The 72,089-nt window shown below is 38.3% G+C and overlaps 2 pseudogenes; both read right to left on the minus strand.

Moving 5' to 3' along the window:
* Positions 1-5,598: 5,598 nt before the first annotated feature.
* LOC149143470 (U2 spliceosomal RNA) lies at positions 5,599-5,776 on the minus strand (annotated as a pseudogene).
* A 291-nt stretch (positions 5,777-6,067) lies between these two features.
* LOC149143471 (U2 spliceosomal RNA) lies at positions 6,068-6,197 on the minus strand (annotated as a pseudogene).
* Positions 6,198-72,089: the final 65,892 nt, after the last annotated feature.

Consider the following 72,089-nt stretch of genomic DNA (forward strand, 5'->3'; position numbering starts at 1 on the left):
TTAGGACAACGTATTTTGATCTAGCTTCCTTTGGATGAATAGTCTTCGAGACACTTCAACTTCAAATTTATTGAGAGTGGATCCTAGGAATGATTATTTGATTGATGATGATATGATATTGATCTTGAAGTGCTTCACTTACCTTTATTCGAAGATTTCTTCAACTTGGCCTTATTTTCTTGATGATGATCCCAAGACTTCTTTGTAGACTCCTTCTTCAATCTAGGGTTATAATGCTTCTTTTGTAGATCTTGACTTTAGGATGATCTTCACTTTGATTCCTTTCTCAAGATTTAATCCTTGAGTGTCCCTTGATAACATTTCCTTCCTTGACTTAGTTACCTTAACTCTAATACCATGTTGAGAAATCTAGGGCATCAAGATTAGGTGATTTCTCTTCTATTAATATCTGCTCGTGAGTGATTTTTACTTCTTAGATTAGGATATTATTTTACTTATATTATTATAGTGTTATTCTTCATCAAACAACTACCAATTCATAAACCATAAAGAGACAAGAGAGAGAATATAGGCTATCATCCAGCACCAAAACCTCTCCCACTTGAGAGGAAAACCCAAACAAATTCTTCTTCTTATAGAGATTCCAATTGAAGAATACCAAGACCAAGATCCTTAACCTATTTTCCACTCCAATACCTAGACACAAAGATTCCTTGATGAAGTCATTCTTCCTTGAGTCAATGATAGTCAAACTTCTACTCCTTCCTTCTTCTCGGCTTCTCTTCAACTTGGATTACCTAGACCTTAACTAGTTTCAGCTTCCTTGTATTAAGCCTTCTTTGCATAGTGACTCCTTGTAGCTTGCCTCGACTTCCTCTTAAACTTGCCCTACTTCCAACTTGGTTTCCTAAGAGGGATGTAATTATTTTGGCTCCTTCTACTACAACTGGTCTTTTGCTTCCTCACATGTGTAGAGGAAATCAACCCAAAAACATACCTAAAAAGAGCTCGGTTTATACTCTTCTCTCCTTTTCCTTATAATGGGGTTCCTTAACAAACTTTTCACCTCTTTTTATTTCAGATCTTGAGTGAAATTCATCACCAAAATTGTGTCTCTAAAATAAGGCCGAGTTTCCCCATTTATAATTGTTGCCCACGCTAATTAGCCGACATGACATGTAGGTGAGTCAACATGTCCTTTGGTGAAGATATTATTATCCTTCTTGAATTTGAATTGTAGGATAGGTCTTGTGCTTGTCTTGGAGGGATTTCATACTTTATTTAATGACTTATACAAAATGTAACATGCCCAAGAAGGGTCATTCATACATGACATTGACTTTTATGACTAGATGACAAATCCTAAAGGTTCACAATGGGAACCTTAACTAAAATAAAATTCCTTGATCATGAAACCCATGATTCAAGTACTTACAAAAATAATTTATTATCTTATTTTCATCAATTACATAAAATCATAATTTACACATGTCATTATGAAGACCGATCCTAGTTACACTTTTCAACATGGACAAGCAGTTCCCGCTAGCTTGCTATCCTTGTAAGCTTGAAGATCAAAATATTTGTCTAATCTTTCTTCATGTCTTCCACTATATTATAATCTAACACACTAGGCATTGCCAAAATGTATGGAGGAGTAGCTTTCTTTGACACCTTCAGAGTTGTAGACTTGCTTTTACTATTGGCGGAAGTGTTCTTTTACTTGTCCTAAGTGTTCTGGGTTGAGTTGACAAGTGGTGTGATTTTTCTTAACAAGTGTTCCTTCAATTTTTTCCTTGTCAACTCTTGTTCAGGAATGGCCCTCATCTCCTCAACCTATATTGACTGTTTTATTTTTAAGTTGGGACCTCACTTAGTGGTGGTTATTCAACATTCTTCTTCTCAACAGTGAACACATAATTGAAAGTATTCACTGTGTGTCTGATACCGACAATTTCTTCAATCGTAGCAGATTATTCCTTTTCTTCCGTCTACTCAGTCTTCTCATTTGAAAGTATTGTGTCAATGATGTGTGTATCCAAATCATTCATGTTGTGATTCCAATGTAGTAATTTCTTTTCTAAATGATATTCTTGATGAAAAGAATAGTATTAGTCCATGCCCATGCTTTCAAAATTCAAAACTACATTCGAGCACTATGCAGAATTAGTTGGTTGGCTACTATTGTTGTTGTTGTTGTTAGTCCTTCTCAAGAAGTTGAACTTTGGGGGCTTGCTGCTGACAATGGTCTCACTTGTCCTTTGTTTTAACTCTGCCAACTCATTGGATAGAGACTTGATGGTCATGGTCAATCTTTCTTGATCAGTATCTTATTTATCCTTGGCCTTGTTTGAAGAGGCCTAAGAACTTTTGCCAATATCCTTGGAGTCTTTATATGATTCATTGTCAATAATGACTTCAATTGTGTGCAAGTAATTTTCAAATGTGATGGCATCTTCAAAATTTTGTGCCAAAGTTTCTTTTGCAACTCTCTTTACAAACTGCAAAATGCTTGTCGACAAGGCAGAAGTGTAGTAGTCTATTGTGATGGAGGAATGAGGTGTCATATCCATAGGAAATTCGTTCAATACCCGATTGAACCTCTAATTAAAATACTTGGCCTTTTCTTTTTCCCCCATTTTCATTTTCCCTAACTTCTTTAATAACATGGTTTGGGTTTCGTCATTAGCGAATTTTCAAGGAACAACTTTTTAAACCCCGTCCAATTCTGAATTGAATTTGCAGGAAGACTATGATACCAAGTAGATGCTATGCCATCTAAGGTACAAGGAAATACTCTGCATGCAACATCATCATAACATACCTCAAACATCTCCATGTGTAGTTAAAAGTTATCCAAATGGTCTTGTACTTTGATCACCTTGTTAGGGTCATATTTCGTTAAATATTTTTTTGGGTGTCTTGGCATCTTATGTAAAATATCATAATGACAAGTGGACCTTGAGTCATCCAATCCAAACCTTGGTCTACCATGTTCTTGTCTTTTTACTCATCCTCTTCTTCAAAATTTGAGGAATCTTCTTTGTGACTACCTAACTTGCGGAAAGTGTCATCTGAGAGCACAACATTGTCCCCATCCCCCCTATTATAAGATGAAGGTTGCTCTGGTTTTTTTGTGTTGTCTACAGAGTCCGCTAACTCTTCAAGGGTAACGAAAACCAAATCTCCCACTTTGGAAAACAATATCCCAATGGGATTTGTTTCTTTCTTCTTTGGAAAATATGGAAGATTATGTGCTCCAGGAATTAATCTAATAGCCTATGCAAATTAACGGGTTATAGGCCGAATTTTCTGATTGTGATCGTAAGAAAATTCAAATTTTTTTTCAGGGTCGGGCTAAGAAGATCCACTTGCTTCGGGAATATGATTTGGAGAGGTGTTGGGAATGTTGTTTCCTTGTCTAGATGAAGTATGTTGGGGTGGGTGGAGTTATCAGCCATAAAAATATGCCTTACCTCCTCCTAGTGCCAGAAATGTTGATAGTGTTGGACCTACCAACATTCAAAGGGGTCTCCTTGATATAAGGTCCCAATTAGACCTCCCACCCTTTGGTATAAGATCCCCATCCAGAACATGTCCCAATTTTTGTTTACTTAAAGATTTTCTTTGGCTTTAGTTGTCAGCAAGAGATAGAATCACATATGTGCCTTTAAAAAGCAAGTAGGTGTGCCTGGTGAATGCTCAGTTGCAAGTGTGTCAAGGTTTTGCTATTGTGAAGGGAAAATAAAGTGAGCCTTTAGGAGAGAGGTAATAGTACCACCCTAACAGAGATGCACGAAAACATGAAAGATTCATCTAACATCCAATGGAATAGTCCACGAATATGTGACAATCGTTACAACCATTACAACACATTCTCAATATGGTAAGTACTAAAATAACTGAAATAGTTCAACTACTTTAGTAAAGGTGAAAACAAGTATGAACCATAAACTTTTACGGAATAGCCTTACAAGTATTCATAATCCATGCATGAAGAATGTGTTGGCCATCAGGCTTCAAATATTAAGTAAAATTCCAAAGACACATGAATACAACGAACACCACTAAATCCAATAGTGGAGCATTGGAGCCACTACTTGCTCCCTAAAATAACTAACTTCATCTCTTTGATGCCTTATGGGAGAAGTGAAGGTGAAAAGTCATTTTCTTGTACAATGAGGGCGTATTTTTAACAAATGGGGTGATCCTTCACTTCCCTTGTGACTCTTGGACTACCCTCATGATTGTTTGACTTCTCTATGACTTTTCAATTCTTACATGACTCTTTACATTATGTACATGTCCTTTGGACTATGTAATCCACAAAATGATGTGGCACATGATGACTCATGACATGACATGACATGACACTGATGACATGGAAACTTCAAGCCATTCTTTTTCATTGCCTGCTTTGTGTCTCCTTAAAGATAGAACATGATCTCTTCTTCCACCTCCATGGGGCTAAAGATGAGGAGTCTTCATTGTTATTAGATCTTGAGTTTTTGTCGTGAAATGATGTCCCTTTGCTTCCTCCTGATTGATCAACTTGTATTTGCAGCTGCAGAGGCGTTTTCTAGCATGGTATCCTTCTTCATCATCATGTCATAACATGATTGAGTACCTGCATCTTCAATTCACTCATGAAAATATGACATCAGTCTGTTAAACCCCTAGTCTAAGATGTTGCATGATGATCCATTGAATGAGCTAGAGTTGGGTGGCAGGCTGAGGGAAAGACTCAAGGATTCCGCAATTTTGCAGCTCAGGCAGTCAAGGGTCCGGATTAAGCCTTGAGACTGTGCAATGTGCAGTTTAGGCTGGATTGGGCTTGAGGATTTCCAAGTTGAGGGATTCAAGGAGCTAGGCTAAGGGCTTAAGAACTAAGTTTTCCCACTACATAGTGTTGGAAGGACAGGGAGGCCAGGTGATTATGAAATTTCACATCTCATGAGCTCAAGGCTGAGGCTTGAGGACTTATACTATACAATGCATAATTCAGGCCCAGTTGAAGGAGAAAATTGTGGAGTTTTGGAGCTCAAGGGTTGGGAATGAGCATTGATATTGTGTAGTGCACAGTTCTAGGAAGTAGAGACTGCACACTATGCAGTTCCAAGACATAAGGTTGTTTCTTGAAGGTTGAAACTATGCAATGTGCAGTTCAAGAAGGTTGAAAGAGGTAGAGTGGCTCGGTCGGGGGTTTTTCCAAATTTTACTAAGTATGAGATTAGTTAAAGGAAGATAGGAAAACACATGATTCTTGATTTGAATGGAAATTGGTATCCACCCATGGTATTCATCGACTCATGGTATTTATCCACTCATGGAATATACCCATGGTATTATAAGTGGCATCCACCCATGGAATTTACCCATGGTATTGTAAGTGGCATCCACACATGGTATTCATTCACCCATGGTATTGCAAGTGAGATCCACCCATGGTATCTACCCACTCATGGAATTTGCCTACGCTATTATAACTTAAAAAAAGACTATAAGTAACAAGTGGCATTTTGTAAAAGGACATATTGTCCACCACAATGTAGCTTTTATAGTTATTCTCTATTTTAATAAAAAGTTTCTTGGTGGCCCTTGTTTAATGTGTATTCTCCTATTTTCTTATGGCATTTCAATTTTTCAGATCTTGGGGGCCTGCCCCCCCATGATCCATTTCAATTTTTTACATCCCGAGGGCCTCTCCCTAGAAAAATTCATTTAATATCATGTGGTTCTATGAACCATGTATTAGATATTAAATTAATAAGAATATATACTACACTTGATCTTAACCAAAAGGCTTCAACTCAACGAAGGCCTTCTATTGGGATTGATCCGAACTAAAAGGAATGCAACAAATTACAGATATAACCATAAATACAGAGGTGTAGCAGAAATAACACTTCATTTCATTAATATCAAATATTGAAATATGCTTACAAACAGAATGGAAATAAGACTAGCTTTTACAGTTATTCCCTATTTTGATAAAAAGTTTCTTGGTGGTTTTGTTTAATGTGTATTCTCCTATTTTCTTCTGGCATTTCAATTTTTCAAATCTTGGGGGCCTCCCCTACCCCACCACAAAGATCCATTTCAATTTTTTAGATCTTGGGGGCCTCATCCTAGAAAAATTCATTTAATATCATGTGGTTCTATGAACCATGTATCAGATATTAAACTGATAAGAACATATACTATACTTGATCTTAGCCAAAAGGCTTCAACTCAACGAATGCCTTCTGTTGGGACTGATATGAACTTAAACAGGAACAAAAAAATTACAGATATAACCATAAATATAGAGATGTAGCAAAAATATAGAGATGCAGCAAAAATAACACTTCATTTCATTAATATCAAACACTGAAATATGCTTACAAACATAATGTAAATAAGACTAGCTTGGGCGATGGTAGCTAATCTCTGAGAAGAGAAGTGACGGCTACATGCCTATGAACTATGTTAGAATGAGGCTCAAAGGCTTATTTATTATTAAGAAACAATGCAAAACCATAAACATCCAAAAGCCTAACCCTAGGAGATGAAGAGCCAAAACTATGGGCCCCGTTTGGGTAAATTGGTACATCAACTTCTCGAGGTCATAACTTTGGCATACGATCTTTGTTTAACGCGCACAATACCTTGTTAGAAATATCTATCTGATGAATACAACTTTTTGAGTGGAAAACATGGTTTACAAACCATGTTTTCCTTGGTTTTCCCGAAAAATCGTCGTTTAGGGCCTCAAAACGGCTCTAGAAGTTCAGACCTAAAAACTGCCAAAAAAAGTAAATTGTGCTACAATTAAGGAAATTGAAAAATTGAAAGAGATAGTGGTGGGGGTCCAAGTGGAATAGGTGGGTGGCCACCAACATCCACCTAGATTAGTCCTACCCCCTTAGGAAGCAATGGTTCCCATTGTATTGACTGACTCCATGAGATGGGGAAACTGCTACTGAACTTGGTCCCTGCTGAACCACTTGCCTTGGTGTAGGAGTTGGCCAGCTTTGACAACCTGATATAGTTGGATATTTTGTTGGTGAGTGTTCTTAATTTTTGTGTCCATAATCTGATCAGTTGTGGCCTCTTCCATGCATTCTGGGTTTAACTATGTTGGTGTGAGTTGTTCTGCAATGTCTGATGTGTCCAATAATGGTGGAAGGTATGGTTGAAGGTGGTCCACAATGAACATTGGATGTAGGTTGAGGAATGGGGGAATGTTGAGCTCAAAAGCATTGTCTCCCATAGCCTTGGTAATGGTGTAAGTACAATATCAGAGTGGTCTGAGCTTCCGATGGGCTCTAGTAAAGCGTTCTTTCTGCAAATGCAACCAAACTTTTCCGCCCACCTGAAACTTGTGTGGCACTCAATGTTGATCATGTCGTTTCTTGTACTTGGCATTTGACTTCTCCAAGATTTCATGAACCTGATAACAGATGTGTTGGATGTGTTCAATAAATATGGTCACTTTATCATCCTCGAACAATACATGTGTGGATTTTGTCTGTGTAGTTGCATGAGGCATGTAAGCATCAATCAGACATAATGGTTGAAAGACCCACTTGAAAGGGACGACGACCAATCAATCTATGGAGAGCTTTGTTACAATTTTGTTGCACATAGGGAAGACTCTCATCCCAGGTTTGTGGATTCTTGGAGTTGTACATGCGGAGTATGTGAACTATCATCCTATTGACGACCTCTATTTGGCGATCAATCTAGGGATGGAAGGTAGTCGACTTGGTGAGCTTGGTGTCCAATAATGTCCATATGCTTAACCAAAATGTGCTTAGGAACTTGCGATCCCGATTTGGTAAAATGGTCTGCTGGATGCCAAAATGTACCAATACTCATTCAAAGAAGAATTTTTTTAGTGTCCTTTGTTGTGATACTCTTCTTGCAGGCCACCAATACAGCCATATTAGAAAAGAAATTCCACAACCACAAATACACATTCATTACCATGCATGGTAGAAGGGATTCCATGCATATAATCCATGGAGATGGATTCCCACAATTTTCTGGGAGTAGGCAGAGGAGTGTCCAGGGCTTGCTTCTTGATGGTTGGCTTAGAGATGGTGCAAGCAGTGCATGATCTAATATATTTCCCAACATCCAAGTCGAAGTTTGGGCCAATAAAATTACTTTTGTAGTATAGCCATAGTTTTCTCCACACCAAAGTGTCCTGTGACTCGATTGTAGTGCACCTCCCAAATTAGCTTGGCACTCTCATTTGAAGGAACACAAAGGGTCCCAGATAGCATAATAATGCATCCTAGAGGTGGAAATCAAGAACTTTCTTCCCATCCACTAGAATTTGGTATGTGGAGGTGAACACTGGATCATTTTTGTATAGTTGTGGCCATAGAGAGGTCTCGTGGCCACAAGAGTTGAGAACAATAGTCAGTATTGCAACTGGGGACTAGCTAAGGCAGTCTGTAACATGATTGGTGTTGCCATTTTTTTATTTAATGTTCAAGTGGAATTGCTGCAGATATGTAGACCACTTCTAATGGTGATCATTTCACAACTTCCCTTGTGGTATTATAAACTTAAGAGGTCGGTGATTAGTGTGGATGGCCATCTCCCTCATCAGAATGTAATGCTTCCATTGTCGGCAAGCCTGCACGATGGAATGCATCTCTTTATCATAGGTGGGGTACTTCCAAATTGTATCAAAAAGTGTCTCACTATGATAGGCCATTGGATGCCCATGTTGGGTGAGGACTACAATAACATAGTCTAAGGTGTTTGTCACGATTTGAAATGGTTGTTGTAGTTCTGGAGTGTGAGTAACGTTGTAGAGTAGAGGCGATGCTTCACCTCAACGAACGCCTTTTGTTGGGACTGATCCAAACCTAAACAAGAATGCAACAATTTATAAATATAACCATAAATATAGAGATGTAGTAGAAATAATACTTCATTTCATTAATATCAAATATTTAAATATGTTTACAAACAGAATGGAAATAAGACTAACTCATGCGATGGTAGCTTATCTCTGAGAAGAGATGTGACGGCTACATACCTCTAGACTATGTTACAATGAGACTCAAAGGCCTATTTATTATTGAGAAACAATGGAAAACCCTAAACATCCACGAACCTAACCCTGGGAGATGAAGCACCAAAATTATGGGCCCTATTTGGGTAAATTGGTACATTAACTTCCCGGGGTTGTAACTTTGGCATATGATCTTCGTTTGACATGCACAATACCTCGTTAGAAATATCTATCTGACGAATACAACTTTTGAGTGGAAAAGATTGGGCAAAGTCCCTTTTTTCCCCAAAAAATGTTGTTTAGGGCCTCAAAACGGCTTTGGAAGTTCACGACTCGAAAAACTGCCAAAAATATTAAATTGTGCTACAATTAAGGAAACTGAAAAACTAAAAGAGACAGTAGCAGGGGTCCAAGTGGAATAAGAGGGTGGCCACCAAAATCTATTGTATCAAACCTCCCTCGTTAGGAAGCAATTGCCCCCATTGCATTGAGTGCCTCCATGAGATGGGGAAACTTCTGCTGAACTTGGTCCTTGGTGAGCCACTTGCCTTGGTGCAGGAGTTGGCCAGCTTTGACAACTCGATATATAGTTGGATATTCTGTTGGTGAGTGTTTTTGATCTGTGTGACCATAATCCAATTAGTTGTGGTATGTTACATGTAGTCTGGGTTTAACTCTGTTGGTGTGAGTTGTTTTGCAATGTTTGATGTGTCAGTAATGGTGGAAAGTATGGTCGAAGGTCGTCCACATTGAACACCAGATGCAGGCCAAGGAATGGGGGAATTCTGAGCTCAAAAGAATTGTCTCCCACAACCTTGGTAATGGTATAAGGACCATATTGGAGTGGTATGATCTTCCGATGGGCTCCAGTAAGGCATACTTTCTGCAAATGTAACCAAACTTTGTCGCCCACCTGAAACTTGTGTGGCACCTAGTGTTGATCATGTCATTGCTTGTAATTGGCATTTGACTTCTCCAAGATGTCACGAACCTTTTGGAAAATGTGTTGGATGCGTTTAATAAATCTGATCAGTTTATCAAACTTGGACAATACATGTGTGGATTATTCCTTTGTAGTCACTTGAGGCATGGCAACATCAATCAGACACAATGGTTGAAATTATAGACCCACTTGAAAGGGAATGCGACCATTCGAGATATGGAGAGCTCTGTTATAACTTTGTTGAACATAGGGAAGACTCTCATCCCAGGTGCATGGATGGTTGGAGATATACATGTGGAGTATGTTCATTATCATTATATTGACGACCTCCGTCTGGCCATCAGTCTGAGAATGGAAGGCAGTCGACTTGGTGAGCTTAGTGTCCAATAGCGTCCATACGCTTGACCAGAATGTGCTCAGGAACCTATTATACTGATCTTATATAATGGTATGCGGGATCCCAAAATGTACCCATACTCATTAAAAGAAGAGTTTGGTAGTGTCCTTTGTTGTGATACTCTTCTTGCAAGCTGCCAATATAGCCATCTTAGAAAATTTGTCCACGACCATAAATACATAGTCATTACCATGCTTGTTGGAAGGGAGGCCAGACATATAGTCCATGGATATGGATTCCCACGGCTGGCTAGGGGTAGGAAGAGGAGTTTACAGGTCTTGCATCTTGATGGTTGGCTTGGTGATGGCGTAAGCAATGCAGGATCTAATATATTTCCCAACATCCAATCAGAATTTGGGCCAATAAAAGTACTTTTTTAGTACAACCATAGTTTTCTCCACACCAAAGTGTCCTGCAACCTGATTGTAGTGCACCTACCAAATCATCTTTGCACACTCTCTTGAAGGAACACAAAGGTGGCCCAGGTAGCATAATAGTGTGTCCTAGAGGTTGAAATTAGGAACTTGTTTTCCATCCACTATAATCTGGTATGTGAGGTAAAATCTGAATCATTTTTGTATAATTGCAGCCATCCATAGGTATCCTGGCCACAAGAGTTGAGAACAGTAGTCAGTGCTGCAACTGGGGGCCAGATGAGGTAGTTTGTAACATGACTAGTGCTACCCTTTTTGTATTTAATGTTAAAGTGGAATTTTTGTAGATATGTAGACCACTTTTGATGGAGATCGTTTTGCAACTTCCCTTCTGTCTGTAGAAACTGAAGAGGTCAGTGATCAGTATGGATGACCGTCTCCTTCCCCAGAATATAATGCTTCCATTTCTGGCAAGCTTGCATGATGGAATACATCTCTTTATCATAGGTGGGGTACTTCTGAATTTTATCAGAAAGTGTCTCACTATGATAGGCCACTAGATGCCCATGTTGGGTGAGGACTACACCAATAGCATAGTCTGAGGTGTTTGTCTTGATTTCAAATGGTTGTTGTAGGTCTGGCAGCGTGAGTACTAGTGTAAAGCAGAGGCAATGCTTCAACTCAACAAACAACTTTTGTTGGGACTTGGACCAGGAAAGGTTTTCTTTCGTCCCACCCTTAGTAATCTAACTCAAAGTACAAGTGATGTGGGAGTATCCCAACAAGAACCTCCAATAAAAATTTGCAAGGCCCAAAAATATTCGTTATAGTGGTCGGGCCTAGACAATCCTAAATGACTTGGATCTTAGTCAGATCCACATGCACGCCACACTCATCTATGATGTAACACAAATATTGGACCTGGCTCATGCAAAAGGTGAATTTATCCAAGTTGGCACACATTTTGTGTTGCCTAAGGGTTTGAAGGACCTACAAAATGTGTTGTGAGTGTTCTTCCCAACTCTTGTTGAAGATGAGGATGTCTTCTAGATAAACAATGACGGATGAGTTGGTGAAGGGCCGAAATATGTCATCCATTAGCCTCATAAAAGTAGCAGGGGAATTTGTCAACCCAAAGGGCATAACTAACCATTCAAAAATGCCTTCCTTGGATTTGAACGTTGTATTCCATACATCTATGGGCTCTATTGGAACTTGTTGATAGCCAGACTTGAGATTGATCTTGTTGAAATACTTGGCCCCCTTGAGTTAGTTAAGAAGGTCATCAATCCATGGGATTGGATACCCATTAAACAAGAACGCAACAAATTACAAACATAACCATAAATTCAGAGGTGCAGCATAAATAACGCTTCATTTCATTAATATCAAATATTGAAATATGCTTACAAACAAAATGGAAATAAGACTAGCTTGGGCGATGGTAGCTTATCTCTAAGAATAGATGTGGTGGCTACATGCCTCTGAAATATATTAAAATGACACTCGAAGGCCTATTTATTATTGATAAAAATGGAAAACCTTAAACATCTAAAAACCTAACCCTTGGAGATGAAGCACCAAAACTATGGGCCCCATTTGGGTAAATTGGTACATCAACTTCCCAGGGTCGTAACTTTGGCATACAATCTCCATTTGATGTGCACAATACATCATTAGAAAGATATATCCGATGACTAAAAATTTGAGTGGAAAAAATTGCTTGAAGACCCATGTTTTCCCTGATTTTTCCAAACTATGTTGGGTTGTCAAAGCTGTCCAACTCCTACATCATGGCAAGTGACTCACCAAGGACCAATTTCAGCAAAAGTTTCCCCATCTCATGGAGGAACTCAATGCAATAGGGACCATTTCTTCCTAAGGGGGGAGGGACTTATCTGGGTGGATGTTGGTGGCCACCCACCTATTCCACTTGGACCCCCACCATTGTCTCTTTTAGTTTTTTAGTTTCCTTAATTGGTATATCAACTTCCCAGTAAATTGGTACATCAACTTCCCATGGTCGTAACTTTTGCATATGATCTTTGTTTGACGCACACAATACCTTGTTAGAGATATCTATGCGATTACTACAACTTTTGAGTGGAAAACACTGGTCGAAGACACATGTTTTCCCCAGTTTCTCCCCTAAGATCTGGATCAACTTTGAACATGAACACACACTTAGATCACTTGATGACACAACATGGAACACTCAAAACACATGAACAACATCCTTTCCTTAATGCGACAACTTTTTGACGACTTACACCAAGTGTGACACCAAAGATACACTTTGCAACGATAGTGCTTGAAACTTTGGAAATGAGCGTGATGCATGTTACGTGATAAGACCAACTCATTTACATAGAGGTTACCCCTTAAAACCACCAAAACTAGCTTTTGTGCATTGTGCGACACTCCACATGCAAAAAGACAACACTTTGATTTTCTTGCAAATGGGACAAGGACACTTAGAGAAAACAAATTTAATACCTCTTAATGCTTGTGACAACATCATGAAAAGTAGAAGTAGGCTCTGAAATTTGGATGTAGGCCAAAATTTTGGAGGATTTTGTAGCAGCGACAATATTGTGCGACGCACTGGTAGAATTCTAGCTTCTATGTCTTGGTTGATTCTTTTGTGTAGGGTCTAGTTTTTCAAGGAGTATTGATTCATCATCTAGGTTACTTCGATTTCCCCACTTACCCTACGCACCAACATAGTCCCCTATGTCCTTTCTCTGTTAAATAGAAACATAATACCAATAATACCGCAATGCTTCAAATCAAGAAAGGGTAGTATAGCTTGCGAGCTTTATATTTTTAGAGTATATTTTTTCATCTCTGGTGTTGCTCCATTGCCAGTAGGCCTAGAAAGTACCCTGATGGAGTCACTATAGGAACAAAAACATTTATCTTCTTCCAGTGAGCTTGGACAGTACCCCGGCGAAGTTGCTTTCTTCACCTCCCTATGCAGGAAATCTTTCTATTCTTTCACATTTATTTTTGTATTTTATATAGGAATTTGCATAAGAACTTATTCATTTTATGGGCGGAAGAGGGATCCCAACTTATTTGGAGAAGAAGAGGTTATTCCTTTGGAGAAACATATAAATACCTATGATTTTGATTTTATCATTTAGATTTTTTCCCCTTGTCCTTCTTTACTTGATTGGATAAGTGTGGAAAACATCGAAACACAGAGAACCGAGTATAGGTGTATCATTTCTAGAATAGACATGGGTATCATGGCTCAACATAGAACTCTCCTTACAAAAAAATCATATTTTATGTTAAAACATCATTGACCAAAATAAATAAGATGGACAAAAGGTTAGCCAAATGTTGTAGTGTGACACAACTCTTTTCAATTTAGCCACACATAATGAAGCCAAAAAACACATTTACACACAACGCTTATTTACATAAACAATAAATGAAAAACGCGAGCCCAAATAAATAAACAAACAGAAGAAAAAATTATGTACATAGGGTAGGGCGCATCCCTAGACCATCATTGAAAATACTATTTTAAATCTTGGTGATTAATAGGAAGAGAATCAATATTTCCCTCTAAAGATTGGAGACGATATGTGTGTTGGCCAAGCTTCTCATGCACAGTATATAGTCTGATCCACAAGGACTGTTGGCTTATTGGGGCCTGACCCAGGTTCAGAGTTAATTAGGCAAACAAATCCCAATACTACTGGCCCTTTCGGCAACAATGCGCAGAGCGCAGATTGAGGTCTCACCCGAAGTAGTATGGGAGGGTGCTAGAACTAGGTTTCCACACCCAGAGATGTAGGAGAAGTTCGGCTGGTCCTTTGTTTGTCCCTACGTGTAGGTTGCTTCACGCACTTTCTCGTTCCTCGTGGCCTGATACACTGCCTTTACGCAACCCTACCCATGGGTTGTGCATCACGCTCTGCGCTATTACCCAAGACTTGCTTATATTCCAATATTATTTAATTATCTTCACCTACTTGAATGCTTTAAGTAATAATTAGTTATACAAAACATTCATACAGGTCCGCATAGTAAAGAAACAGTATACTTGCAATTTATATTCAATCATGCATTAACCCAGAAAAGATACATAGAAATATAGTAAAACTTCTCTTTATTGATTTTCCCAATGATTATAGACTCGACCTGCCCTGCACACTCAACTGTGGACTACTAGGCCTCTGCACACACAACTGTAGAGCCTTCTCCTATTCTACAACCCAAAGACACACTTTACACTTTGACTCAATCACTTAGACTTCTCCCCCTCTCATCTCTCTTAGGTATTCGTTATTTTCTACACTTAGAGCCTCACTCTATTTATACAATCACATGGTTCATGGACCATGGGTAGGTCTATCTAGTCGAAATTACATTACAAAACTAGGGCGGACAACCCTGTGGCTCTATTATGACTTCGCACTCTATGCCCGCAATTCGTGGAGCTTTAAAAAAAGACTTGCTCAAAACTTGGGCTCTAAGCCCCAAAACATGCCTTGGGGGGATTCCATGCCCAACAGGCCCCCAACAAAAACATTGTGACTCGCCCTCGAGTCACTCTATCAATGCAGAGTCCCTTCAACTGAACTTAAACTGCGGCAAGGTCAGCAGCACACTAAGTTGCTGCTTGCTATATCTGCTGCATATGTTGTTCAGAGACCTCTATGTTGGGAGTGCTTCTTTGCATCAGTACGTGCATCCCCTGCATGTGTGTGATCTTTCATTCAATTTCTATTATGATGGTGAAGGCCTCATCGATCTAAGGTTGAACGCACACCTTCAGGACTGCTTCCTTGTGTCATGTCGCGTCCAACTTCACTTTCAACGCTTTAGCCTGTTGCATCTGCGCAAGCCTCTGAGTGAGGACCACCATCAGTGAAATTCCTCGGACACTGTCATACTGTTGTTGGAGTTCTCACTCCTCTGTATATGAGCGCTGGATGTTGGGGTCCTCCTGTAGATTTGTGAGGACCTCAAATGATTATTCCAACATACTGGTGTAGTCTCGCACTGCACTGGCAATCTCATCCAGTCCCACTGTGATAGCACTAGCGCGCTGTTATCTAATTTCCGAAGGGGTGGACGGCTGTGCCTTTAACCATAGCTCAGCAATCTGAAGGTTCAGCTCCAGCTGAACCTTTGTCATTTCCTCTCGCACCTCATGCACCCCTGCTGCTAACCTGTGGATGCGCGCCTCTGCTGTTATGTCCATAACGTCTGTAGTTGTTGCCATCATGCTTGTCTAGGAATATAACACTCTCGAACTTAGGGGCTTAATCAACGCTCCGCTCACAACAATCAAGGCTCTGCTCAATGGTTCAATTCGCAAATGACCAAGTGTTGTTTTCTAGGAAACCCCTTGTAATTTATAGCACTTTTTGAATTTGAATTCGATCGTTACCCCCAAATCCGGTTCATTAATGCTCCCTTGGTGGCAGATTTTTCCAAATCTTGCCTATAAATCGCATCTTAAATGCATGTTTCCCGCTCCATTTGGCCTCATGTCGAGCATCCCATTGTGAGTAGTGACTTCAACGGTCACTTTCTGGCCAACTGGCGCGGCAGTGCTGCTACCATGTGTGGTTGCAGACCTTGTGACTTTTTGTTTCTGTGTGCAGCTCCAACATCACACAGCTCTCTGGAAGAGTAGTTTATAGTCCTGTGCTTCCTTTAAACTGCTTGGAGCGCTAAGATTATACTTCCCTCGGCTAGTCAGGTGGTTGTGCCACCCGAGTATGGTTTCCTCCGGTCATCCATCATTCTCCATGGGAAATACCCAACTTTCTCTGTTATTGGCGGCGTCGCATACCTTATCATCTACAGTGCGCCACCCTGGTTACTTCACTTAGTAATATGCGGTCCAAGCCAAGGCATTATACTGATCAATCTGTGACAATAGTCCTCAAACTTGTCAGCATTTTCATGCGCACCCTGTCTTATCACCCTGGTCTTTTTATCGAGGAAATCTTCCCTTATTTTGTCCTCCAGTTTCTTGACTTCCTTGTCTACCAGAGCACTTTTCTTTCTTAATCGTACCCTTTACTTTTCAAGTTCGTGGAGCCTAGATTTTCCCAATTTGATTTCTTCTTCCAGGGTTCCGCAAATAGCCATATCTACCGGTGCTAGTATGCACAGTCCAACATTTCCCTGTATTATATGATTTATAGTGGTTCCTTGATACTCGATCCTTGGTGGTGCTTGTGGGGTCAGGTGCCTGCACATGGTCCTATAAGCCCATAGAATAGTTGATACGCGCAAGTCCCAGTCAGTTCGCTTCGTATTATGGACCCTGTTCATCGCTTTGCATACTTGGTTAAAGGCTTCTGTGTGGATATCCTTCTGCACACCTGGTCTTTCCATACTTCGTAGTCCCAGCCAAAGTGGTCATTCGTGCCATTTTCTTGCCCACACCTGCTTACCGATCGTGTCTCCTACCGTGAGTACTATGTGAATTCCTGAAAATTTTGCACCATATGCTTGTATCCACCTGGAAAGGTGGGCGTGTGGGCCGTTTCATCCATCATACTTGTCTTTTAACCACATCTAAGGCTTCCAAAATCATAGGCGCATCATCCTTTGGCAGTCACACTAGTCCTCAAATGTCTTCTGGTGCGTACCCCACCACCTTACGGGTGTAGTAGCATAGTACCCATTTCAGAGCGTCAAAATGCTATTGTTCTGGCACTTCTCTAAATCATCTTGCGCTTCTTTATATTTATCACTCCATGTCAATGGCCCAATCTATTCCCAGTAGCGTGGGGTCTAGATTTTTGTCATCAACAATCTTTATCACTTTGAAATCTGCTAGCATGCTTGCTCCTTCAATATCCTATGATTCCCTGCAGTCTCCCCATAGGTAGGATCTTTTGTTGGTTCACCATTTGTAGTTAGTGTTGTAGACATTTTTGGGTGCTGCAACCCCAATCATACATGTCCATAAAACAAGGGATCCTAAGTCCCTAAAAGTGTTGCTTCACACCCTAAAGGAACAAGGTCAGTTGATTACATCATCTCCCAGAAGTTCTCCACAGAAAACTACTCAGAAATGGTCAAAACTGGACCATATTGATTGCTCAGTACTGAGGGTGAGATGCAATACACCTATTACACACGGGGGGTGCGATGCATACTAAAGAGTCCTTCTATAGGGTGCGATGGACGAGAGTAGACAAATGGTGGAGGCAGTTTGTTAAGTGGATGATCTTGGAATCTTCCAGAAACTTCCCCAGGACACTTGTCTCTCAGAATTCACCCAAGGATGAGTAAGAGATCATCAATCTCCAAGTGGAATCAAGAACTATTGGAGAGTAGACACTAATCAAAATCCTAGAAGCTCACTCACCTCCCTACAATCATCTATATATGGATCCCTCATCCTAGAGATCCAGAGGCTGGAATTTTGTATCTTGTAAGGAAGTGTTGTTGGTTTCTTGGTGGAACATCATAGTGTTGGGTGATCTAAGCTTTTCATGAGGTGAAAGAAGGGCTTTCATGCTGGAGGATGACACTGGTTCAGAACAATTGGTTGTAATCCTCTTTGCTATTCTTGATATTAATAAAGCTATTCAAGTTTTCCTCCATATTCTTGTATGTTTGATGATATATGCATTTGTGTGGTCAATATACATCTGGTCCTATATTTTTTATGATTGTAGATCTTTGTTCTTCGATAGTATTATGTTGCTTTGATTCCACAGGTGCTCTTTGAAGCTGGGTAGGCGAAGGAGAAGTGAAAAGGATCTATTAGAAGGGAGAGGAACCGAGCAAGGAACCAAGTGCAAGACTGAGGTTGGTGTCTTTCATTCCCCTCTTATCTACTTCTCATAAAGGAAAACGAAAGTAGTTTTAGTTTGTTTGTTTCTAAGATAGCTACCAGTCTTAGTGGGACTAGCAGCTCCGAGTGGACACTAGATTTCCCGATAACAAAATGGCGACTCCGCTGGGGAACGAATAGATTGTTTTTTTGTCTATATTTGTTTGTTTTATAAACTTACAGACGGAGCCTGAAGTCAAGCTAGCTAGCCTTCGAACTGCATTTTCTATGCAAGTGCAAAGTAGATCAATGCTGCTTCAGTCTATCTCTGGGTTTTGTTTATAAACTGAACAATCGATTTGCAAACCTTCTAATTTCCCTAGTGGTGGCTCTAGTAACCTCATTAGATCAGCCGTTGTGATTTCTATTTAATGTACATCACTTACTCGGCCTAAATCCCTGAACTGAGCTGCAAATTGTGACCCGGAACCCAGTTGAAGTCTCATCCCTGGACCATTGCACCTTCTCCTCTTGGGAATCTGGATGCATTGCACTTCCCGTGTGCAGTAGGTGCGCTGCATTGCACTTTCCCTATGTTGCAGGTGCGTTGATCAAACAAGACCTCTTCTGCCCTCAGCTTTTGGTTTCTGTGTTCACTCTCTTCAGCTTTATTCAGGAGATTTGTTGTCTGTGATCAGTATACCACTGTGGAAACCCCCTTCTTTTGTAGGATTCTGCCTCCATAGTATAAAGAATTGTGAATGTTTTTATGTATTGTGCGCCATTTATAGTTCTCTTTTACAAAGAAGTAGCATAATCAAACTGTTGTCTTCTGATTTGAAAGTGTCACAAGTGTCGTTTTCAATCAAAGAAAAGAATTCTATTGTTCTTGATGGTCAATTATACAGTTACTCTTGTATTTGATTTGAATTAGTAGTTTTTCAAGTGTTGAAAGCAGTTTTCAATTCAAAATAGCAAAGTGTCATCATTATCTTCCTTTCGTTTTTGAAGAGAAATTTGTTAGTATTGTCGCTTTGAAAAGATAATTCAGATTTGTACTTAGTATTCTTCTTGTCATTCACACATTAAGAAAGCTGAAAACAAATACATGCATGTGCATTTATATTTAGACTGCTTGTTGGTTTGATTTAGGACAGTGCATCTAGTGTGTGCTCTCTGCTCTATGTTGAAAGAATATCATCTCTCTTTCTTTAGTAGCTAGGATTTTCATTGCAAAAAGAAGATTAAACGATTTTTTATCATCTTAGATTGCATTTTAGGAATTATATATACATCACGCGGTGAACCTGAAAGGCAAATTTCTTAAGAAATATCAACTATAAAATAAATTTAATGAACCTAAAAACGCTTTGGAACCTAACGCACAACATCTAGAAGTCTAGGCTAGAGACATATTCTGGCATCGTAAAGCCTGGTAACTGTCGCTTTCACTGTTGGTTGGGTGATTCCTCCTCTTTGAGACGACAAGTGCCAGTACGGACTTGTGCTCCCACGTACCGTCGAGTATATATTGGGAGACCACAATAGGCTATATCCTTTATCCATAGGAAGCTGTGTCTACCGCCCTATCGATCGCAATGCATTGAACACAACATTCGGGAATATTGACTACCGTACCCTAAAAGGTATTCTGCAATTTTGTGATTGGTTTGGTAATCCCTCTGTCTAGATTTCCAGAGTAGTCTCTTTCGTTCCTTTTCAGACTCCTTAAAGGAAAAGGTCCATCTGAGCACTTGTCACTTCAGGCTCATTAAAAATCGAAGGTGACTAGAGTCATCTGTTGTTTTTTCTCGACTCTTAAAAATAGAAAAAACAAGTTGTGTCAAAGCGTCTAAAATTCATTTAATTCGGAAACATTTTTCCCCTTTATTTTTAGTTGATCGAGTAATCCAAAATCATGGAGGAAAGTCAATTAAAACCCCGTCGTTCGCGGAGACTTACGAGTCAACCGTCTTTGTCTCCAGAATCAAAACTATTCCGGACAAAGCAAACTCGTTTAACCGACTCAAAGTCCCCTGGTCGGGTTGGAACAAGTGTTCCGACACCCTCAGAGACTCCGGTTACTCCATACATTTCTAGTACCCCTTCCTTTACAGAAGAATTTCCGCAGCCACTACAGGACAGTAGAACTGATCCTAGTATACTTGAACGGGCTCCATCTATAGCTCATTCAGAAGGTGTTGTTCCCAAAACATCAGTCACTGCAGAATCTATACCTTCTTTGGCACTGGAAATATTTTACGGACCTGACGGTCTACCTCTTCCACCTGGTTTGATTGCTATAGAAGAGATTGTGGAGGATCCACCATCTAGTAATCCATCACATTTTGGAGTTGGGATCACTCTATATCCTTCTTCATCATAAATTAGTCTACCATTATCGGAAGTTCCTATAGAATCGCTAGGAAATATTTTGGATAGACTAGATATGTCTGAACAATCGTCAAAATTTAGGACTTTGTCATCTGACACAACAGCTGCAGAACTTCCTCCTGCCACTCCAATAATGTTCGCCGGCGTACCATCTGTCGCAACTAGCTCTCAATCACTGGATGGAATCCATCCAGGGGTTGTTTCGATGGTATGGTCTGTTCCCTTTGTTCATCCGGAATAATATCTGGAATCTCTTATGTTGATTCTCAGCACATTGATCCTTCGCAATGTCAATTTGGGCAGTCTGGTCCTCAAAGGAAAATAATTCCCTTAAGCACTGGATTACCATCATATGGGGAGGAATATGCCCTTTCATTGTCGCCTCCGGGAGGTCAAACATACGAGAGTTTGCAACAGAATTTAGGTTATGTTGGAATTACATCCAGTGGTTGGATGCCAATACTACCTCAACAACCAAGAGTTGTGTACTCAATGAAACAAATTTTGCCTATGTCAAATATCCCCACTACACCGGCTATTGTGACAGTGTCACAAGTACAAGCGTTACCTATTTTATGCCAACCTCAAGTCTCTCAAGTCGCAATCCAACAACCCCTTGTCCCTGCGATGCGACCACAATCATCGATTAGTGGCTCCTTAACTGGATTGACCCAAGCTCAAACGGGTACCATTACCCCTCATCTCGGTCAAACAGCTAGTATTGGACAACAACACATGGTCTCACAACCATGGCTGGTGCAATATCAACAACCACAATTCCAACAAGTTTACCAAGGAACTGAGCACCAAGTCTTTGCAAGTAATGGGCAGCCGTATATTCAAAACGGACAAAATCAACCATTTCATAATGGTTATGCCCATCAACCTTATCAAAGTTATCAGCATCAAATGCACTATGCTAGTATGCAAAGACCCACTACTCAGGCAATCCCATCTTATCCTGAGTATGCTTCGTCGAACCTGAATCAACAGTTGCCCTTTGTGGCAACTTTAGAGTTACCAGATCTAAACCGGCTAACAAACAATCCAATCGCTTATGCCCCTTGGTGGCCAGCGATTCCTCATAAAATTCCATCAGATATTCCTAAATTTAATGGAAATCCAGGTGAAGATCCATCGAATCATGTGATGACCTTTCATCTATGGTGTTAATCTAACACTCTAAATAATGATTCGATCAGGCTTTGCATTTTTTAGCGAACATTAACTGGTTCGACAGCAAAATGGTATATCGAATTGCCTAGAGCTTAGTTTGATAACTTTAGTACCCTAGCCACAACCCTTTTAACCCATTTTCAGTTACCCATAAGGTACGAAACAAGAACAGAGCTTCTTACCAATTTCAAGAAAACGACGGACACTCACATATCCAATCATATTCATGAGTGGCGACGTCGTCGTAGAATGGTAAAAACATATGTTCCTGATCAGCTGTAAAATCCTAGAAGCTGACTCACCTCCCTACAATCATCTATATATGGATCCCTCATCCCAGAGATCCAGAGGCTGGAATTTTGTATCTTGTAACGAAGTTTTGTTGGTTTCTTGGTGGAACATCATAGTGTTGGGTGATCTAAGCTTTTCATGAGGTGAAAGAAGGGCTTTCATGCTGGAGGATGACACTGGTTCAGAACAATTGGTTGTAATCCTCTTTGCTATTCTTGATATTAATAAAGCTATTCAAGTTTTCCTCCATATTCTTGTATTTTTGATGATATATGCATTTGTGTGGTCAATATACATCTGGTCCTATATTTTTTATGATTGTATATCTTTGTTCTTCGATAGTATTATGTTGCTTTGATTCCACAGGTGCTCTTTGAAGCTGGGTAGGCGAAGGAGAAGTGAAAAGGATCTATTAGAAGGGAGAGGAACCGAGCAAGGAACCAAGTGCAAGACTGAGGTTGGTGTCTTTCATTCCCCTCTTATCTACTTCTCATAAAGGAAAACGAAAGTAGTTTTAGTTTGTTTGTTTCTAAGATAGCTACCAATCTTAGTGGGACTAGCAGCTCCGAGTGGACACTAGATTTCCCGATAACAAAATGGCGACTCCGCTGGGGAATGAATAGATTGTTTGTTTGTCTATATTTGTTTGTTTTATAAACTTACAGACGGAGCCTGAAGTCAAGCTAGCTAGCCTTCGAACTGCATTCGCTATTCAAGTGCAAAGTAGATCAATGCTGCTTCAGTCTATCTCTGGGTTTTGTTTATAAACTGAACAATCGATTTGCAAACCTTCTAATTTCCCTAGTGGTGGCTCTAGTAACCTCATTAGATCAGCCGCTGTGATTTCTATTTACTGTACATCACTTACTCGGCCTAAATCCCTGAAATGAGCTGCAAACTGTGACCCGGAACCCAGTTGAAGTCACATCCCTGGACCATTGCACCTTCTCCTCTTGGGAATCTGGATGCATCGCACTTCCCGTGTGCAGTAGGTGCGCTGCATTTCACTTTCCCTGTGTTGCAGGTGCGCTGATCAAACAAGACCTCTTCTGCCCTCAGCTTTTGGTTTCTGTGTTCACTCTCTTCAGCTTTATTCAGGAGCTTTGCTGTCTATGATCAGTATACCACTGTGGAAACCCCCTTCTTTTGTAGGATTCTGCCTCCATAGTATAAAGAATTGTGAATGTTTTTATGTATTGTGCGCCATTTATAGTTCTCTTTTACAAAGAAGTAGCATAATCAAACTGTTGTCTTCTGATTTGAAAGTGTCACAAGTGTCGTTTTCAGTCAAAGAAAAGAATTCTATTGTTCTTGATGGTCAATTATACAGTTACTCTTGTATTTGATTTGAATTAGTAGTTTTTCAAGTGTTGAAAGCAGTTTTCAATTCAAAATAGCAAAGTGTCATCATTATCTTCCTTTCGTTTTTGAAGAGAAATTTGTTAGTATTGTCGCTTTAAAAAGATAATTCAGATTTGTACTTAGCATTCTTCTTGTCATTCACACATTAAGAAAGCTGAAAACAAATACATGCATGTGCATTTGTATTTAGACTGCTTGTTGGTTTGATTTAGGACAGTGCATCTAGTGTGTGCTCTCTGCTCTATGTTGAAAGAATATCATCTCTCTTTCTTTAGTAGCTAGGATTTTCATTGCAAAAAGAAGATTAAACGATTGTTTATCATCTTAGATTGCATTTTAGGAATTATATATACATCACGCGGTGAACCTGAAAGGCAAATTTCTTAAGAAATATCAACTGTAAAATAAATTTAATGAACCTAAAAACGCTTTGGAACCTAATGCACAACATCTAGAAGTCTAGGCTAGAGACATATTCTGGCATCGTAAAGCCTGGTAACTGTCACTTTCACTGTTGGTTGGGTGATTCCTCCTCTTTGAGACGACAAGTGCCAATATGGACTTGTGCTCCCACGTACCGTCGAGTATATATTGGGAGACCACAATAGGCTATATCCTTTATCCATATGAAGCTGTGTCTACCGCCCCATCGATCGCAATGCACTGAACACAACATTCGGGAATATTGACTGCCGTACCCTAAAAAGTATTCTGCAATTTTGTGATTGGTTTGGTAATCCCTCTGTCTAGATTTCCAGAGTAGTCTCTTTCGTTCCTTTTCATACTCCTTAAAGGAAAAGGTCCATCTGAGCACTTGTCACTTCAGGCTCATTAAAAATCGAAGTTGACTAGAGTCATCTTTTGTTTTTTCCCGACTCTTAAAAATCGAAAAAACAAGTTGTGTCAAAGCGTCTAAAATTCATTTAATTCGGAAACATTTTTCCCCTTTATTTTTAGTTGATCGAGTAATCCAAAATCATGGAGGAAATTCAATTAAAACCCCGTCGTTCGCGGAGACTTACGAGTCAACCGTCTTTGTCTCCAGAATCAAAACTATTCCGGACAAAGCAAACTCGTTTAACCGACTCAAAGTCCCCTGGTCGGGTTGGAACAAGTGTTCCGACACCCTCGGAGACTCCGGTTACTCCAAACATTTCTAGTACCCCTTCCTTTACAGAAGAATTTCCGCAGCCACTACAGGACAGTAGAACTGATCCTAGTATACTTGAACGGGCTCCATCTATAGCTCATTCAGAAGGTGTTGTTCCCAAAACATCAGTCACTGCAGAATCTATACCTTCTTTGGCACTGGAAATATTTTACGGACCTGACGGTCTACCTCTTCCACCTGGTTTGATTGCTATAGAAGAGATTGTGGAGGATCCACCATCTAGTAATCCATCACATTTTGGAGTTGGGATCACTCTATATCCTTCTTCATCATAAATTAGTCTACCATTATCGGAAGTTTCTATAGAATCGTTAGGAAATATTTTGGATAGACTAGATATGTCTGAACAATCGTCAAAATTTAGGACTGTGTCATCTGACACAGCAGCGGCAGAACTTCCTGCTGCCACTCCAACAATGTTCACCGGCGTACCATCTGTCGCAACTAGCTCTCAATCACTGGATGGAATCCATCCAGGGGTTGTTTCGATGGTATGGTATGTTCCCTTTGTTCGTCCGGAATAATATCTGGAATCTCTTATGTTGATTCTCAGCTCATTGATCCTTCGCAATGTCAATTTGGGCAGTCCGGTCCTCAAAGGAAAATAATTCCCTTAAGCACTGGATTACCATCATATGGGGGGAAATATGCCCTTTCATTGTCGCCTCCAGGAGGTCAAACATACGAGAGTTTGCAACAGAATTTAGGTTATGTTGGAATTACATCCAGTGGTTGGATGCCAATACTGCCTCAACAACCAAGAGTTGTGTACTCAATGAAACAAATTTTGCCTATGTCAAATATCCCCACTACACCGGCTATTGTGACAGTGTCACAAGTACAAGCGTTACCTATTGTATGCCAACCTCAAGTCTCTCAAGTCGCAATCCAACAGCCCCTTGTCCCTGCGATGCGACCACAATCATCGATTAGTGGCTCCTTAAATGGATTGACCCAGGCTCAAACGGGTACCATTACCCCTCATCTCGGTCAAACAGCTAGTATTGGACAACAGCACATGGTCTTACAACCATGGCTGGTGCAATATCAACAACCACAATTCCAACAAGTTTACCAAGGAACTGAGCACCAAATCTTTGCAAGTAAAGGGCAGCCGTATATTCAAAACGGACAAAATCAACCATTTCATAATGGTTATGCCCATCAACCTTATCAAAGTTATCAGCATCAAATGCACTATGCTAGTATGCAAAGACCCACTGCTCAGGCAATCCCATCTTATCCTGAGTATGCTTCGTCGAACTTGAATCAACAGTTGCCCTTTGTGGCAACTTTAGAGTTACCAGATCTAAACCGGCTAAAAAACAATCCAATCGCTTATGCCCCTTGGTGGCCAGCGATTCCTCATAAAATTCCATCAGATATTCCTAAATTTAATGGAAATCCAGGTGAAGATCCATCGAATCATGTGATGACCTTTCATCTATGGTGTTCATCTAACACTCTAAATGATGATTCGATCAGGTTTCGCCTTTTTTAGCGAACATTAACTGGTTCGACAGCAAAATGGTATATCGAATTGCCTAGAGCTTAGTTTGATAACTTTAGTACCCTAGCCACAACCCTTTTAACCCATTTTTAGTTACCCATAAGGTACGAAACAAGAACAGAGCTTCTTACCAATTTCAAGAAAATGACGGACACTCACATATCCAATCATATTCATGATTGGCGACGTCGTCGTAGAATGGTAAAAACATATGTTCCTGATCAGCTGTTGGTTGAATGGTTTATTAAGTCGTTGTTACCTTCTATTACGGAAGATGTGGCAAAGGGAGGAGTCGTCACTGAAGAGCAAGTAATTTCTCGTGCGCAATATTTAGACTTGATCTATACTCAGTCTGGCACGCTCTATGATAAAATCCCTGATGCTCCTAGACCGGAATTTTCCGTTCCTCCCTCTCCTAAATCAAACAAAGACTCTCATGCTGGGGATGGCGTGATAGGAACGACCAGAACGAAAACCATAAAGGCTAAGTCAAAGAAGGCCCGTACGGTTTCAGGTCAAAATGCAAATGAAGAACTTCTCACCTCAGAAGTAAATTTCGTATCGATTGACAAAGGCAAAGAGACCAAGCAACCAGGAGGCAAGAAGAAAAAGAAAGGGAAGAAGAAGAAATAGGAAGAGTCATCCCCTGAAAAACCTTCTGCAAACCCTTCTGGAGATAGGAAATCAAATCGTCCATGCCTTATATATGATGAGGATCATTGGATGGGAGAGTGTCCATATAAAGTTGAGCTTAGAAAATTCTTCAAGAATTCAAAAACATTGGTGGTATTGACTAATCTGTTTCCAAATCTAGGAACAAATCTAGTTACTACTGACAATGCTTCCCCGTCCCAAGTGCTAATGTTGTCGGTTTCGAATCAGCAAAATGATGCTTTGATATCGACAAGCAATAAAGATTATGGGAGTCCACAGTTGTCGGACAACAAGGCTAATGATCAGCCTAGTAGTTCGACAACAACTTCGACCGAAGTTGTGCCACCCATCATTCCTAAACTAATGATAAAGCCGCCAAAGGGAATAGTACACAAATCGAAATTTAATCCTCGTGCCAGAGCAGCACAGCATTATAATATAGTGGAGGATCTGGCCCAATCGCCATCCGCTATGTCGAAACTTGAGGTACTGCAAAATTGCCCCTCTCAAAAGCAGGCTTTATTATCAGCGATAGGTGGGATTGACCCAACGGATTCCAATCTTGTGTCCTTTAATCACAAAGGATATGACCCTTAGTTACCAGCTCAACTAGATTTCCTGATTCAAGTGAAATCCCTCAACAAAATTGTTCATCGAACAATTATTGATGAGGGGGCATCTACATGTATTATGTCGATGAGTTGCTAGAAAACTTTAGGATCTCCGCCCTTGTCGCGATGTTCGATGACATTAAAAGAATTTGATGGATGAACATACACCCCATATGGGATTTTAAGTAACTTGCAAGTTGAACTGCGGGGCAAAACAATAGAAATAGATGTTGAGGTAATTGACAGAAACCTCGATTACAACATCCTACTGGGAAGGCCCTAGATATATGCTATGGCAGCCATTGTGTCGACCTACTTCAGGAAGAGTGCATTCCCTTCCAAGGATGAATTATAATTGTCGACCAACAAACATTTCTCCCCAACAGTTCACAAGTTACGAGAAGCATTCTGATGATCCATGAAAGCCCTCATTCACTTCAAAATATCAAAGTAGGCCTACTAAAAGGCCCTACATTGATGGGGACTTTTTCCCTACCGCCTCCAAAAAATTTGGCAGAAGTGGTCACGGTGGGAACCTGCAATATCATATCTTCTAGATTCAGAAGATTCCTGAACATTTTGTCAGCATGGATCATCACCCTAATAGAATATTGTAGCAATCAAATTTCTTGGCCTAGGGGGAAAACTCAAGTCAACACTCATCGAGTGTTTGGATAAATAGGTCTAAGGAATATGGCACCTCTTCAGATCCTTGGTCGCATGTACACTCTACAGACAAAAGAATCATTCAGCGAATGATGATAGAAGAGGCACCATGGGAAGATTACCACCATCGTTCCCATCTTCCAGATTACCACGAAGATTATTCCAGCAACCTTAATCATCCTTCAATTTTTGACATTCTATCAAATACTGTAAATACGGTGGATTCCAAGTACGGTTCCTATCTTGTGTCAACCTCATTAAAAAATGAAACAACTCCCTTTCAAAGTCGAGTCTTTCAAAAATCTCGAAGGTAAACCTTCATTCCAACCACCATGTTGAATGTAATGAAGCTTGCGGGGCATGCACCTTGATTTGCGTTATTATGTTGGGGGCATGCAAACTTATCATGAGCAGTGTTACAGTAGGGTTCAAGCTTGTTAAAAAATAAACCCGCCACAAGCAGTGTTACATCAGGGTTCAAGCTCATTAAAAAATAAACCCGCCACAAGCAGTGTTACAGCAGGGTTCAAGCTCGTTAAAAAGTAAACCCGCCACGAGCAATGTTACTGTAGAGTTCAAGCTCATTAAAAAATAAACCCACCATGAGCAGTTTTTATGCAAAATTCAAGCTCGTTAAAAATTAAACCTAAGCAATGAGCAAATGTTTCCCTCAGAGTTTAAGCTCATTAAAAAAAAATGAACCAATTTCTGGTAAAGAACCATTGTGAATGCATTATCATCAGCTTTTGAGCCTTGGTCGTGTTCTCATCATCACCTCCACTCTGTTTTAGCCGATCATTCATCTCCATTTGATTGTTTACCCCTTTTTGAGGAATAGATGCAAAGAGTGATCCTGCTAGCCATCCTTGTGACACTGCCGTGATTGAAAAATTCCAAACCTTACCTGGAATCAGTTGCTACATGAAATTATCACTTGTTCCTCAAAAAACGAGTCTCCTTTAAGCTCTTTTCATCTGACTCGTAAAATATGAAAAGATTGTCGAGCAATATGCCTTTCCAGCTTGTTAAAGCTACCAGAAGTGCTATCCCTCCTCTAGATTTTAATCTTTTTGAACCTAAGGGATTATTACATAAAAAGATCGAGCGCTTGTTTTGTTTGGCTCGTTAAAATTACCGAAAATTCATCCCTTTCGTATTATTTTATAATTTTTTAGACTTAAGGGATTATATGACAAAAAAGGATTGTTGGACTTTCCTTTACGTCCCTTTTAGACTCTCTAAAATTGAAAAGAATCGAGTTATCTTTGTCGTTAAACTCGTTAAAATCAAATAGCGACAAACTTGTCCATACAGACAAGAACGAGATTCACTGTCACTAGGCTCGTTAAAACATAGCGATGGGTTTGCCCAAAGGGAAAATTATAGAACAAGCATATGTTATCCTCCTCAAGCTTGACAAAAATAAAGAGGTACTAGTCAGTAATGACTGTGGAAAAATTGGGAAGAAAACTTGAAGAAACTTTATTGGTAGCAAGTCTCTCTTGAACATGACACTTTTACTCCGCATCCGAGTCAGGTTGGGTTGTTCCATTCACTGGTCATATCACCATTGGTACACCACACCGTCCATATTTGGGGTTAACGCTACCAATCCATGTCAGTGTCACTGGTATGTTCAAGAGAAGTCACTCAAAGAATTCACCTGTGTCTCATCCGCTGCAATACATTCACGCTCCATTCTTTCATGACCGCCACCTTGAACCCTGTATCAACAGATCGTTTTCACCTCCAAAATCATTTACTTCGTTCCATGTCGTAAATGTGGGCTTCATTAAGGCCCTCCTACGATGGGTCGCTTCTTGTCGACATCAGCTCATTATCCAAGAAGTCGACTTAGGAACAACCCTTTCAGTACTTTCAAGCTTGCATGCCTCAATGGCAAGTTTCTCACTTTCGGCGACAGGTTTACATCAATGGCCTTCGACCGAAAGATTTTGCATGGTGTTTGATGCCAAGTCCCTTTTCACACCACACAAACTGTACTGTAGTACTTTGAGGGTCATCATCATTATTGGTGATTCCTCTCGCGCCTGTTAATAGCTTACATCATTGGTTGGTAATCAGGCGATGTCTTTCCATGTTCGACTCCACATGGATCGACTTGTACTCCGAGTGAAGATTGAACGAATTTGAAGACCCCGGATCTAGTTTCATCCATCTGGGCTTCGATATATTCAGGAAAATAAAAACATAAAATGTACATTGTTGCTGCATAGATGATCATCCGAATAAAGGATGATGACTCTATCAGAATCATCAGTCTGCCTCACTGACGGTTTTCTGTCTTATGTACATGAAAATGAATTTATAAAGCTGAGCATGGGAATGCCCGCCTCATCTAGATCATGAAAAATATTATGAAGATAATGTATTGTATTGAATCTTATTACAAGTCGCCTTCCAGCTCGAAAAAACTTTGGATCCTCATGATAATGAATTTCACCCAACATCAAAAGATTAACGCCCTCATGCTTTAGGGGGCAACTGTTATAGAGATTTTTGGGTGTTGCAATCCCAATGATACATTTCCATAAACCAAGGGCTCCTAAGTCCCTAAAAGTGTTGCTTCACACCCTAAAGGAACAAGGTCAGTTGATTACATCATCCCCAAAAGTTCTCCACAGAAAACTACTCAGAAATGGTCAAAACTGGACCATACTGATTACTCAGTGCTGAGGGTGAGATGCATCACACCTATTACACACGAGGGGTGCGATGCATACTGAAAAGTCCTTCTATAGGGTGTGATGGATGAGAGTAGACAAATGGCGGAGGTAATTTGCTAAGTGGATGATCTTGGAATCTTCCAGAAACTTCCCCAGGACACTTGTCTCTCTAAATTCACCCAAGGATGAGTAAGAGATCATCAATATCCAAGTGGAATCAAGAACTATCAGAGACAAGACACTAATCAAAATCCCAGAAGCTGACTCACCTCCCTGCAATCATCTATATATGGATCCCTCATCCCAGAGATCCAGAGGCTGGAATTTTGTATCTTGTAAGGAAGTGTTGTTGGTTTCTTGGTGGAACATCATAGTGTTGGGTGATCTAAGCTTTTCATGAGGTGAAAGAAGGGCTTTCATGCTGGAGGATGACGCTGGGTTAGAACAATCTGTTGTAATCCTCTTTGCTATTCTTGATATTAATAAAGCTATTCAAGTTTTCCTCCACATTCTTGTATGTTTGATGATATATGCATTTGTGTGGTCAATATACATTTGGTCCTATATTTTTTATGATTGTAGATCTCTGTTCTTTAATAGTATTATGCTGCTTTGATTCTACAGGTGATCTTTGAAGCTGGGTAGATGAAGGAGAAGCGGCAAGGATCTATCAAAAGGGAGAGGAACCGAGCAAGGAACCAAGTGCAAGACTGAGGTTGGTGTCCTTCATTCCCCTCTTATCTACTTCTCATAAAGGAAAACGAAAGTAGTTTTAGTTTGTTTGTTTCTAAGATAGCTGTCAGTCTTAGTGGGACTAGCAGCTCCGAGTGGACACTAGATTTATCGATAACAGTTAGATAGGAGACCATTGCAACGCAGGCCTACCCATGCGCTCCCATGTCTATTTTGGCAGGACATTCACGTCCGATCCTAGATCCAGAATCACTTGATCCATCTCATATTCCACAATCTGCACAGTCAAACTCATCTCCCTTCCTATTCACGTTGTGTGCTTCCCGAGCTTCCAGACTACGTGTCGTTCTCCTGGTGCAGTCCCAGTGCATCTAGCTATGAGTTCTTGCAACCCCTTTATAGCCTTGCTATCGTGCAACAGTTTCATGCATGTCTCTAAGAAAGTAGTGAGCATTGATGGGTCCATTTCCAACACTAGTCTGTCTTTACTTCCTGAAGTGGAGGCATCCGCGAAGCTCCTCTTAGCTTCCATGAAGGTCTCCTTAGCGTGCTCAAAATCAAATTATGGTTCCTTTGTTGGAGCCTTTCGAACCCAGGTACTTTCTTCAGGCTACTTGCCTTTGTCATCCCCTATCATAATACCACTCCAGAGCACAATATTTACATTAGGGTCTTCCTCGCATGGCTCAAACCTCATCATTTGCAGGTTCTGAGTCGAGGGAGGCTGGAGTGCTCCTTTATCATGCAACCTCGTTATCAGTGTGGGACAGTCCTCTATCTCATGATCAAACTGCGTATAATATAAGCATGATGGTCTCGTTGGATTTGTACAATCGCGGGCATAATGCCCCGAACCTCCGCAATTGTAACATATTAGCTATCTGCAACGTCTTCCTGGTCCCCCTCCACCTCGGCCTTGTCCGTGCCTCTTAAATCCAATGCACGCCATTCCTACATTTTGATCGAGCAGTCGGGTTTCAGCCTGAACTTTGTAGGTATGAGTTTGATCCATCATCAGCTCATAACTTCTACAGGTGCGCTCATCATGTCCTACCGACCTATAGAAATTACATAACAACTACTGTGAATTCTGCGTATACTTCTGTAGTAGATGACAGTTATCTATAGCATGCTTTCCTCCTATCTGACAAATCGTCCACCATAATGCAGGCATCATGCTTGGTCCTGCTTGTGCCTTCGGTCTTCATGGCATTGCTCCTCCTCCCGCAAGGTAATTCATGAACACTGGGCAGTGGTCATTGTCATGTCCCAGACCTTTGCACTTTATGCACCATACCTCCTTGCACACTTCTGGGCGAGCTATCCTATCTTGTTTCAAACTCTACATCTCAAGGCACAATTTTTTCAACCGCACGTGGATCTCTTGAACTCCTAGGTTAGAATCTTTTATCAGGGTCTCGTGCAGCCTCATCTCAATCTCCAAGGCCTCAGCCTGAGTGGTTAGCCTCTGTTGTGACAACACATTCCTTAGATGCGGCGTTAGCAATGCTAAAAACCATGTGTGGTGTTTCCCATCCATCAAGGTCATATTAGCTTCATGAATTGTACACTTCAATCTCTGATCCAACTCCCAAGGGGTCTCGCCTGGAAGCATCGTGATTTCCTTGAACCTAATGATCGACTGCGTCTCTGACTTTGGCCTACTAAATTCTTTGTTCAATGCAGCTTGGATATCCGCGATCCCGGCGTTCGGATTGTCATTGGAATGCTTAATGTACCAAGTCAGCACGCGATCTTGTAGAGTGTTGACCAACATCACTTTCTTTATATTGTCATCCATGACTCCCTGCACTTCCCATACAGCCCTTATCATGAACCAAAACTGGTCTGGATCTTCATTCCCTACTCCCTTTAACACTGGCAACTTTATCGTGCTCCCCATATTGAATTACGATGGTGACGGAGGTGGTATGGGCGAAGATGGGGGTGAAGATGGTGAAACTAGTGGTGGTGTGGGTGGGGGTGATATGTGCAGAATTATCTACCTTATCAAACTGATCGCACTTCTTGGTGAGACCTTCACAAGCTCTTCCTTTCTCCCTTGTGAAGGTGAAATCAAGGCGCTAGCTTTTAGTTATGTGCTACCTTCGTTTCTGTAGATTCTCTCACTCTGCGTAGCCCTAAACATCAATTTATTTGCATAACCTGTTTTTCACGCCGTAGCATTTTAATCCAAGTGTTTAAAGATTTAACGTACTTACCTCGTGGTCCTTTGAGGAAGTGTTGTTTTGCCTCACTGTAGCTGATTGAAGTATCTATCATGAACTCGGTGATAAATCCACCTATTATTTGATTGATCCAGTGATCAACAATGTGTGTGATCTTATCCTCTGATGCTTCCAGACTGCACACCAATTTTGGAGTCCACACAATAGGTTTGTTGAGCTTACACCTTCCTTGACTGTCTACTCGCTTCGTGATCCACTCGTACGACTCAGTGGGGAAGGATGCAAAGAAAATTTCATGGATCTCTGTGTATAAGTAGCAGTCTAACCACTCTTCCTTTGATAGTCACGGGTTCCTGTTTTCCTGGGCCGTGAACTCGTGAATTTTTTTGTCCAACCAATCTTCAATTCCTTTCTTTATCGGATTCCAGTGGTATGACATTAGAAATTTCTATGTAGATCCCAGTCCCAGTGACGGAATCATTTGTTGACTTGTTGGAGCCTGACCCAGGGTCAAAGTTAATTAGCCAAACAAATCCTGATACTATTGGTCCTTTTGGCAACAGTCCGCAGAGCGCAGAATACAGTCTCACCCGAAGTAGTATGGGAGGGTGCTAGAACCAGGTTTTCGCACCCTTGAGATGTCTGAGAAGTTCGGCTGGTCCTTTGTTTGTCCCTGCGTGCAGGTTGCTTCGCACACTTTCCCGTTCCTCATGGCCTGATACACTGCCTTCAAGCAGCCCTACCCAATGGTTTTGCATCGCGCTCTACGCTATTACCCAAGATCTTGCTTATATTCCAATATTAGTTAATTATCTTCTCCTACTTGAATGCTTTAAGTAATAATTAGTTATACAAAACATTCATATAGGTCTGCGCAGTAAAGAAACAATATACTTGCAATTTATATCCAATCATGCATTAACCCTGGACAAGATACATAGAAATGTAGTAAAAATTATCTTTATTGATTTTCCCAACGATTATAGACTCGACCTACCCTGCACACTCAGCTGCAGGGGTCCACGCACTCAGGTGTGGACTACTAGGCCTTTGCGCACACAGCTGTAGAGCCTTCTCCTATTCTACGACCCACAAACACACTTTACACTTTGACTCAATCACTTAGACTTTTCCTCCTCTCATCTATCTTAGTTATTCGTTATTTTCTACACTTAGAGCCTCACTCTATTTATACAATCCCATGGTCCGCAGACCATAGGTAAATCTATCCAGCTGACATTATATTACAAAACTAGGGTGGACAACCCTGTGACTCTATTGTGACTTTGCGCTCCACGCCTGCAATTCGCGAAGCTTTTACAAAAGGATTGCTCAAAACTTGGGCTTTAAGCCCCAAAACATGCCTTGGGGGGATTCCATGCCCAATGGGGACTAGAACTTAGTATGTTTACCTTTGTCTTTGTGGCCTTTGTCCCACTTCAACACCAGGTCACCCACATTGTATTATTTTTCCCTGCATACTTTTAATCAAACCATCTCTTGATATGACTTTGATGGAGGGAAAACAATTCTTTAGCTTTCTCTCTTTCTTCCTGTAGCTTGCGGAGGGTGTCTATCATATTCTAAACCAATAAGAATGGCTTACCATGTGACTCTTGTGAAAGTTGAAGGCTAGGAAAGTAGATATTCAGAGGTAGGATGGATTATTTTCCATACACCAGGAAGTAGAAAGACGTATTCAGAGAAGGCTTAGCCGTGACTCGGTCAGCCCATAGGGCGTTCACCAAAGCAAAGTGCAAGTTACTCTGCTCAGAGAAAAAGGTCTTCTTTATGATGTGGGTAAGGTTCTTATTAGTGGACTCAACAATACCATTTCCCTGTGGATAGTAATTAGCAGAATGTTTCAATATAATACTATTTTCTAATGAAAAATCATATAATCTCAATGACAAAAAATATGTTGCATTGTAAAAAACAAGTGAAGTCGGAACATCAAACTTGGAAAGGATATTCCATTTGAGGAATTTGATGACTTCCCTTTGGTTCACTTTCTTGAGTGGAACCACTTATGTCCACCACATAAAGTAATCTGTGGTAGTATGAATATAGTGGTGTTGATTCGATGAGTGCAGAAAATTCTCACCGATAACACCCAAAACCCATTGCTGAAATGGTTCTTCCACAGGATAGGCTACAACGGGGTGACTGACTTCTTTCCTCGGTCGAAACACTTCTAACATACTAGACAATTGTGAGCATATGTGTGAGCATATTTAAATAGTGTGGGCTAATAAAAACCAGCTCGCATGACTTTTTTGCAATGTAGTGTCACCCACAAAGTGTCCTCCTGTTGGTCCATCATGGACATCACGCAACACATTTTTTGAATTTGGTGCTTCTAAGCATATGAGTAAGACTTTGTTGTGGTGCTTTCTTAAAAGCACCCCATGCACAAACTAGTAAGATAAAGCTTTCAATCTAACTGCCCTCTTTTATTGTGTAGATAAATGAGAGGGAAAAGTACCGTGCTCAAGATACTATCACACATCTACATACCAAGAGTTTGAGATATTAGTGGTGGTAACTTGCTCAACATGGTACATCTCTATCTCCTACTCCCATCCAAAAGAATCATTTTCTAATGTATTCACTACTTCTGTTGCTAGCCAGCATAGACCATGGTCCTTGATAATGTGAACTGATTTGAATTCTAGATCATACTCTTGTAAACCACTCATCCAACTCGCTCTAATCTCGCCCAGGTCTTGTTAAACAAACAATGATCTGACTGTTGGGTGCGGCACAAAGATAATACAATGATTCTTCAAAAGATAGGGCTGGAAGTGTTTCACTGTCTTGTAGACTGCATAAGCTTGTTTATCAGTGGCAGGATAGTTGATTTCAGGTCCTTGTAAGCTAGCACTCATAAATGATAGAGGCCGCTCATTATTTTGATCATCTTTCTGTGTAAGCATGGTAAAAGAGAAGTATCATAAGAAAAGGTGTAGAGCAGGAAATCCTTGTTGAAATGTGTGCCATACAAGGCTGGTTCTTCTGCGATCGCTTGTTTAATATGGGAAAATTCATCCTTTTCCCTTTTATCCCACTTGTATATTGCATCCTTCTTCACCATATCCTACATGTGTTTCACTAATTGGGTGTAATCGGAGATGATATTGCAGAGAAAATTTATCTTCCCCAAGAAGGTTTGCATGGATTTCTTGTTCACTAGGAAGGGAATCTGTGTGATAGTCTTAACCCTTTTAGGGTCCGCTTTAATCCCACTTTTTCCTATGATGTGGCCAAAGAGATTTCCCTTGGATACAAAAATTCTCTTCTTGGGATTAAGAGATATCTCGTATTTCCGACATCACTTAAAAGTTTCCTTCAGGTGGCACAAGTGGTTGAATCTCTTCTTCAAAAACATTTTGACATCATCAAGATACACCACCATGCTCTGAGTGATCAAACCACGGAATGTGATTATCATCATACATTGGAAGGTTGCATTGAAATTAACCAGACTAAAAGGCATTCTTTTGAAAGCGAACGTGACCCACTTCGTTCAAAATGTTGTTTTTAGTCTGTCAAGCTCTAAGACTAGAACATGTTTGTAACCAGAAAATCCATCAAGTAGAGAAAACATTTTTGACCCTGATATTGTTTGTAATATCTACTGCATTGACACTACCAGATAATTGTCTTTGTATAAGACACGGTTAAGATTTCGGAAATCTACGTAAAAAAAAAAAAAACAGGAAGAAGATCTTGTCCAAAAGGATTCATCAGAGAAAACAAAAAATAGTTAGGAAGAAGTGCATGCTAAAGAGGATTTTTTGGGCTTAGTGACAGAGGACACTCATATTCAACATTTCCTTGTGAACATTGGACCTTCCTCTGAATTCTCAGGAAATAAGGTAGGAAAAGCAACATCTTGGGTTGATCAGGCAAATGTGGAAGAAGACAAAGACAACAAACATCATTCATAGGTGAGTGACCTATTAAATTTAGCTAAAAACATGGGATGGATCCAATTGGGAAAAAGGCCAAAAATATCTCGCCAAGGAAAATGAGAAGTCATTGAAATTGAAACTGGTAAGCAGTGAGAAATGGAACATAAATGTATCTGGATTTTGGGAGTATTTTGGAAAAGAAATTAGCTTGAAAAGGAATAAATTTTTGGGATATGAAGTTCCTTCTTGAGATTTTGGATTGAGTCATCGTGCTCAGTTTGAAATCCACAAGAGATATTGATAATTCTGAAGAAATGTAATGATTTTAGGCTAGATCCCAGATCTCTTTTTTAATATAAATCTTCATACTTGTTTCATTGAAAAAGAAAAAGAAACCTTTGTTGAAAATTGCAAAATAAGTAACAGATAAATCAAAAATTTTAAATTCAACAAATTACTTCATTTTGAAATTTTAATGGTAATCACATCAATAAAAAAATTTAAAAAACTGATTAATTTTATTTATAATTAATTTTTAATATAAATCAATTATAATTACTTAAGTTGTATATAAAATGTAGTGTAAAAGGTAAAATGTCACAAAAACAAATTTTTAAAATACTTAATTCAAATTTTTTTTATATATTTCTTAAAAAACTTATTTTTAACCTTAAAATTCCCTTATTTTGAAAATATGAAATATAATTTCATTAAGTACTTAATTCATATTTTTTAATATATTTCTTGAAAGACTTATTTTAACCTAAAAATTTCTAATTTGAAAATATAAACTATAGTTTAGTTAAGCACAAGTTTTTGAGACATAAAATTCAAGAACATGTCACGGATCATCTCTTAATTCATATTTTTTTGAATATATTTATTAAAAAGACTTATTATTAACCTAAAACTTCCCTTAATTTGAAAATATGAAATATAGTTTCATTAAACACTTAATTCATAATTTTTTTAAACTTATTTTTAAGTTAAAAATTCTTTTAATTTAAAAATATGAATTATAGTTTCATTAAGCATGAGTGGTTCAGACATAACATTCAAGAACATGCTATTAATCATATTCATAAAAAGGATCTTTGAATCGTAACCCTGTGCTACGAATTTTTAGCAGTAGTGCTACAACATTGACTAAATATAATTAACTTTCCAAAACTTGCTAATAATGTTTACATTACCAAATTTAATGATACTCCATGTGCCAAGAACTCATAATGCAAACTCCCCTAACAATACAAGATCAAACTTATCAAAGATATGGATAAATGGGTTTTCAAAAGTGTGTGTCATTATTGCTTGAAAATCAATAATCATACCATGTATCACAACATGAAGCTCCAATCCTTAACTAAAAGAACTCTCTTAAAAATAAAATAAAAAGGGTGGGTGACCTCCCAAGATAAAACTCAAAAAAGGAATAATTAAGAGTGTAAAAGATCTTAAAGTAGAGGGTGAAAGAAAGAAAAAAATTTATGTAGAGAAAATTTATAATAGAGGAAGAAGGGAAAAAAAAATGTTATTATCTAGTTTATAGATACTGAAGAGGATAATTAACCCAATGGTCATCGAGGCTTTTTTAGGGTTATTGTTCACTTAGTACAATCTAGTTCCTATAAGTTGATAAGTAGCTCTTCCACATGTATTTCTTATTTTAGTTTTATTCTTTATTCAATGTTATCGATGTTTCAATGGTCTTAGCAAGAACCTCACAAACAACCTCTTCATTAAAGGGGAAAATAAGAGTTCACCGATAACCCCTACCCTTGGAAATGGAATTGCTAACCACCTTCTCTTATCCTTGTAAACTATCCTCCATGATAGTATATTTACTTTTGTCATACACACTTGGAATATTGAGTGTTGAAATCTAAATAGTTTTGTTTAATTTTTTATTTTTTTAGCCATCTTTATTAAGGTTGTTGAACCAACATAATCTAAACATTGGTGTTATTAATAGTGATTTGTTTTTTGAATTGATTATGATACAAGTGGATAATGGTGGCCACCTACCTATTCCACATGGACCCCAAACATTGTTTTCCATCAATTTCCTATTTTTCAGCATAGTTTCTTATTTCAGCAGTTTTCTATTTTTGGTAGTTTTCGAGTCATGAACTTCTGGAGTTGTTTTGAGGCCTTAAAGGAAACTTTTGGGGGAAACAGGAAAACATGAGCAACAAATTGACATTTGCAATTGAAAGTTGTTTTCCTCGGATAGACCTTTCTAAAGGTCTATCGTGCATGCTAAACGAAGATCATATGCCAAAGTTACAACCCCGAGAAGTTGACATTCTAGCTAACCCCATCGGGGCCCATAAGCTTTTAGCACTTCATATCCTAGGGTTAACTTTTTGGATGTTTAGGGTTTCTCATTGTTTCTTTGTGATAAAAAGGCCTCGAAGCCTCATTGTAACATAGTTTAGAAGGCATGTTGCCATCACATCTCTTCTCAAATATAAGCTACCATTGCCCAAGCTAGTTTGCTTTCATTTTGCATGTAAACAGTTTTCGACAATTGCTATTTATTAATTTAAGTTATGTTTCATTGTATCTATGTGTTTTTGTTTAAATCTATATTTAATTTAGTTCCTTCATAAATACGTATCAGTGGTATCATAGAGGTATGTTTTTTCTATGTTTTTATGTATATGTCCCCAACGAGGTCGGGGTATAAGTATTTGGGACTCAAACTGCTTGAGTCCTTGTAAGATCGACCTTGTTGACCTTGATGGCCTCCCATGGTGGAATAAAATAAATATGAGGGAGCAACATATCCTATCAAATTTTTTCTTAAATAAGCCCTCGAGTGACAAAGGAATGAGATGATGGATAATGTTCACAGATCCTTCAGCGGATATCAATGGATGACGTATCTTGATCCAACAGTCACTTCGGAGGCGTCACCCTCTTTAAGGCACAAGTTATTTTTCACATTCCTATATATGAAGGAAAAATAGACGCAGATGCTCTAGATAAATGGTTAAATCTTCTAGAAGGATAGTTTCAGTCCACAATTTTTCTAATAGAGAAAATATTACTTTTGCACTCCTTAAGTCCAGCCCCCATGTCAGCAACTAGTGGGAAACTTATTGTGAGCAAAGGGCTGAGGAGGAATCCTCACTATTTTAAGTAGCACGCTCTTAGGACTCTTTTTGAGATTTTGTTAAGGAACAATACTACCCTGTTGGGAGGTATGAAGACAAGTACATAAAATGGACCACACTACTGTAGGAAAAGGACTAAGAAGTGTGAGAGTTCACAAATATCTTTCATACCCTATGCACAAAGTTGGATATCAAGGAGTTTGAGCGAAATCTAGTGCTTTAGTGCCATGGATATATACACACATACTTATAGGAAGAAATGGATTTCTTGGAAATCTCCTTGATTCGTGCAACATACAAATACATTCTAAAGATCGAGAAGAAATTTAAACAGAAGAAGAGAGACTTTGGATGTACGAATTCAAAGTAGGGGAAGGGCACCTCAAAAGAACTAAACAAAGGACAGATCCAAGGTAGAACAACTTGGGACAACTCGTCTAAGTCGTGAGAAAAGAATAGCAATGGAAAGACAAAGAAAGACACGGGAAATTGGTGTGACTTCTACAACAGCCCCACTCACAAGACAAATGAATGTCACACAAAGAAACAATTGGTGGCCAAGCTAAAAGCTTTAGATTCAGACGTGTGTTCCAACCTTGATCCAAAACCCAATAAGGGGAAATAGATCATTGATGCAAAACACAGTTCTATCATTGTCCACACCAAGGTCAACAAAAGTGAGCTCGAAGATCCAGAGGAGGGTGAGTGTCTCTTCCACTCACAGATGTGGGTGAAGGGTTATTTTTTGTAGTTCATTGTCAATCATGGGTGTCAAAATAACCTCATCTCAGCAAAGGTGACTAAGCATTTGGGGCTACTAACAACACCACGCCCACAACCATACACCATCAAGTGGCTCCACTAAGGGAGAGATCTTCACTTTAGTCAATAGTGACGCCTGCCCTACAGCATCAAACCTTTCATGAACGAGGTACGGTGTGATGTTGCTCCCCTTGAAATTTGTGATGTTTTATTAGGCCAACCATACTTTTGAAAGCATCATGTTGTGTATGAGTCCAAACGTCGTACTATTATTATTACTTTGGGGGAAAGACAATACAAAATACCAGAGGTAGCCCCGCCTACCGCCATTTCTTTGATCTCTACTAAGAAATGTAGTAAGATCATCTACCAGACTATGAAATTTGTTTTCTTCCTTCCTTATTCACTCTCAAAGTTAGGGGAATATCGTGACCACATCCATGGCCCCTATAAAGGGATCCTTTTCACAGTAAAATCAAGTGGATAAGGTTGTGGAAGGGTACAAGTACATATTCTCCTAACTCTCATGGGAATCTTTTCATTGTCAGGTCAAGCATTCTATCAATTTGACCCCTTGAGCACCTCTACCTAATACCTAATACAACACCACTCTCTTCTAGAAAACAAGGAAATCAAATCTAGGATTTTCTACAAAAATGGCACATCCGACCAAGTTCCTCACCTTATGGGAGCCCAATTGTATTCATATAGGAGAATGATGGGAACTAGAGACTCTGTGTTGATTATCAGGCACTGAAAAAAAATCACAGTCAGGAACAGATACTCGAACCCACAGATTGATGATGTTATTGACTAGCTCAAGGGGGCTAAGTGTTAAATTTTTCTAATATATATAGTTATTTTCTTTATATAATTTCATTTCTTCATTTACATATTAAATTCACCCAATAAAATCATAACATCATTTAGTTTTACCACATTATTCAATAACATATGCAATTATATAGAAAGAACAATATCATCACAATGCAGTGAAACATAAAGGAATGGTATAATAAAAGCATTCACACATAGAGACACCGGGATTGGTCAAAGACCAGGGAAAAACCCACTATGGGGAAAACCCTTTCAAATTCTTCTTCTTGTTAGATTATCATTGAATGATTCAGCAAAAGAGAGTATAATCATCCATATCTTCAACCATGATCTTATCCAACAAAGTCAACTAAACAACATCCATGAGATGAACAAAAAAATGCTAATACTCAAAATCATGATTCAGAAGCCTATGGTCAACTTTCGAACTTTGCAGTCAACTGATGAAATCTGCGGTCAATTGTAAAACTAAACCCTAGCTTCCAACTGCACACAGACAGTGATGTGTGTGCGATTTGTTAGCCTCCTATACTAATAGGTTTCATATTTCATGATTGACAATGGAAGTGCCAAAAATGTTCATCTTTTCCATGCTGCAAAAGTTCCATTTTTGAAGGATTTCACAGTTAAGGGAAGGCCAAACAGCTTAATCTTGGCTTCCCTAGGTTTAAATTGCTTGTTTTAGAAGATAGAGAATAAATATCTGTCCAAACTGTTTAATCTTGGCAGATTATTAGATAGGTAGAGAAGCTAGGGTGCTCAACAGCCTAATCTGAGCCCCTGGAAGATATAAGGGTAGATTTAGATAGGAGGATAGTCAAAAGAAAAGTTGAAAAGCTGGGTTTGCTAGTTCAAGTGCACCCAAACTAAAAAGAAGAAAAAATGCTAGGTAAGTAGGCCGGGTAGGTAGTTTTTGAGGTTGCAGAATCAAGAATTGTGATCCATTTCAAGTTTTTCAAGTGTTAAATATATTCAGATCACAAGTATAAGGCAATTTTCCCATGGAGCAGCTCAAGCGAGGCATGTCTAACTTCCCCTTCTTCCTTTCCCCAAAATCATTCACTAACTTCCCCTTCTTCCTTTCCCCAAAATCATTCACTAACTTCCCCTAAAGAGGTCAAGATTTGCTTGACATTTCTTAGTTTCACCATGTTTCATAACATATGCCTAAGTAAAGATCTGCTTTACTTAGGAGTGCTCATATTTCTTCTATAAAGTCCTATTTCCCCTTTGTAGCCTAAGATTTCTATCCTTAGCGCTTTTTTGATCAAAATTCATATTAACTTCTAACTCTATTATATAAATCCCTGCCTATTTCCCCTTCCCCTTACTAAAATATGTGTAAAATCCCCCTATTATGTATCCCCTCCTTTTGGTTGAAAAATAGCCATAAATATTCCCTTGGGAATTACTAAGTTTGCCTGAAACTTGGTAAGAACCCTCATCTTTCCTCTCAAACCATCTTCCAAATGCATTAGGACTCATTCCTATGCATAAAATCCCTTCCAAAATATAAAATCCCTCTTTTTTATGCTTTGGACCCCTTCCAAAAGCATTAAGAGCCCTCTTTTTATGTTATCAGACCCTTTCAATCATATAAAAGCCCCTTTTTCATTATAAAAACCCTCCTCCGATTGGATTTCCCCCCCTCCGATGCGATATCGCTGTCGGAGGTGGTAGCAATATTGGCCCTTTACATATATCACACCATTTCACCATGCTCCGATGCGATATCGCTATCGCATCCGAAGCGATATCGCTATTGGGAGCCTTCCTACCTCATATTTCCATATATCCCGCATATCTCCGCTTTTATCGTTTATTGCCTTTTATCGTTAAAATCAAGTTTTTCATAAAAACATAAGTTTAACGTTAAACCCCGCTTCATCGCAATATTTCCCCTCGTTATATCACATCACAAGCACACACACACACACACACACATATATATATATATATAAACCTTGCCCCCTTGTCCCCGCCGATAGCGAAATGCTGATTTAATCGCAGCTGCCCATTCGGGCCCTCAAATCAACGGTCCTCATTAGGTCGCAGCCCCATATATAGCTCCGACTACCTGGAGACGAAATGTTATAGAGTGGAGCTTAATGGGGTGTCGAGTCCGCAAGGGATTGGCACTGTGTGCTCCATATCCGGAGCCGAAATACTATAAAGAACAGTTTTGAAGGGAATATCAGGTCCGCTGACCCATTTTAATTATAAATCCGCTGATAAGGGACCACCAATGGGCCGGACCCGAAATCATAACAAAGAAAGCCTATAGTGAGTCGGGTCCGCGGGGTTCATCGCATTTCAGACGCATTGTGGTTTGGAGATCCGTCGATCGTCGATCACCGATTGTGCACCAACCGTTGGATCTGCCTTCGCGCGACCCAACGGCCCAGATTAATTCTCTGCTACAATAATCGCTCCCACTTGTTTTTTCATTGAAATTCCTTTGTAAAGTGGTTTTTTATTCTATAAAGGAAAAAGAGGCATTTCTTCATGTTTTTCAATCTGCGCCCGCACGCGCTCCATTTCGAAGGAAGCTAAGTATTTCTCCGCCATTTTTTATCGCTCCAGGCCCAGATTTGCTCCGGACAACGAGCACAGCCTCAACAACCTATCAGTCCACAAATCCTCCACCATTTTAGCAGTAATTCTTCCTTTTTGATCAGATTTTGATCAGCCAAGCGTCGATACTCATCCAAAGCCCACAGAGGTGCCACCACAGCTATTTTTTGCCATAAAGTGGCAGAAAAGGGGTGATTTGATAGTTAAAGTGTATCAGTGGAGAGAAAAGGCCCCGATTCAGTGTTAAAGTGTATTAGAGTTGCGACAAAGAGTATCAGATTAAAGAATATCAGTGATGGAATTTCAAGCCATTAAGGCTCACCAGATTAAAGTTAATGCACATAAGGCCACCTAAGGGCAGCGCTGCAGAAACCAAAGCACAGTTATGGCCAAATGACAGCACAGAGCTCAAAGGACATCATATTAACTCATTTTTGAATGCGGCTGCCCCAGCGCAGCAGTTAGATAGATCTTTATGCATTTATTTCAGGATAAGTTAGATTAAAGGCACTTATTCCCTCAGATCTGTTTAAGATCTACTGTTGTAGATATTTTTTGGATATTTTCTCTATATAAACCACCCTGTGCATTGTTTAAGGGGTTCGTTGGTTGATTAGTTAAGTCATTCTAGACTTGTGCTATATATTTGTGAGAACTTCTATGAACAAAAATTGCTGGAATGTTTGCTTATGAACTGGTTGATTGTGGTTTTAATGGTTGAAGAGCAAAATATGGAATTCTTGTGCTTCCTCATGGTTCAATAAGTCTTTCTCACCTCTGTTTTCAGTTTCTATGTGTCTATATTATCTATGTATCATGATCTAAGTTGCAGAAAGAAAGAATAGCTCAGATGTTACTTGACTGTACTCTGTGCTCATTTTCTGTGATTTTTATATGTTTTCCTCTGAATTAGTGATGAATATGCATACTTAATTGATCATGTTTAAGCTATTTCTCTCATTTCTGAATGTTGTCTAGGAATCCTTCATTGCTCCTATTTAGCCTTCATCCACTTTCCCTCTTTGGCTGGATGAGAGATCCTTAATTGCCTCTCATCCCCCGACCTCCATTTCATCTCATTTCCAGCATTAAAGATTGTTCTATGTGTAGCTATTCTGCTCCGTATTCCTCTCTTCTACCAAAGAAAACACACCCAGCAGTTCACATTCATTAACTCCATGCCTAATGGTCTGAACTTCTTACACTTTGCATGCCAACTCTGTCTGAAAACATCAACCATCCCACCAAATTTAAAACAAAACTCTGCACTTCATAACTAGCCTGATCAACCCAAAACAAAGCTAAATCATAAAGAGAGAGCCCTCTCTAATTGCAGGTAGGCTAGGACCTGTAATCCAAAGATTGGTTTGTGGTTACCCCGGTCGTATTCCCTTAGGAGTCAAAGGGAACAACCTGAGTGATAACACGATTGAAACCCTCAAACTTCACGCATGAGCCTGCGTGCATGCGATTAAGACCAAAATTTGTCTAAAGCATGCCTGCGACTGGAAACCAAAAGTCTAAAGACACATGAAAGCTTCGAACCCTACAATCTCATACCTATACGAACCAATCTTAGCGATCCAGCCTCAGACCTATGTGATCCAAGCCCAAAAAAATAAGAATGATCATGATGATTACGATTTCCAAATGAGGGTCACTTGAATTGTATTTATAGCCATCCATGGGTGTCCAATTTCTCTTTTGGGTCGACCTATCCTTTTGTGCACACGTGGGCTTTTCTTCAAAAATACACTTTCCCTTGTCCAAATTGAGCGCTTAAATAATCAAAATTAGTCCTCTTGAAAGAGGAATCTAGTGCCATGATTGGAATTTGTCACTGAAGTACCAAATTAACACTCCATCTCATCTAGGGACAACTTCCAATTGCATCATGTAATCATCACAAGTATCCTAACATCAAATCGTATTCTATTGTCATCAAATGTCGCCATTGTTCATCTTGGTTCATCTTTGTGTATTCCTGCTTATCTCTTGATTGTCTATGTTCATATGTTGAACATTCTTGAATCTAAAACAAGAATAATTTGACATTGGATGGGATCCAAAGCTACCACCCTCTACCCATCGGGGATCCATTTCTACCACCCATAATCACTGCCAGTGGGGAGCCCAATGCTACTACCCAAGAAACATCAAATATCTTATCATCACGGAGCACATATCAACCCTAAACATCATCGGGGAGCTTAGTCTCAACCCATAATCTAATGAAAATGAGCAAGGTCCTATGGGACACTCTCACCCCAAGTCACTCATAAGGGAGCAAACATCTTCCAAATTATGTTGAGCAATAGGAGTCATAGAATAAAGAAGCAAACATATTCCACCCTATGTCAATCAACAATATCTCATCCATCCTATTTCCCACTAACCTTCCCAACAATGACCCTCAAGAGTCATGTGGTAGAACACCTGCATTATAATTAGATTGGGTTGTACACCTCGAAGCACTCTCTCAACCCATTGGGCAGGTGGGGAGTAGCATTACCAACAATCCCAGCTTGTGGGTATGATGCAAACTGGGGCATACTCTGCATAGACCAAGATAGTGGAGAATCATCTCCAACCCTATGGGTAATAAATAGGGGTGAAACATTATTGCCCATAGATCCCTCAACCCCATGATCCCTCCATCTTAATTCCTCACCCTGGCAGCTCAGATAGAAGGGAAGATTTGGCTCATTGTTCTCAATCAGTCCCACTCTTTGTAGATAAGAAACATATAATCATGCTCATATCTGGTATTGGATTAAAAAAGTCACTAAGGAGTTAAATCATAATGTCTCAATAGCAGCAATCTCTTGTTCATGTAGGACATCAAATCAAATATTATATTAGAAAAATATATATCACAGAAAGGATAATGTATTCTTCCTCCCTCTCACAAAGGCATCAACCACAAGCCTAAGGTTGTATAGCAGCATTGACCCAATATATGAATATATCTCAGTCGCGTCTATATACATGATTCTTTGCCAATTGGATCCCACTCTTTATTATCACAATGTGTCATTGTCTCATCCAGAACCTATTCCAAAATAGCTCTCATAGCTAGCCATGCTAGCAACATCATACTCAACCTCAGTCATGCTTAAAGGTATGAACTTCTCATCCAAAATATCATGGCATATCTCATACTAAGGCAACACAAAAATGTGTTCATCTATTCAATAATGATCCCAAACAGCATTAATACATCCATGCAGTCACATATCATATAAATAATATATCAAACCAAAAATTGATCGTCCAATGTAAATATTTCAATGTGAGGTTAGTGGCATCCTAGTGTGTATGAAGTGGCTCAATCATGAATTGGCTTAATTTGTTCTCTACAAAACATATGTATATATAGGTGTTCACAAGGAACATCAATGCCTTAATTACTTGCCAGTTTCCAATTCAAGTTTAGCAATATCTTTTGCATAACTTCTTGAAATTCAATTGGAGTGTCCAAGGATTTGAATTTCCACTTTCCAAAAACTCTTCAATAGATTCATGATATATATTTCCTTTTCCAAACTTCAAAAATTAATTCATCATGCCAAGATTCTTCATTCTAAACTTCAAAGGCCAACTCCCTCTTACTTTGATCATCATAGGCTTGTTACCTATCAAGAATAGATCGTCGGCATATAAAACCAAAATCAAAGTCATACCTTGGACCATATTTGAAGTAGAGGTTCGGATTGGCGAATCTTCCTTTCTTCACCAGGTAATTGTCAATGCGGACATACCAGGCTCAGAAAGCTTGCTTCAAACCATACAATGTTATCTGCAAACATTATATTGATCAAACCAAGATACTCAACCTCACACAAATCAACATTGTGCAATCAAATCAACTATTTCAGCTCAGCAACCCTTAAATCAAAACCAATATAAAAGCCATAAAAGTTTCTGCCAATACCATTCTAAGAAACTTTTTGGATTAGGTAGAGCTCACATCCAAATACCAAGTTATGACTTCATCTATTGTTATGTCAAGAAATTGTTATTAAGCAATATCAAACTCCATCAGGCCATCCATATAATCATAATATGAATTATTTTTTTCATTATACACCAAGGATAAGTCAAGTAAGTTTCATGCATTCATTGTGAGATTACTGCATACTGAATCAGAAATGTTTATACTTCAACCAGTGTGCCAAAGCCAATGATGTCAATACATAATCACTATTAAAAACCAATATTAGTCACTGAAATTCACTATGCCCACATAGTACAATTACTAAGGTCAATCATCAGTTATCAAATAAAAACCCTAATTTTCTATCATGGTGAAATCAATCAATATGTAAGCCAAAACATATCTATAAACTATCATGTCAAAATTCCAATATTGATCATTAATATTAAACCAATCAGCCAAATCTTGTCAAACCCTTGTCAATTTCTATCATATACTTGTTTCAATTATAAAAAAAAAAAAAATTGCATACTGATATGCATATTCTAGTCTTTTGCAAACAAAAGTTTACTCAACACAATAACATTCTCTATAGTAAGTCACACCTTCAAACTTCCCCTGCTCATAGGACTTTCCATTGTTTGCTCCATATCTGTAGGACTGTCATACTCACAACCGCAACCATATGCTTTCTTCCGTGTGGTTGGGAGGCCTATAATTGCACCCTTAAGCCTTCTTCCATGTGGTTGGGGCTTATACTAGGAAAACACTTATCTTCTCATACAAAAAGTTTTTTCAGACTAATAACATCATATATTTGTCTATTCATGTCAGAAATATTTCTTCAATAGTAAAGAATCATCTATACATTTACTGCAAATGATAATAGGTGATGGGATCTTATGGAGAGTTTCTCCCTCTTATTGAGAAGCTACTTTGATCAATGTTAATAAAGACACTAACCTATATATCACAATATTTTCATGCATCAACAAAATTGTTAGGTCATGAAATCAAACTATATCAGGTTCTAAAACATATATTCATCACGGTCATAACATGTTAACATCAGCTACTTCATCACCACATATGAACATGACATCAAACTTTCATCAAGGGTTAGAGTCAAATAATTAGAACAACATATAGGAGTATACTTCAAGAATCATGATCAAAACATCGCTTCTTTATCACATATCTCAATCCATCAAGATAGGGCATCCATATTTACGACATTGTCAAATTTACTAAGCTTTTCAAAACCTAAATATGGTCAACAATAATATTTTGAGCATAAATCTTACTATTACACCTTTTATTATCAAGTTTCCATGCTTATCACAAGCATTAACAATAGTATCAAGTCACCATATATTAAAAACAACGTATTTAGCTTGCTTCATAAAATCAAGATATCCATCATGTATAAAATGTAAGATGCTTGTCAAATATCAAGAGAAACAACACATATCGCATGTGCCATAAATCAAACTTACTCTCATATGCATATTTGATTAATTCATGAAGGTGAAATTCCCATCATACCTTAGGGCTTACCTTGCCATCCACTATTGTAGTTGAAACTATACACATTTTTTAGCATTCAAATACTTGTGCACCCTCTTATTTGACATTGGCAGCTGGAGCACTTTCCTTTTCCAGCACTAGATCTTCTCTTCCTACACTAGCCATCTTTTCCTATAGCTCAGATGATCCTCAAGAAGGATCCACTTATCACATCTCATCATGAGGTTAAAAGAATCCAAATACTCAAATATACATGCATAAAGTATAATCAATGATCAGATCAATAAATCTATACACAAGTAAAGACATAAAGAAGCAACGTAAATAAAAAAAAGTACTTATTTTCAATGAGAGGTGATCATCTCCCTCTCAAACTAGCCTTCAAGAGTCATGACTATCCATTATCCATATAATAATGTTTCCTACAATATATCCATCACCTTCATCAATAACCAAGGTCTAATTGAGACTAGCCCAATTAGGGTTATGCTAGAACAAATCTTTATTGATCATGTTAGGGTTTCAATACTCAAGCCTTTATCATATTCCAGAGTTTCTTCAAAACCCTAACCTCATAATATCCATCAAATGCTAATATTCAAATTTCCTATTGTTTCCTTGAAACCCTAGAATTCTCTTAGGTCTCTGTCTCCTCTTGCATCCATCAAAGGTGTCTTCATAGGGGTGATCTTCAATGAATTTTCTTGAGCCCAACTCTGATATCATGTTATATTTTTTTATGGCTATATTGTTCTTTGCTTTAGATAATTACATATCTTCATTTACATATTAAATTCACCCTAGAGCATCATAACATTATTTAGTTTTACCACATTATTCAGCAACATATGCAATTATATAAAAAGAAAAATATCATCATCAATGCAGTGGAACATAAAGGTCCAAGTAACCATTACTATGCTCAATATTGTGGGCTAATACCATGTTAAGGACCCTTGGTATTCTTAAATTAGTGTGTAAGAATGTACGCGACTTTGCTTCTTTGTACCTGCGTGTATACGCAACTTGGACTTGACGAACCCACATATAGATCTTCAAATATTCACCTTTATCAAACTTTTGATTTTGATTTGTAAACCTTTGTCCCATCATTCCGTTATTTTGTTCCATCACTTTGTCACCTATGAACTTGCCTGTGGATTCATCTAATTACCATATACTTGTTCTGTTACAAGTGAGATGTCATCAAGGACAACACATGCATCATAATGCCAACAATCTCCCCCTTTGGACTTAATGGCAACCATGTTGGCGTTGATCACCTCAACCTGTAGAAACTTGTTAGATACATCAAATAACCATTATTCGAACACCAAGATACTCTCCCCCTTTGACATCAAATACAAAGGGAAGACCAAATCTCCCCCTTTGGATTTGATTTTCACTATACTATCCATTCTCCCCCTGAGAATGTGCCGAATCTTCAGAAAGATTTTAAAATGAAGAACATGACTCTATAACTCAACTGAGTATGACCTTCCTATAACCAAGGATTCATACTTACATCATTCACCCAACCAAGTGGGGAACGTATTTGAGTCAACCAACCAACCAAGTGGGATTACATATTTGACATGACCTCAAAAGTCCATACATGACTGAATATGAAAATTATTACCTCATAGGTCTCCACATGACCTTTACATCAAATGACAAATATGAAATTGATAATTGAGACCAAAAGATCTTACTAGTAACATAATTCAGCAACCATAATGCCAACAATGCATTATATTCTACAAATCTAATGCTCCCCCTGAACCTGTGCTATTTGTTCATTGTCAACAACTCATTCATCAAAGAATCTTCATCAATCATATAAATATCAATGAGAAAAACATAAATTAATACCATATCAGTAGATTGTACCCATCAACACAGACCAAGAAAAATAAAATCATTAATATGTTTTTAAATCTATTGACGCATCCCTGATGATGGACTCACTTGGTAGTCCGAAACGTTGGATTCATAAAACTATATAACAGGTCATTCCTCCACTATTAAAAATCATAGTTGTTTGTAGCATGTCAAAGGTTGATCTTGAGTCTGTCCCACTATTTTTCTATCATAGAAAAACATGCGTGGTTGTCTACAAAGAAACTCGCATATATACACAACTATACTTTATGAAACCCACTTACAGAAAGCAACCTTCTAAATTTTCACCCGTAGACTGAGGAGACTAGATTAACAGTAAAATGAGGCAGAGACAACTCCCAGTTTTTGTCTAAGATATTCAAATGCTTCTCTGGGAAGAGGTTTAGTAAATATATCAACAACTTGTTCTTTGGAGGGAACATATTCCAATTTAACCTTTTTCTCAAGCACTTGTTCTTGTTGAAAGTGATACTTAATTGGAATATGCTTGGTCTTGGAGTGCATAACAGGGCTTTTCGAAATAGTAATAACACTTATATTATCACATAGGATGAAGATGGGTGGAGAACATTTGATTTGTATACCTTGTAATTTTTGCATCATCCAGAGAAGTTGTGTGTAACAAGATGCAACAACCACATATGCTACTTCCGTTATAGATAAGACAATGGAAATTTGTTTCTTGCTAAACCAAGATACCAATTGGGACCTAATGTAAAACACACCTCCACTAATGCTTTTTTAGTCATCAACATTTCCAGCCCAATCTTCATCTGTGTATGCATGAAGGGTAATATCTACATCTTTAGGATACCATAGAACAAAGTTTTGTGTTCGTTGGAGATATTTGAATATTCTCGTTACTGCTTGAAGATGTGATTCCTTTGGATTGGCTTGGAAATTTCCAACAATCCCAACTGCATGCATGATATTTGGTCTAGTACCTATTAGATAAAGTGGACTTCCAATCATAGACATGTACTCTGGTTGGTTTACTATGGGAGAATCATCATTAGAACTAAGGCTACATCCTGTCATCATGGGAGTACATACAGGTTTGCAATCTTCCATCCCATAATTCTTCAAAATCTTCTTGAGATATTTTGTTTATGAGAGAAAGATGTCATCTTTTGCTTGTTGCACTTGTAGACCAAGAAAATAGGTTAGTTCCCCAAGTAAAGACATTTCAAATTCTTTCTACATAACAGAAGCAAATTTTTGACTCATAGATTCTTCATTACTGCCAAAGATGATATCATCAACATAAACAACAATAATTAGTAGTTTATCATCCTCAATTTTTGTGTACAAGTTGTTGTCTGCGGATCCTTTTGTGAAACCTTGTTGTTGAAGATATTTGTCAAGACAATAATACCATGCCCGCGGAGCTTGTTTTAGCCCATATAAATCCTTTTTGAGTTTGCATACAAGGTTTTCATCATTCCCCAAAATGAATCCTTCTGGTTGTTCAATATATACTTCTTCTTCTAGATCTCCATTAAGGAAAGCATATTTTACATCCATTTGATAAACTTTGAAATGTTGAAAACTTGAAAATGCAAGAAACATTCTTATGGATTCAAGTTTGGATACTAGTGAAAATGTTTCTTCAAAGTCTATACCTTCTTGTTGAGCATAACCTTTACAAACAAATCTAGATTTGTTCCTAATGACCTCTCCATTTTCATTCAACTTATTTTTGAATATCCATTTTGTCCCAATAACATTTTTATCATGAGGCCTTGGAACCAATTCCAAAGTATCATTCTTTTCAATTTGATCAAGTTCTTCATTCATGGCCTTAACCCAACATTCATCTTTACTAGATTGATTTACATTTTGTGGTTCAATGGTGGATAATAAAGCTAGATAACTAGGAGATCCTGCAAGGGTTCTTCTTGTTTGTACCCCAGATTCCTTTTCTCCTATAATTTGAGTTTCTGGATGATTCTTTTGAACATACTTGGATGGAGCCTTTTATTTTTTTGATGTGTCTTCTTCTACTGCTTCATTAGTTTCTTCTTCTATATCATTGCGATTTGATGTGGGAAAGCATTCATCATCATCATTCTCTTTTGCTGATGTTACCATTTTGGGATCTGTGCATGCTTCATCAATCACAACATCAATCCATTCAACCATTTTTTGAAGTCTCTTATTGTGACATTTGTATCCTTTTCTTCTAGATGAGTAACCAAGGAGTATTCCTTCATCTGCTCTAGCTTCAAACTTACAAAGTTTTTCATCGTTATTTTTTATGAAACATTTTCTTCCAAAAACTCTAAAATGATTTACAGTGGGAGGCTTACCATACCAAAGTTCATATGGTTTTATCACTATTTACATGAACATGGGCCTTGTTGGGAATATTTATTGTGATATGTGCAGCTTCACCCAAGAAGGTGTCAGGAGTTCCATAATCATCAAGCATAGCATGAGCCATTTGTTGAACAACTCTATTCATTATTTTTGACATGCCATTTTCTTGAGGATTTCTAGCTACATAAAATTGTCTTTTTATGCCATGTTGTTCACAGAAATCAAAGAATTCATCCGATATGTATTCTCCTCCTCAGTCGGATCTGAGACATTTGATTTTTATATCTAATTCATTTTCAACTAATTCTTTGAAGACTTTAAATTTATCAAATGCTTCATCTTTGTGTTTCAATAAATTGATCCAGCACATTCTAGAAAAGTCATCAATGAATAAGATATAGTATTGTTCTCCACGAGGTGACTTTTTCCTTACTGGTCCACTTGCTTGCTGATCCTTCTTTGGCATTGAATTGAACTCTGGTTTTCTTACTGAATTGACATGACTTACATATGGTACTTTCTGGTAGGGTGATGTTGGGTAGATCACGAACAACTTTGAGCCTGCTTGATTTGCTTATTTGAGAGAAGCTTAGATGTCCCAACCTTCTGTGCCATAACCAATTTTCCTCTGCCTTGCCTAGGTAACATTTTTCTTAGCCACCTTTCAATATATACAGATTGCTCGGGGTTCTTGTTCCTTTTATTATGGTCTTTCCTGTGTCAATTTCATGAACCACACATTCTTTTGATCAAAATACCAACTCATTTCCTTGGTCACACATTTGGATATCACTCAACAAGTTATGTTTTATTCCATCAACATACAAAACATTACCATCTTTAACCTTTTCTTTTAGAAAAAACAGAACCTTTACCCTTAATGACAGTAGGTGAGTCATTTCCAAAAGTGACATTATTTTCTTTCTCTAAAGCATTGTATGAAATAAGTTTGTCTTTATCACATGTCATGTGTTTTGAGGATCCGCTATCAATGTACCATTGATTTTATTGTCCTTCTTCAAATAATGTTACGCCACATCTTTCAGATTGTAACTCCTTCCTTTTCCATACCTTAGAATTTGTTGATATTTTCTCTTTTTGAGATGTTGGTTGTAATTTGATCATGCATTCAGATTATTCATGTCCAAAGTTATTGCAAATGAGAATTCAATTTCATCTTTAAGAGGTGAGAAGTTATTATAAGTGTTCTTCTTGAATTTTGTCTCATTCCTTTGTTTTTTTGCTTCTCTAGTCATGATGGTTTTGTATGCAACACATTAAGCAGCCTTATGACCAAAATTATGACATGGGAAACATTGTCCATTAAAGAATAAATTTATGTGATCATAGAATCTTCTGGTGTTGTTTACCTTTTGATTGGCGCTTCTGTTTTTGTTCATACTTGGATTACAGTGAACATGATTTACTTGTGGAATGCCTTTATTCTTTTTCCGAGGACTGAAGCTTTGTTGACTCGTTTTTGCTGCATTTAGATAGCTTTCGGTTGTTACGGGTGAAACCACCCTAGGGATTTGGGTTGAGAACCCCAATAGAGCAGAGGGAAAACCACAACAAGAAATGCTCAGGAAATCAACCAAAATGCTTATTCTACTAAATCATGTAGGAGTGTCCTTACCCAGATGTCCTTTGTTTGGGTAGATCCTGCAGGGTGAAAACCCTCAGCTTCTCTCGATGTTCTTGAAACCTGAAAATTATTCAAATGGAACATACACGACAGTAGAAACATAAAGCATGTTCATGATATTAACTTTAAATCATATAAATGAATGACTAATTATACATCAATATAAGATTCATAAATGAATTACAACATAATTTGATGCATAGACACACTTAATATTGGAAATAGAACAACATTTCTTTTATTGAAGTAAGCTATAAGTAAGGAAGAGAAATATGACCTGAGTCCTTCTCCGGCTCCAAGCGGAACCATCCTCTGGATCCGTCCTTTCCCGGCCTTCAACCATCTTCCTTCATCACCAATACAAGGAAATATCAAGCAAGATGGGGAATATCTATAATCAAGGAAACAAGGGTTTCATGAAGCTTTGGGGAGTACAGGAGGCACAGGGATTCTTCAGACTCGATCAGGGATAATCTCACTAAGTATCAATATCTCATCTCTTCTCCCTTAAGGTCTTCCCATGGAGGTTTATTTATACTTCTCCAAATTAGTGTTTTGTTTTTTTTTTGTTTTTTTGTTTTTTTTTGTTTTTTTTGTTTTTTGTTTATTGTTTTTTTTTTTTTTTTTTTTTTTTTTTTTTTTTTTTTTTTTTCGTTTTTTGGTTTTTGTTTTTGTTTTTGTTTTTGTTTTTGTTTTTGTTTTGTTTTGTTTTGATTTGATTTGATTTGTTTTGTTTTTTTTTCTTTTCTTTTCAGTTGGGAAATAGTTGGGCCACGGGAAATAGGAGGTGAGTAACAGGTAAAACCCATGAACTCCGCCCGAAATTAAGGAAATTTATTTTTTTTAACTGTTTTAACATATGTATGCGGGTTGGGTATATGCTAACCCACATGTACATGCTTTTATCACATGGAATAAAAAATTGTTTGCTAGATTTTAGACCAAGTCTGGAAGGAAGGGTTGCCCTAGGCCATAATCAGAGCATCAGATCTACCAAGATTGGTAAATGGTGCTATAACATCGGTGGTGGCTGAAGACTTTTTTGTTTGAGATGCTTCTCCAATGTATCCAAGACTTGTCTTCATAAGAGGAGAGTATTGTACTTTGATAATTTCATCTAAGGTTTCAGATCCTTTAGAAAATATAAGATTCATAGTTTTTATTTTCTTAAGTTCCTTTCTTAGACTTACTACTTCACATTCTAACTTCTCATTATTTGTTTCCTTTTCTATGAGATGATGCTTCAATGTATGTATGGCTACTTTGTTTTCTTCCAGGCAAATTTCAATTTGTGTAATTTATTTAAAGAAATATTTTCCTCTAAAGCATCCACAAATTTATCATTAGACTCATTAGTATTTTTCTCAAAAGCCATAAGTTATATAAGATCTTTATCATATTCTCCTTCTTCATTATTTGATAAGTTATCACTATATTCATGAGTATAATAAATTCTTCTATTGTCAAACTATCTCCTAATCCCTTTTGTGGTATCCTTCCCCTTGTCATGGTTGTCTTTATGAGGATATTTAGCAGAATAATGACCAACCCTACCACAAGCAGAACATTTGAATGGAAGCTTACCTCTGAACCTTCCGGTGCCTAGTTGAAGTTTCTTTACAAAGTCCACCTCATCTTCTTCTGATATATATCATGACTCCTTGTTTTCTTCTTTTTCTTTTCCTTTTGTGGATGCTTTAAATGCGACTTCTATGACTTTTGAGGTACCTCCTTTCCTCATTTCAAAATCATTTAGGATCTCGTGAAGTTAAACAACAGTAAGAGTCTACAGATCCTGCTTCTCTTCAATCACAAACACTTTTGACTCGATTTTAGGAGTTAGAGATCTTAAGATTTTCTCTACTAAAGTGGTGTCCTTTATTTCTTCACCCAGATTTTTCATGTGGTTTACAATCTCATCTATACATAGAAATAAACTAGTAATTCTTTCATCATTATGCATTCTGAGAGTTTCATATTGAATTCTAAAAGTTTGGAGTTTAGCACTTTTTACCTTGGTATCGCCTTCATAACTTTGAATGATTTTGTCTCATATTTCTTGTGTTGTGTTTAACTGCATAAATTTGACAAATTCTGATTCTGTCAGACTTCCCAATAATTCATTTACAGTGTTGCCATTGGTTTCATACGTCTTCTTTTCTTATGCATCTGTGGGAACTGCGGCTGGGTATTGGTAACCTCCTTCCACAATTGCCTGAACATCTGCTCAAAGGGACTGAAGATAGGATCTGATTCATGTCTTCCAATATATTAAATTATTTATGTTGAAGAGTGGTGGTATGATAGATGTTGTTTCATTTTGATTTCTCATCTTGGGAGATCTTCCTTCAAGTGATCAAGCTTCTTTTGAAGGACCTGCTCCAATACCAGTTGTTGGGAAAAATACTAAGAGGGGGGGTGAATCAGTATTTTAAAAACTCACAATAATAATTTTCTTTTCTGAAATATGTACGCGACTTTACTAACCCCAACTCACATATGTACAGGAATGTTGTAAAAGAAACTAGCGTATGCATAGTAAAATTGTAAAACAAATAATTATTTATCTGTTAAACTTAAACCAAAATGTAAGAGCTTTATCATGCATTTGATAAGCAGTAAGGAGGTGCAGTTAGAATAGAATAAAGTATCACACATGAACATCAGGAAATAAGGTGGAAACCCAATGTGGGATAAAACCACCGTCGTTGTCATCTCAGTCTTCAAAATTATTAATATCAAAAACTTCTTATATTCTTGTAATAGTGCATACTCATGCTAGTATGTAGGCACCCACTTGCTGAAGGATTCAACCTTCACTCATTCTCCAGCTCCTGCTGGAAGGAATCTCCAACCCCCAAATCTGATTACCAGATACTACTGCAAGGAATATTCGACTTCCTCAATGAAGGCCCCAACCCTCAGCAACATTTGTGGACCACATTTCATAAATTTTCACATTGGATCCACCTACTTTAATACATCATGACTTGTAAATCAACTAAAGAAAACACCGACTTAATTCAAACAAAACAGTGAGATCACTGTAACTAGAACATGGAACTGAAATCAAAATATTGCATCAACACACAGAATCAATCGCAACCCTGATCATTCATATGCCAACATGTATACGCTACTTCACTTAAGGCAACCCATGTGTATATGTGCTTTTCTGTAGAGAATCATGCGTACATATCTCAATATACTAAAAACTTGTATTATGAATCAGACATAGAATTGACGAGAGTTATTCTGAAATATTCGGTTAGCTTACAGAACCCTCATATAGCTTGCAGCATCAATAATCTTTTCAACCAATCAACATGTAACCAAATTCAACTTCATCATTCAATCAATTCTACTTCAGGAATTATCACTCAACCCATATCAACAAGAGGACATCATTGATAGATAGCAGAGATACAACAACACTGATTAGGTTGATTAGTCATTTATGAATAGAAACCCTTCCTTTATGTACATGACTTTGAAGAAATGAACCCCCGTGTATACGTGAATTCACCGAGACCAACCTAAATACCAATCTACAAATTTTGACCTAAAATTATGCAGCTCTTCAGAACTTCAAAAAGATCTAGATCATAATATTCAGAGATAAAAGCATGAGTCAACACTTAGATATAGTCAATCCATGAGAAGATCATACAATGGAAATTCCTTTCAGGTCTCATGATCCTGATCCATCATTGTATTCATTGGTGCATAATTATTTTAGTTCTATGTGTCAACTATGGCCCTCACAATGCAAATATACTTCAGATTGAAGTATTCATCAAAAACCCTTTCACATGCACACTTAACACTTTAATCTTCACCTCATTATATAGTTAAAGCCTTAGTCAAAACTAAACTAGTGTTGGTGGTAATATTGGACGGGATCAAGTATTCATTATTGAGCTCAATATTATGGGCTAATACTATGGTAAGGACCCTTGGTATTCTTAAATTAGTGTGCCAGCATGTACGTGACTTTTCTTCTTTGTGCTTGCATGTATACGCGACTTGGACTTGACGAACCCACGTATATATTTTCAAATATTCACCTTTATCAAACTTCTAATTTTGATCTGTAAACCTTTGTCCCATCATTTTGTTATTTTTTTCCATCACTCTGTCACCTATAAACTGACCTGTGGATTCATCTAGTTACCATATACTTGTTCTGTTACAAGTGAGTTTCCACCAAGGAGAGCACATGTATCACAATTCCAACATCCATATCTTCAACCATGATCCTATCCAGAAAAATCAACTAAACAACATCAATGAGATGAACCCAACAATGTTAATACTCAAAATCTTGATTCATAAGCCTGTGGTCAACTGTAACTGTTTGTGGTCAATTAACAAAATTTGTGGTCAACTGTAAATCTAAACCCTAGCTTCCAACTGCATGCAAAGAGTGATGTGTGTGCGGCTGAAACCCTTCAACCACATGCATGAGCTTGAATATATGTGGTTGCAACTAAAATTTTCCTGAAGCATTCCTACAGCAGGAAACCAAAACCCTAAAGACACATGTGAGCTTTGGACCCTGCAATCTTAGACTTGTACAAACCAATCTTCATGATCCAACCTAAGACCTGTGCAATACAAACCCAAAGAAAGAAGAATTATTATGTTGATAATGATATCCAAATGAGTGTCACTTGACTTGTATTTATAGCCATCCATAGGTGTCCAATTTCCATTTTGGGTAGACGTATCATTTTGTGCACATGTGGGATTTTCTTCAAAAATACACTTTCCCTTTTCCAAATTGAATGCTTCAATAGTCAAAATTGGTCCTCTTGAAAAGAGGAATCTAGTCCCATGATTGGAATTTGTCACTGAGCTACCAAATTAACACTAAGTACTTCAGCAAGATTGATTTGAAGTTTAGTTATCACCAAGTTCCAGTAGAACCCATAGATGTATGGAAGGTTGCATTTAAGTCAAAGGATGGTCTCTTGGAGTGGTTGGTCATGCCTTTCAGGTTGAAAAATGTCCCCGCAAATTTTATGAGGATGATGGATGAAACCTTGTGGTGTTTCACTAACTCATCAGTGGTTGTATATCTAGATGATATCCTCATCTTCACCATGAGTTAGGCATTGCACTTACAACATATTTGATGGGTCCTTCAAAACCTACAATGGCACAAGTTATGTGCCAACCTAGAGAAGTGCTCCTTTAGCATAAACCAGGTCCAATATTTAGGCTACATAATTGATGAGAAAGGTGTGCATGTGGATCCAACTAAGATCCAATTCATTAGGGATTGGTTGGCTTTGAAAATTCTAACAGAGCTTCACAACCTCTTGATCCTTGCTAATTTCTATCGAAGATTTGTAATGGACTTCTCTTATATCACTTAGTCCTTTAGTCAAGTTACCAATGGTAGAGAAAAAGCAAAGTTTTTTTTGGTATGAATCACAATAAAAGGCATTCATTGAAATAAAGCAACATATTTTCTTTGTAGCAATCCTCACCTTGCCAGACATGCAATAGCCATTTGAGATTGATAAAAATGCCTGGGATTATGCTATTAGTGTAGTCCTCACTCACCAAGGGCATCTCGTGGCCTATCACAGTGAGACACTCTCTAATATTGTTTGAAGGTACCCCCCTATGAAAATAAAACGTATTCTATCATGCAGGCATGCCGACAATTAAAACATTATATTCTAGGGAAGGATACGATCATCCACAAGGATCAACAACCTCTTCAATTTATGCAGACATAAGGGAAGATGTAGAATGATCGTCATCAAAAATGGTCCACAAATCTGCAACAATTCCACTTGAACATTAAATACAAAAGGGTAGCACCAATCACATCACAGACTCCCTCGGTCGGCCCTCGATTATGGCACTAAGAATAGTTCTCAACTCTTTTGGGCACGAGACCTCTGGATGGCCACATCTATATGAAAATGACTCGAAATTTTCTACCACCTACAAGATGTTGATGGTTGGAAAGGTAGTTCCAAACTTCTACCTTTAGGAAGGACTTTTGCGCTATCTGGGAAATATTTGTCTTCCTTTAAGCATCATGTCAAGCTAATTCGGGAGGAGTATTACAGTTAGGTTGCATGAAAATTTTGTGTGGAGAAGACAGTGGAAGTACTGCATAAGTATTTTTATTAGCCAAAAATTTGATGGGATGTTGGAAAATATATCAAATCCTACACTTCTCGTGTAATCGCCAAACCAACCATTAAGAAGAAAGGTATGTACACCCCTCTACCAACTCCTAGCCAACCTTGGGAATCCATATCCATGGACTATATGTCTATCCTTACTTCTACCAAGCATGTTAATGTCTATGTGTTTGTGGTCGTCAATAGATCTTCTAAGATGGCCAAGTTGGCTACTTGTAGGAAAAGTATCATAGCATAAGCCACTGCCAAGCTCTTCTTTGAACGAGTGTGGGGACATTTTGGGATCCTAAATACCATTATATTAGATCATATATCATGTTCCTAAGCGCATTTTTGTTCAGCCTCTAGTCATTGTTGGACACCAAGTTCACCAAGTCAATTTCCTTCCACCTCCAGACTGATGGCCAAATAGAGGTCACAACAGGATGATAGTGCACATGTACTATGCATGTACAACTTAAATCATCCATGATCATGTGATGAGAGTCTACCCCATGTGCAAAACCGGTACAACATATATCTCCACATATCAATTGGAAATAGCCCCATTCAGGTGGGCCTGGGACTTCAATCATTGTGTCCCATTGATGTTGCAATGCATCTTGCAACTACACAGATAGAATCTACACATGTTCAATTCAAAGTTGATAAAGCCATAAATTTTATTGAATGAATTCAACACATCTGCTATTAGGTCCATGATATCCTAGATAAAACTGACACTAAGTACAAACAATGTCGTGATTAGCGTCAAGTGCCTCATAAGTTTCAAGTGCGTGACAAGGTTTGGTTGCATTTGTAAAAGGAACATCTTACTGAAGCCCATCGAAAGCTTCAACCTATCTAATACAGGCCTTACACCATCACTAAGGTTGTGGGTGACAACAATTTCGAGCTAAGGATCCCCGCATTCCTTGGCCCACACCTAATATTCAATGTGGATTTCCTTTGACCATACTTCCCACAATTGTTAGGCACATCAGAAATTGTCGATTAGCTGACACCAACAAAGCTCAACCTAGACTACATTGAACATGCCAAAACTAATCGTATCATGGAAACACATATTAAGAACACTCGCCAACAAAGGATCCATCTGTATCATATTATCAAACCCGACTAGTTCCTGCACCAAGGCAAGTAGCTCACCAGGGACCAAGTTTAGCAGAAGTTTCCCCATCTCATGGAGGCACTCAAAAAAATGGGTACCATTGCTTCCTAAGGGAGGAGAACTAATCTAAGTGGACATTGGTGGCCACCTACCAATTCCACTTGGACCCCTATCATTGTTTCCTATCAGTGTCCTATTTTTCAGTACAGTTTCCTATTTCAGAAGTTTTCAGGTCTTAAACTTTCATACCCATTTGAGGCGCTAAACCGCATTTTTTGAGGAAATGATCAAATGCTAGTCAAATACTATGACTACAATGGAAAGTTTTTATTGTTATATATGCCTTTATAGTGGGCTATCATCCATGTCAAATGGAGATCGTATGCCAAATTTACGACCCAAGGAAGTTGGCATTCCAACTAACCCCATTGAAGCCTATAATCTTTTGATGTTACATCTCCTGGGGATAGGTTTTTGGATGTTTAGGATTTCTCATTGTTTATTCATGATAAAAATGCCTTAGAGCCTCATTGTAACAAAATTTAGAAGGCATGTATCCATCACAACTCTTCTCAAAGATAAGCTATATTTTCCTGAGCTAGTTTTCTTGCTTTCTGCATGTAAATATTTTTTAGCATTTGTTATTTGTTAATTGAACTTTTATTTCGTTGTATCTTTGTGATTTTGTTTAAATATGTATTTCATTTCGTTCATAAATATGTATCAATGGTATTATAGAGGTCATTTCTTTTTCTATTTTTATGTGTATGTCCCCAATAAGGTTGGGGTATAATGAGTTGGGACTCAAACTAATTGAGCCCTTGTAAGACCAACCTCATCAATCCTGATGGCTTTCCATGGCAGAAGAAAAAAAATACAAGGGAGTAGGATATGCTATCATATTTTTTCTCAAAGAATCCATCAAGCAACAAAGGAATGAGATGATGGATCATTTTTCCTAGATCCTTCGGTAGATACCAATGGGTGATGCATCTTCATCCAATAGTCAGTTCGGAGGTGCCGCCCCTTTCAGGTACAAGTTAATTTTTAAATTCCTATATTTTAAGGTCATATAGACGCAGATGCTCCAGATAAATGGTTAAATCTCCTGGAAGGATATTTTTCGGTCCATAATTTTTCCAATAGAGAAAATATTAATTTTTCACTCCTTATGGCAGCCCCCCATGTTAAGGATTCATTGGAAACTTATTAAGATCAAAGGGCCCAGGAGAAATCCTCACTATTTTCAGTCACATCCTCTTAGGACTCTTTCTGAGATGTTGTTAAGGAATAGTATTACCCTATTGGGAGCTATGAAGACAAGTACATAAAATGGACCACACTACAGCAAGAAAGGGACCAAAAAGTGTCAGAGTTCACGAATATATTTCATACCTTACGCATGAAGTTGGGTATCAAGGAGTTTGAGCGAAATCTAGTGCTAAAGTATCGTTTTTGTTTGCATGAATACATCCTGAAAGAAATGGAGTTCATAGACATCTCCTCACTTGGTGCAATATATAGATATGTTACTAAGATTGAACAGAAGAAGCGAGACTTTGGATTTGTGAATCCAAATCAGGGCAAGGGCATCTCCTAACTTAAGAATAAAGGACAGAATTAAGGTGGATTGAACTGGCACAACCTGTTGAATCCATAATCAAAGAATAACAAAGGGAAGACAAAGAAAGACACATGAAAGTGGTGTGAGTTCCATAAGAGCCCCGCTCACAACACAAATGAATGTTGCACAAAGTAATTACTTGTGGTCGAGATGAAATATTTAGAGTTAGATGCATGTTATAACTCTGAGCTAGAACCTAACAAGGGGAAACATATCATTAATGTAGAACCTAATGTCATCGTTGCCACCGCCAAGGTCAAGAAAATTGATCCCAAAGATCCATAGAGCATGATCATATCTTCCACTCACATACGTGGGTTAAGGGTGCTCCATGATAGTGCATTGTTGATAGTGGGAGTTAAAATAACCTGATCTTAGTAGTGGACAAGTCGTTGGGCCTACCGAAAACACCACACCTGCGACCATACACCATCAAGTGGCTCCAACAAGGGTGAGATTTCTGCATCAACCGACAACATCACCTACCTATAGCATCAAACCTTTCATAGACGAAGTACTATGTGATGTTTCTCCCCTTAAATTTTGTGATGTTTTATTAGGCCAACCATGCTTGTGGAAGAATCATGTTGTGTATGATTCCAAACCTCGTATTGTTAATATTAGTTTGGCCAGAAAACTATATAAGGTACCAGATGTAGCCTCACCTACCACCATTTCTTTGATATCTTCTCAGTAATGCAGTAAGATCATCTCATAGACTTGGAAATTTGTTTTCTTCCTTATTTGGTCGCAAAGTAAGGGCAATATCGTGGCCACATCCATGGCCCTCAAAAAGATCTCCTCCACGTAGCAGAAGCAAGTGGATAATGTTATGGAAGAGTATAGGGACATCTTCTCCTCACCCACGGGGGTACCTTTGTATTTTCAAGTGAAGCATTTGATCGATCTGGCCCTTAGAGAACCTATAGGTATTGGGCCAATCTACCGCCACTCTCTTCTAGAAAACATGGAAATCAGGTGTCAGATCCAGGAATTGCTACAAAAATGGTGTTAGGATATTTTGACACATAGGAAATAGTTAAGTATAACTTGGTCTAGTGTATAGTTAGGTAAAATGAGTTTCTTTACTATGTACTTTTTGTAACTTACAATATGACGGTCACAATATGTTCTAGACATGAAGTGATCTGATGGTTCATTCTCTCTTCGGTATTACCAACACTCGATCTATGGCTTAACACCCGCTTGGTCCATGATCTCTATTTAAAGAGCATGGAAGGTCATTCGTAAGGTGACCATTCATGAGAGAATCTTATGTAAAGTTTCTTTCTTTTACATTAATAAATTTCCTAAAGTGGTCACGTTGGCTTAGGTCATGGACTGTTTCCCTCTTTGAGGATTTTAACCACGTCAAAAATACTCGTGTACTGATCTGTGATCTGTTTGTGAATGGTGTCCTTTGTTTTTTTATCTAAGGAACTTACCCTCTAAATTCCTACATGGTATCAAAGCTATTTGAAGGCCGCATCCATTGGTGATCCAAATCCGAATTCGGTACAACTGCATCCGACTGTTGTTTCCAATATCTATTGTTTCGGACCACTTTCGAGCTGAAAGGACTGCTCTATTGTGTTAGAAGCATCTGTGAAATTGAGGAACCCCTTTCATTTCACGCGAAAAGGTTTTTGGTAGCCCTAGCTACGTCATTTTTAAGATCTTGAGTTATACAGTCTTTATTTGCAATGACAGTTTTTTATCTCTCTATTTTTTCGGTTTATAGTCCTCTATAAATTTTTTTATTACCGGATCTATACCTTTCATTTATGTGTATGCTCTTTTCCCCGCGACTCTGTGCGATCTGGAAAAACAGAAATAGAAAGAAAGGATTTTTCTCATGTGTATGCTCTTTTACGCTGCACATTAGTGTGATCTCAAAAAATCAGAAACATTGAGGAAAATATTTAGTTTCCGGCCAAATCTAACTTTAAGCAGTAATGCTTGGATTTATTTTTCATGTTCGTTTTGGGTTGTGTGGTTTTTTTCTGTTTTGTAGGGGAAAATAGGTTTTTCAAGTAAGCACCCACTCCAAAGCTTTAGTGGAAAAAAAAGAAGAAAAAAACCTTCCTCCTTTCCAAAATTTACTGTTATGAAACCAGCTCAAGAAAAGATAGAAAAGATAGATCAACGCTTTAGAATTTAGCCTCTTCGAGGGGGAAACCTCCTTTACATTACATAAATGAACAATTCTTGGATGATTCAAATGACAAAACCTCCTTTCTATATATAGGAGTCTAAGGAGTCACAATATAATCCAGCCGACCTAACAATAATAATATAAAGCCACAAAAATAACAATAGAGGGATTCTATGGGGCACAGTAATAACAATATGGGGGCAATAGGGGCACAACAATATTAATAAGGGGTATAACTAAAATATTAATGGGGTAATCACTAGTATTATAGGGATCCAACATGCCCCTCTCCTTCAAAAAAGTGTTGTCCTCAACGCTTGAGTAGTTCTGGATACTTCTACATAAAATTCTCATCCTCCCATGTGGAATCTTCAGTGGATAAGTTCTTCCACTTGATAAGATACTCTAAAATTGATCGATTTCGTAGCTGTCGAGTTCTTGTTTCTGTGACTGCTTCCGGTTCCAATATAATTTTTCCTTCCTCGTCAAGTTCTGGAAATATTGTTTGAACTGGGAGCTTGTTGCCTATAACCTTCTTTAAACATGAAACATGGAAAACTGGGTGCAATCGAGAAGCTGCAGGAAGCTCCAATTTGTATGCCATAGTACCAATCTTTTGCAACACCTTGTATGGACCATAATACTTTGGTGATAATTTATTATCCTTCTTAGCTTGCTTGAGGGACATTTGCTTATATGGTTGTAGCTGTAGGAATACCCAATCACCTACATCAAAACTTCTTTCATTGCGATGTTGATCTGCCTATTGTTTCATTCTATTATGTGCCAACATGAGGTTATCCTTTAAGAGTTGGAGGACTTGTTGTTGATGTTCGATGTGATGTTCCACTGCCTGAACCTTAGAATTTTATCTTAAATATGATGTGATGGATGGTGGTTGATACCCATAAAGTGCCATAAATGGGGTCATTTTTGTTGTTGTATGGAAGGAAGTGTTATACCACCATTCAGCCAGAGGCAACCATTTGACCCATTGTGTCTGTTTATCAGATACAAAGCAACGAAGATATCCTTCCAAACATTTGTTTACTATCTCAGTTTGCCCATCAGATTGAGGATGATAAGATGAGCTATGAGCTAATTGAGTACCAAGACAAGAAAATAATTTTGTCCAAAAATTTCCCGTGAAAATGGGATCTTTGTCACTTACAATAATCTTTAGGTTTCCATGTAGCTTTTGAATTGTTTCCATAAATGCAGTAGAAACTGTATTGGCTTTAAATGGATGTGATAATGCACAAAAGTGTGCATACTTGGTAAGTCTGTCAACTACCACCATGATGACACTCTTTCCCTCAGACTTGGGTAAACCTGTGATAAAATCCATTGAAACCTCCTCCCAATGTTGGCTTGGAATGAATAAAGGTTGTAATAGACCCAGTGTCTTAATTATTTCAACTTTATTTTGTTGGCAAACCAAACATTTCACCACAAACTTTTGAATATCTAATTTAAGGCCATCCCAAAAAAATTCCTTCTTAACCCTGTGGTAAGTTTTTAAAAATCCTGAGTGCCCTCCTAAGGGAGAAGTGTGCAATTCCATAAGAATCTTTTGTTTTAGCTGGGAATTCTTACAAAGGTATAAGCGATCTTTGTACCATAATGAAACATTTTACCAGCTAAATGTATCAGACGTACTGGAATCTTGTTGTAACTTTCGAATAAGTGCCCACACTTCTTCGCCATTCTTCCATTCCTCCCTTGCTTCTTTTATCCAATCTGGTTGGATAATAGAAATGGAACACAACAATGCTTCCACATCCTCATCCTTTCTTGAGAGTGCATCTGCCACCACATTTTGCTTCCCTTTTTTGTAGATGATTTCAAAGTCACAACCCGACATCTTTGTGACCCACTTTTGTTGCTCTTCAGCGGATAATCTTTGTTCTAAAAAGTATTTAAGGCTATCATGATCTGTTTTTACCTTGAAGTGTCTTTCCATTAGGTAGGGTCGCCATTTCTTAAGTGCATGGAGTATTGCCAACATTTCCTTCTCATAAATAGCTTTGCTTAAAAACTTTCCCTTGATTGGACAACTTTCAAAAGCAATGGGTCTTTCATCTTGCATTAGAACAGCACCAATTCCATTTCCTGAAGCATCACATTCCACAATAAAGGTTTTTGTGAAGTCCAGTGTAGCTAAGACCAGTGCTTGGCACATTGCCTCTTTAAGATGTTCAAAGGCCTTTGTTGCTTCCGGAGTCCATGAAAATGCATCTTTCTTCAATAATGTTGTTAGAGGTGCTGCTATTCTCCCATAATTCTTAACAAACTTGCGATAATACCCTGTCAACCCGAGAAATCCTCGCAGATGCTTTATGGATGTGGGGATTTTCCATTCCTTAATGGCTTTAATTTTGCTAGGGTCTACCTTAACTCCTTCATGAGATACAATATGACCCAGATATTCCACCTCCTGGACTCCAAAGAAACATTTGGATCTTTTTGCATATAATTGTTTCTCCTCCAATAGTTGTAGCACCCTGTCAACATGTTCAACATGATCCTTCCAAGACTTGTTGTAGATTAGTATATCATCAAAAAATACTAACACAAATTTTCTAAGGAATGGTTTGAAAATTGAATTCATCAAACCTTGAAATGTTGAAGGTGCATTGATAAGGCCAAAAGGCATGACCAAAAATTCATAATGACCCTCATGAGTTCTAAATGCTATTTTTGGAATGTCTTTAGTATTCATTCTGATTTGATGATATCCTGAACGAAGATCCAACTTGGTGAAGTAAATTGATCCATGCAATTCATCCAGTAATTCATCAATGACAGGAATGGGAACTTATCTTTAATAGTGAGCTTGTTGAGCTCCCTATAATCCAGACACATGCGCCATGATCCATCCTTCTTGTGCACCAATACTACTGGAGCAGAGAAAGAACTTTGACTCGGTCGAATTATACCAGCCTCTAGCATTTCTGCAACAATACGTTCAATTTCACTCTTTTGGACATAGGGATATCTGTACGGCCTGATGTTTGGAGGAACACTTCCTGGAATCAGATGAATAACATGATCATGATCACGCATAGGTGGGAGACCTTTGGGAGTCTCAAATACCTTGGAATGATTGTCCAGGAATTTTTGGAGATCTGGAGAAATAGATGATTCCGATGTGGAAACATCTAGCGAACATAATTGTGCAATTACACCTCTTTGCTCCTTTTTTAGAAGCTTTGTCGTACCATTAGAGATGATTATCTTTCTTGGTTTCCCTGCAATACCCCTTAATTCAACTTCCTTTCCTTTCGTAGAAAATTTGATGAAAAGTTCTTGAAAATTAAAAGCTATTGTACCCAAGGATTGTAGCCATTGGACTCCTAGTACAACATCAGCGCCTCCCATTGGAATGGAAAGCATTGGGCTAGTCAATACATATTCTCCCATGGATAGCTTGATATTATGGCACTTTCCAGAGCAATTTGTTGTTCCTCCATTTGCAATCATCACTTGACACTCTGGTGCTGGATATAGGAAGCAATTCAATTCTTTTTCTACCTTACAATGAATAAAATTGTGGGTGCTTCCTGAATCAATCAACACTATTACCTTTTTCTTCTTGATTTGTCCTTCTATCTTGATGGTTTGAGGAGTGGTAATTCCTGCCAATGCATTACAAGATATGGTCGGATTTATATGTTCTTCATCTAGGCTTTGTTCCTTGAGTATATCCTCTTCTTTTTACCTTTCTTGCTCCTTTTCTTCTTCCTCTTCACAATCTATGTAGAATAATTTCTTCTCAGCACACTTATGACCTTTAGTGTATTTGCTATCACAACTGTAACAAAGCCCTTTTGCTCTTTTTTCTTCCAACTGTTGTGTTGTCAACCTTATAGGTTGTGGAAGACTAAGGGCAACAACACTTCCGTCTTTATAGTTGTGAGTGGTATGCTTCCTTGTTGCCATAATTTTGCTTTCCATTTTTCTTGCTAACCTGAATGCCTTCTCTAATGAATCAGGTTCCCAAAGGCAAACATCATGTTGGATATTATCCTTTAAAGACCCTATGAACACATCAATCCTATGCTCCTCTGGAATATCTTTTACCCTTATGTTCAAATTTTGGAATTCCTCAATGTGCTCCATTATTGAACCCTTTTGTTTGAGACTTATCAATTGGGTAAAAAAAGTGTTGCTTTTTGTATCCTCATAATGTGCTATCAATTCTTGCGTAAAAATTGCCCAAGTGATAAATTGTTTACGAGAGCAAATCCATTGATACCATACAAACTGATTTGGTTCCAAGTATAAAGTTTCCATATGTACCTTTTGTGTATTTTGCACATTATTGAGATCGAAGAATTGCTCCATCTGTAATATCCATGTGGCGGGATCCTTGCCATCAAACTTCCTCATATCGATTTTTGGAATATGGCGGGTCTTCAATCCAACATTAGAGTCTATGGAATCATGATTAACATTTATTTTGTTCACATCATGAGTTTCCTTTACAACCTTTTCACCATTAGTAAGTATTTCTTATAGAAAATTTGTCAAATTTGTCTTCAAATTTGCCATGTCTGTCTTCAAATCTGTCTTCAAATCTGCCATGTCTCTCTTCAAATCTATCTTTGAATCATCCATCTTAGCTTCCATGCCCTTTATC

Source organism: Pinus tabuliformis, chromosome X, assembly GCF_031772625.1.
Source record: "Pinus tabuliformis cultivar Carrire ecotype Pingquan chromosome X, CPIR1, whole genome shotgun sequence".
NCBI classification, from domain to species: domain Eukaryota; kingdom Viridiplantae; phylum Streptophyta; class Pinopsida; order Pinales; family Pinaceae; genus Pinus; species Pinus tabuliformis.